Genomic DNA, 72,089 nt, shown 5'->3' on the forward strand with positions numbered 1-72,089 from the left:
ACGGGAGCACACCACAGAAATGCCCGCCATCTTAGCAGACGTGAACAGAGGCAGGCTGGCCCCCAGTGACCCACTGACAACGGTAGAGCTCAAGTCCCCAAACATCCCACGACCTCTCAACAGTGCCACCAGATGGAGTCTGAGTGTTCAGACACGGAAGCCTGTGGGGACAATACAAACCCATGGTAACAGGTAAGGGGGATTTAAGTATTATTTCATTATCTGTTAGGAGGATATAAGGATTATTATTCCATTATTGTGTGTAAGGAGGATGTATTATTCCATTATTTGTGTGTTAGGAGAACTGGGATAACATGACTTGGAAAGACATTAGCTGAACAACTGGGTTGAAGTGGGCTAGGACGACCCGCAACAGAAAAGCCCCCTCTGGAAACACACAGCAACTTACAGGAGAAAACTATTAACAGAAAACTTTGGATTTGCAGAAAAACTATTGGTAAGAAACCTACTTCCAGGAGGGACTCCTAGGCAGAAGCCTTTAATCGTATTACTTGAGACTGACAACTGGCTTTTCTAGGCCCTTCGAAGAGAAGCCTTCCCTAGAGGTGCAGGTCCAGTCAGTCTGCCACCTTTGTTTCCTGTGAGCCCTGAAGAGACTCACAATAGGGAATAGGGCTTGGGCCACCCTCCCGTTCAGACTGATCAGGGGGTGATCCTTCAAGGTTTTAGCAGGGCTGTATCTCCTGGGACTAACTAAGTAGAGAGCTATGGCTCAGGAGCTGGTAAGATGTCCATAAACAAGAACAACTGTAAAGCAGCTCACAAGAACTAAATTTTAAGGAATTAGCTCTTCATACCCCAAGAAGGCATGTGGGTAGCAGTTCTAGTCAGGACCGAGTTCTCTGAAATAAATGAACCAGGATATTTTTGTCTATGATTAACATTTAAAAAAATTATTTTTATGTGCATTGGTGTTTTGCCCATATGTCTGTGTGAGGGTGTCGTATTCCCTGGAACTGGAGTTACAGACAGTTGTGAGCTACCCTGTGAGTGTTGGGAATTGAACCTGAGTCCTTTGGAAGAGCAGCCACTGCTCTTAACTGCTGAGCCATTTTGCCAGCCCCTATGATTAGCACTTTTGATATGACAGCATATATTACATGAAAGTGATTGGTGATTCTCCAGTACAGAAGAGACCTGTTGGGTTAATTTGCTGTAAAGGAAGTCCCTACTCTATAGGGACCTTGGTAACTCAAAAGAATGATTCCTTTAAATGTCAGGTTGGGTGTCATCTTTTATAAAGCTGCTACCGTTAATAAACCATTCTTCCATGGGGTGGTGGTGATGGTGGTGCACGCCTTTAATCCCAGCACTCGGGAGTCAGAGGCAGGTGGAACTCCGTGAGTTTGAGGTCAGTCTAGTCTACAGAGCAAGTTCCAGGGCAGCTAGGGCTACACAGAGAAACCTGTATCAAAAAACCAAACCAAATCAACAAAACAAAAAACAAACCCCATTCTTCCTCTAATAGCTCATCTCTTAAGTAACGTCTTGTTTCTCCATGGGTGAGCTAATCTGTTGTTGTCCTGGGCAGGCATGAGGCTAGACAGAGTTAAGATCTGACAGATTGTAAGGATAACTTCTGGGAGTCAGGCCCCTAGAGCCTGCCATCTGGCTAGGCATTCTCCAGTTAGTCACTGCTGGTCTTCAACCTCCAAGATCCCTTACATTGGCTGAGGGGTCTGAACCTGCAGAGGCTGTCCCAAAGTCAGCTTAGAAGCCTTTCAACTAGAAGTGGAAGGCTGCTACAGAAACATGCCACAGCCCACTGTCTTCCAATTTGGGGGTTGGCATGATGAGGACAATCCCTTGCCTCTTAGCAACACAAGGTGAATGATGTTTAAAATTAGGGAGGTTCGTTCAGGAGATAGGTTTTAGTTAGGACCTGTTACTATTTTTTGCATTTCTATCCAATACCTATACTATCTTTGCATTTTGGAAATATAATTTTAGTTTTGCAGGCTCATACATGGATAGCCACTGGTCTCAGGATGAATTCTATCTTATCACCTGTATGACTTACACGAGCCTCTGAATTTAGACTTTTTTTTTTTTGGTTTTTTCGAGACAGGGTTTCTCAGTGTAGCTTTGCGCCTTTCCTGGATGAATTTAGACTTTTGAACTGGTGCTGGAGTAAGAATTTTAGAGCTATCAGATTATTTTCTGGGTAAGAAAAAAAAAAAGTTTTCCCCTGGAGGCTGGGGCAGAATTCTGTGGCCTGAATATATGCCCTCAAATTCATCAGTTGAAACGGATTCACCAATGTGAAATTATGGGTGGGGCTTTTACATAGTGATTACACTATTTGGGTCAGAGACCATCTGAGCAGACTGGAGGGAAACTGTTAGGTCCTGTTTGGATTTTTACTGTGAGGCTGCAAGAGGCGCCATCTTGGAAGCAGAGAACAGCCTGCTTCTGACGCCAGTCTGCCGCTTGCTTCATCCTGGACATCTGAGCCTCCAGAAATGCTGAGAGTAAATTTCTATCCTTTACAGAACACCAAGTTTCACAAACTGTTTTGTGTGTGTATATGTGAAGGTCTATATGCACATGTGTGCATTTGTTGGCCAGAAGCTCAACAACTGGGCTAGACTGCCTGGCTAGTGAGCCCCAGGAATTCTCCTCTGTCTCCTGTGCTGGGATTACAAGTATGTGCCAGCACACCCCACAGGCCCTCATACTTGTAAGGCAAGAACTTGACCAACTGAGTTATCACATGTTCTTTTACAGCAGCAAGAACTGAGGTAGACATCCATGTGCATTAGTTAGCTTTTTATCACTATTGTGAATACCTGAGATAACCAACTTATAAAAAGCTTTTTTTTGGAAGCTGGAGAGATGGCTCAACGTTTAAGAGCACCGACTGCTCTCCCAGAGGACCTGGGTTCAATTCTCAGCACCCATCTCTCCAGCTTCACAATTGTCTGGAAAGTCCAGTTCCAGGGAATCTGACACCCTCACATAGACATACATGCAGGCAAAACACCAATGCACATAAAATAAAAATAAATTATTAAAAACAAAACATTATTTTGGTTTACAAGTTCTGAAAGCAGGTTTGGGATCATGACTGACTGGCCACATTGCTTTGGGTCTAACAGTAAGATGAAATTTTTTTTTTTCCGAGACAGGGTTTCTCTGTGTAGCTTTGCGCCTTTCCTGGATCTCGCTCTGTAGACCAGGCTGGCCTCGAACTCACAGAGATCCGCCTGCCTCTGCCTCCCAAGTGCTGGGATGAAAGGCGTGCGCTACCACCGCCCGGCCAGATGAAAATTTTAAGGTGGAAATAAAACTGCTCATCTCACTAGCCAGGAAGCAAAAAGAATGGGTGATGTCACACTCATTCCTTCCAAGGGCACACCTGGATCCTTTCAATAACCCAAGCACCTTCCATTATGACCTACCTCCTAAAGGTTCCAATGCACCTCTCAATAGTGACGTCTGTCTTAATGCACAGACTTTTAGGAGGATATTCAACATCTAGGTCATAGCAACTTAAGATATTAATGACAGTAGGGTGTGGTGGTTTAAGCCTATAGTTCCAGCTACTGGGAAGACTGAGTCAGGATGACTTGAGCCAAGAAGTCTGAGACCAGCTTATGTAAGACAGACCTTGTCTTCAAACAACTTGTCTCATCTTAGGACACAGGGTCTAATGGGATTTTGCTATTTAACCAAAAAAGGCACAAGACTACCAGTAAATCTTGTATTTTTAATTGACTTTAATGATTATTGCTCATCTGCAAGGATTAATATTGCATTCATTAAAAATCATTCAATACAAAATGAATTATTTTCCTCCCAAGTTGGTCTCCACATGTTCCCTCTGATGCCAGACATTTTCCAGTGTCCTTGGTTACATGGCTTGACAGTGACGAGCCCTTACCTATTATTCCTATGGACACAGTAATAGACCCAGGACCAGAGGGCAGCAAGAACTGGGCCCCTTCCCTCCAGCAGAGCTGACCAGATGGATATATTGTTGTTGGCCAAGATAATCCCTACTGAATGTGGTGTTCTGACTGGCTGGTTAAGTGCCCTAGGAAAGGGTCTTTAAATGTTAGCATACATAGAGAAGAAAGCATGATCACATTGGCAAGGAGTGGGAAGGGACTGGGTAGGGAGGAACGGGAGAGGAAAGACAAAGAAGTTTTGGCAAGCTAATTGTTCCCTGATAGAAAGGTACAGGGTAAAAGCTTTCCTTTCTTGTATTTCTGTTTTTGATGCCTGTTTCTCTGATCAGTGAAGAGAGAGAAGTAAATATTTCTAGTACCTAGAATTGACAAATAACCCATCTTTAAAGGATCACAGGCTAGAACATGTTGAGGACTTAACATCCTGGGTAATTATATACTTAAAGCTCATTTGACCATGCAGAGATGCTGGCAAGCGGGGTGAGTGGCCTGGGAATCAATCTCCCTGATAGTTAGAGGGCCTCCTGGAATTATCTTGGAGCATGAATCAGGATTGTACTTCCTCTACCGACTCTTCCTTAAGATCTCAGCTTACAATTTTTATTTATTTTTTGTGGCAAGTGTCAATCAAAAGTGGCACCATGTCTATAAAACTAACACGAGACAAGGCCTACAGCTCTGGACAGATTATATAGTTGTATTTATTTCACCTTGGCCCAATATATCATTCTTTCTCCCCATCTGTACAGATTTCCCTTCAAATGTTCAGGTTGCAGAAGCACAGCTGCCCACAAGTTTGCTCTTAAAGGATAAACCCTAAAGACAGGGCTCAGTGTTTTATACTGAGTAATGGCTCAAGAAATTGGCCGTCAGCATAAGCTGCATGAGGCAGAGCTAAGAAATTCTGCTTATGGCTCCAGTTCACTGATGCTATAAACTATGGGCTGGAAACATGAGGGGCTCATCAGAGCCTGAGACTAGTATTTTTCTAGCCTCAACTCTTCACACTTTATTTCAAAGGTTCAAAGAGATATTGGTAACCACCTGAGCTGTTCCTCAGTGTTAACACTAAAATTTTTCCTTAATTAAAAGAAATACAACAGAAATAAATGCTAAGGGACAAAATTCAACTTGACAGAATGCAGTTTAGTTAAGAACTAGAACATAGAGAAGGAAGGTGGAAGGAAGGCAGGGCTGAACTACAAATCCAAGTGACCCTACTGAGTTCAACAGCACAGCTCTGCGCCAGACATGCCACCTCACACAGGAAACAGCCGAGAGTATCTGGGGAAGTCGACATGCACCACCTACATCTAACCTACCTGGCTGGGAAGTACCATCCTGGCTCTTCTGAAGGAGTGGAAGAGCACTAGTTCCAGCAGCTAGGAAACTGGCTCTTTGAAGGCAATTTAGACACTGCAGACTGTCCCACTCAGAAGATACCTTAGCATTTTTGTTAATATGGTAATTAAATATAACCAAAGTCCCCAGAAGTAGCTCAAGAATCAACTTTCTGGGCTGCAGAGTTACCCTTCTTTAGTGACTAGGGTGAGAAACCTTCAACCTCAGTTTCACCTACAGAGCCATGGGGCAAGTTCCTGTGTGGTCTGCAAAACTTGAATGACAGATGAGAAAACAAAAATGAAATTATAGAAAAAAAATCAAAAGGAAAGTAATAAGAAGAAAAGGAAAGTTATCTTAAAAAATATTCTATTTGAGTTGGGTGGTTTATGTGGACTGGTCACTGTAATACATCCATTAGTATCTGAAAAGAGAGAGAGAGACTAGTTAACATGCTTTCTATATGAGAACCAAGAGATTAGCTACAGCATCTTCTCCAAGCTTCCTCCCAGCCCAGTCTGGGGAAGATTCCTACATGGGTTCCTCCTGGGATGAGGCTCCCCTTCTAAAACTGTAGAATCCTCTTAGTTCTTTACACTTATTGGTAGACACATGACTTCTCTACCTTGTTAATTTGGTATTCTGCAGGGCTGGGGACGGAACCCAGGGAGCATCTCCCTGTGCTAGGCAAACATGCCAATACAGAACCACCTGGTCATTCATTCCCTGCTAATCTGCAGTGGTGGTCTTATTCTCTTCATTATCAGGCACAACACGTCTTTACTGAAGAAAGATGGCTATACTGGCTGATCTAACATTGGGGAAAAGGGCTTTTCATTGCTTTCTCCCAAGTTACCTGTAATAATTAGGTTTGAATGGCCCATTTTTGTTGAGTCCCAGATACTTGGCTTGGTCATCTGTCAGCTCTGTCAGGTGGGCATCGAATGATGGCAGGTGCAGGCTGGCAACATACTCATCTAGGAAAGGAAGTAGCAGGGAGCAGGAGACTTGTCAGATACGCCCCCTACGATACAGCCTCCCCTCTATTTTCAGTTCTTAAAGCTACTTAGGAAGAGGACAGGAATGGAATAACACTGAAAAAATTCACAACTTGAAATATTTGCTTAATTAAGAAAACTTTCAAAGCTGCATTTTTGGGAAATTACTTTTAGTGCCTACAAAGAGCAAGTAAAGCACCATCTACCAGGTCAGTAAATGGGGTGTCTTCTACTTCCCCATCCTTCTCTGTCAGATTTTGGTTTCACCTGAGTGGTTACCATGTCATACACTACACTCAGCTTCCTGTGGCAACTTCCTTAACTAGATTAAACTATCAAATCATGAGTCACAAAGATGATTCCAGCAGGCTCAAAAGAGCCTACTGTCACTGACATTTATTTAGAAGTCCTAAAGCCACAAATTTTAGGCTCATGGATTTCTAAGGCACATGTTTAGTACTGTTCCATAGATGAACTTTCCTAAGTTTTATGAATACAATTTCTTAAAAAAAAAAAAAATCTAGAGGCTAGAGATATGGCTCAGTAGTTAAGGCACTGGCTGTTCTTTCTAGACTCAGGTTTGATTCCCAGCATCCATGTGGCAGCTCAAACCATCTGTAACTCCAGTTCTAGGCAATCTGATACCCTTTTCTGGCTTTGACAAGCAACAGTCATGCCTGTGGTCAGATATACATATAGGCAAAATACCCATACACATAAAAAAATTAAATAACAACAAATTCACAAGCAATTTGAGGTAAGCCATTTGAAGAAAACAGAGTAAGAATTAAAAAAGTTTTTTTTTTATGTGTATCCATTTTTACCTGCATGTTTGGACCACATGTGTGCCTGGTGCTCATTGAGCCCAGAAGAGGGCACTGGGTCCGTTGGAACTGAAGTTACATATGGTTGAGAGCCATCATGTGGGTACTGGGACCTGAGCCTGGGTCCTCTGCAAAAGTAGCATCTCTCCAGCTAGCAAGTTGTTTTTTAGCTTAAAGCCAGGCATTTGGACTGGCTGTAAGTTATGGGTTGGGTACCACTATGCAAAAAGGCAAAGGACTATAGAGATGGTTCACGCCACATGAGCAAAGTGTAAGTGCTCTTATGGAGGTGCAGAAGGTTGAGAAAGAGGATGGGTAATACAACTTGTTTCTGTTTCTCTCACTTTGGTCTAGGCTGTACTTAGCTGCACTGGGAAATCTGCTGAGCTTTGGAAGGGTACCTGAGGATAAGAACATCTTCCTTATTTAGCTCAACTCAGACGCTTACTAAATTCTGTAAAATACACAATATTATTCTCATGTTATTACTCACGAAAACGGAGGCTCCTGGTGCTAACAGAACATCTCCCGAGGCCAAACATCTAGTAAGCACTAGAAGAGCAATCAGAACCCCAACTCTACGTCTTTTTAGGAAAGTCATTTTACAAAACCATGCAGCCAACCAGGATCAATGCAGGTGTCAGTTTTTCACTCACCCATTTTCTTAGGAAGTAAGTACACATCCTGTTTGTAGCGTCCCTCCGGTGCATTATAGAGTTCTATCAGTGCCAAAGCCTAAGGTGGGAAAGAGGGCCAGAGAACAAAGCACTTCTTAGACAGGGACATAATATAAAACTAGGGTTAACAGTGCTTTAGGATAAGCATGACAGTAATTGATCATCCTGAGAGCACCCATGACTCTGCCCTGAGATATAGGCTAGCTAATGTAAGAGGAAGTGATGTTTTTGTTTAGCTTCTAACAAAAGAGGAAACTAAACATAACTAAGCTGGAACACTAAAATTTCAGTTGAGCCGTCAATTCAGACACAATCACTAATGCTCTTCAGAGGAGAAAGTGTAAGCATCAACAACTTAGGATACAGAAAAAGGTTATAGGTCACTAAGAATGTACAGTACACGCATCAGAATCCTGATCTGTGCTGTGCCCAGCTCCACACATCTCAGTGTAGGAAAAGCAGGCATCTTGTCACATACCTGTGTTGTAGCTGTGATGGAGAGAACAAAGGTAGGAACTGTGGAGCAGCTCAAATTGAGTAAACGACCCTGGGAAGGGAAGAGAGGGATCGGATGAGCTGCTGCCTTTCTTTCAGGTTCTCATGGTACCCGAGTCAAGAAGACACAGGAAAGGCTTTACACCTCTATGCACTCCACTTGGAGAGGAAGAATTATAGTTTCAGATCAGGATTCCAGGCTTTACATGCTTTACAAATCTGTGTGAAGGCTGAATTCAGCCAAGGGCAGGAAACAGTGTGTGTATTTAGCAAAAAGGTTTTCCTGGAGTGCTTCTCTTTTAGGGGAAAGACAATTGGGGAAATGCACCTCTATCTGAAGACAGAATTCAGGGAAACACAGGCCCCAGTATTTCCCACTGCCTCCCCTTTCTCACTCTGTGGATCTAGTATCCTGCCATAGTCTTTGGTGTGTATTACCTCGGCAAGAAGGACGACCCGTTTGCCATCAGGCCAAATGACATGGTCCACCTGAGAACGTACTCGTTCCCATGTTAGCTCTGGAGTGCGGAGGCTAGTCTGGAAGGAAGAACAGACAGTTTGTTGTGACTCTAGTGAAATGCAGAGGAAAGCGTAACTCTAATGGAGAGAACCTCACCACATCGATTTCCGTGTTGGAGTGGCCCATATTGCATACAATGCAACTATTTTTCATTCGGTCCAAGTGCTCCCGTGTCACTACATTCTTATTTCCTAAAGTAAAGAAGAATGGCTAAAGAAAAAGATGCTGGCACAATAGTACCAGCTATTTCCAACTAAAACCTGGGACACATTTGCTACCATCAAAGAGCTTACACACACTGTGAGAAAAATGTACAACAAAAGCTTGAGTGCAATTAGTTGGATTTAAGACCAAGTAATATGAAAAACCACCAAGGGAAAAGCTCTTTCTTTTGGAAAACGTTAAAAGTTCTGAGAACTTACTCTGAGACTTCACACTGAGCACAGGTCTGACCTTCTGTGTCCCTTTTGAGATTTAGCTTGAGAGTTAACATTGCTCTCTCTACATGTACTAAAGCACTGCTACTCACCTGTGCAAGTTATTACAACATCCACCTGCCGGATGACCTCATTTAGCTTCACCACCCTGAAGCCATCCATGCTGGAAGGAAAGAAAGCAGCACTATAAGCAAAGAAAAGTGTGTGTGTGTGTGTGTGTGTGTGTGTGTGTGTGTGTGTGAGAGAGAGAGAGAGAGAGAGAGACACTGATAAAACTTCCTGAAACAGTCACAAAATTAGACAACAAAATCCCCTTCTGAAGTAAAAGCTAATGCTATCTCCCAGAAGTGGTAAGTGATAAGCTATACTAAACTACACACTGGCTTCTGCAGAGTCCCAAGCTTCTACATAAGAAGAAAAAAATGTCAAGAGGCCCTAGAAAAGCATGAAGGCCCTAGAATAAGTGTGAAGGGACCAAAGCCATATTACTCTTCTCTTCCTGGGAGACTTCTACAAAAACCAACTCTCAGAAATGTCAAGCACCTAAATCAAATCTAATAGACTGTCATTACTCTATCCTTACCAGGCCTGCAGAGCACAGATGGGGTCAATTTCTGTGATGTAGACAATTGCTCCAAGGGCCTTGAGAGCAGCACAGCAGCCCTTTCCTACCTGCAGAACACAGGAAAGGCAAAGTTGCCAGGTCTAATAAGACTTGGTCACTGGGGGCAGACAAACTCTTGAGGAGGTAGGAATTAGCCTCCTTTAAATTACTCATCATTTAGTGAACACTTCAACCCCAGCTGGAGCAGAGAGAAACCCAAACCAGGTTGTAAACTTCAATTAGTGATAATTTAAAAGACATGTTGTAACAAGAGTTGGGGAGAGGGAGGCTTTGGGTAACAGTTACTATTATGGAAACAAGATCAAACAAGAACAACTCTGAATTCTTGCTCCACAAAAACCTGGTAAACTTGCTTGCAATGTGTCCACTGACAGCCAGCAGCACAAGAACTTGAGTGGATCATTGCTGAAGACAATAAAACTTCCTAGAACCTATTCCAGTTTAGAGACATTCAACTACAAGGTCACGTCAATTTCTCCATTCTAATACAAGTCAGAAAATGGGGATAAAATAATGCTACTTATATTTTTGGTTGTGAGCCTAGCCTTTAACGGCTGAGCCATCTCTCCAGCCGGGCGGTGGTGGCGCACGCCTTTAATCCCAGCACTCGGGAGGCAGAGCCAGGCGGATCTCTGTGAGTTCGAGGCCAGTCTGGGCTACCAAGTGAGTTCCAGGAGAGGCGCAAAGCTACACAGAGAAACCCTGTCTCAAAAAACCAAAAAAAAAAAAAAAAAAAAAAAAAAAAAAAAAAAAAAAAAAAATAATGCTACTTATTCACTTGAATTGTATTTCAAAAAAAGTTATAAGTAGGGGGGCAATAATGCTGACATCAGTCAAGACAAACTGGCGAAATAAGAAAATACATGCTATACCTTTAACTCATGAACACAAAATTGACTTCTGACGCTATTTTCAAGCACAGTATCGAAAACATACTTTGACCAATTCATCAATGTTTCTAGACTATCTCCTTCATCCAACGTTTCTACTAAGCCCTTTTAATAAGAAAAAACAGAGACATGGGGGCCCAGCTATTTACCTCACCATAACCACACACCACCACTTGTTTCCCACCAAACATCACATCTGTGGTCCTCTTCAGGCTGTGGAAACAGACAATGGCTCAACTCAAATATTATTAGCAACTCAATCCCTTTGTACCAAATTAAAGTGTAGGGCAATGCCCAAGAGAAATTCATTTGGAAGATAGCTGAGGTCAGTCGGAAACGGGCCACTTTAAAAACATGTAAAGGAGGGAGACCACAGAGGCAAGCTGTAGGTATCAGACTATGTCAAACAAATCCCACTGGTCCCCTGTAAGTCTGTATATACACATTTCAACATACCCATCCAAAATGGATTCTCGGCAGCAGTACAAGTTATCAAACTTCTGTTTGGTAACAGAATCATTGACATTCATGGCTGGAACACAGAGCTTCCCAGCTTTGGAGAGCTGATACAGCCTAAAGGGAGAAGAAGCCACAAAAACAAACACACACCAAGTTAGGTGGTAAAACAGTACACAGCAAAATCTGCTTCAAGTGCTACGCTGCCCTCCCTCCTTAGTGTCATTTATCGCCCAAGTCTTATTTGGAAACATGATTTTTTTCTTGTCATCTCTCCTCAACTCATTTTCTTCTATCTTTATCCTTTAATTTTGGAAGGAAAGTAAACATTTTTCAGTTGAAGTAATTCACTGCACTTCCACAAAGAGAACATGGTATCCTTAGGCCAGCACTTTTCTAACTTTAAACACTCATGCCTACTTCTTGTAAACAAAGATTACGATGATTTTGATGTGGTTTACTGTGTCTGTGAGAGCCATCATGTGCAATGTGCCCCCAGCAGAGTAATACTCCTAGACATCATTTAGTTATTTCCACCAAGCCAAGAGTACGTCTCCAGTTTTACTTTTTGTTGCATCACATGTGGTTTTTTCAATAGGCTTTCCCTCCATATTTAAAATATAAGATTATAATACAACATTGAGTACAATCTTTCCAAGACACAATCCTCTCTACACCCCTTTCCCCAAGTAATTAATAATTAATTACTCAGTGGAGTAAATGGGAGATAAAAACATGTGAATTAGAATCTGGAAAAAATTCCTTCTAAGGTCACTTTGATTTTCAAAAGTGAAAACTCAGTTTCATCTAAGGAAGACACTCCCACTTAGTTCTTCTAAGTCTGAAACACAGCCCTGAAGCCTAGGAGAGACCAGAAGAATCTGGTGAGGCAAGGACACAAGGGGCAGCTACTCCAGAATCTGTTACCTGTGAACACCAGTCACGCTCTCTTCCACAATGCCTCGGATCTTCTTAAACACGTTTGGATACTTCTTATAAACCCAGTGGGTTAAGTCTCCCCCATCATCCAGGATCTACAGAACAGCCAGAAGACTTCTATGGGCATTCAGGCTGCTAGAGCTAGGGGGAACTTTGAGCCCACTTTCTACACTAGTGAGAGAGCCCTGTATGTTTTGGAAGAGCACTTCTTAGAGCTCCACAGAGTAGGCTTAGACAGTGGAAATATAGTTAAATCTGTTGGTGTAAAGTGGTTAAAAGAATTCCTAAATGTGTTCTAGGCTACAGTGGAAAGTTTTTTTGTTTTTTTTTTTAAAGATTGAATTTTGCGATGTTGCTCAGGCTGGTCTAAAACTCCTGAGCAATCAAGTACTCTCCTCCTGCTTCAGCCTCTCAAATGCTGGGATTACAGGCATGCACAACCACGCCCAGCGACAGTAAACAAATTTTACAAATCACGGACTCATTTTCAGTCTAGTTGAAATATAAAGCTCCTTTGAATGCAAAAGGAGAGCTGGAGCAGGAAGGTAAGAAATACAACTCCTACTCCAAAGAGGGACCACATCACTTCCTTCTGTTCATTTTGCTGTGTTTTGAGCCATGTGTCCACCTAAGCTTACCCTTCCCCCACCTTTCCATTCAGTACTCAGAGCCTTTTTTTCCTTTCTTTTCTTTTTTTTTTTTTTTTTTTCTCTTGATGCTGGAGATTGAATCCAGGGCCTTGTGCGTCTCAGACCCATACTGAGTAGGTATTGTGTTATAAACACTTTAGCAACAGAATCAGTAAATAAGACCAAATATACAAAAATATATGTAGGGAACCATGCTTTAAGGGAGAAAAGGAAATAAATCCATAGTCAAAAGTATAGAATGGACATGAATCATTACCATGTTGGCTTGCCACCCATCCATGTTGACACAGCGGTCAATGCACCACCAGAAATCATCTTCGGACTCGCCCTTCCAAGCGAACACTGCAACTCCTATGGAGACAGAAATCAATCAGCTCCTTTTCCTTTGAGGGGTATCCTACATCCATCCGTACCACTTTCTAAGATCCACATGAGAACAGAAGGCAAAAGGAACAATTCTGAAGAGGGAAAACTTAAAAGTAAAAGTCAAATAAGACTTTCAGTTCAGAAATTACTTTAGCTGAGAAATTAAGAGATTTTTGTTTTAAAACTATCTTGAAGCCATAAAGACCAAATTTGCACTTTATATTGCATCTTAAGGAGGTAAAATGAAATACGAAAAAGCTCCTTCTAGAGCATTATACATCAGCAGACATCTCAAAATAATTTAAATGTTCAATTCTAGGGAAATGAGGGAGTAAAATCATGAGGCCATATAAATGAATGATGTGGTCAGTTTTTAGTAGTATGAAAAAAAATCACTTCTGAAAATGCAATGTTTAGGTTATAAAAATGTAAACATACTAAGATTTGGTTCATCAATATAATGCATAGGGAGCAGCTTGTCAAATCTTGTTATTTTGAATTTCCTAAATCTTCTACAATAAACACTTATCACAGAAAAAAATTAGACAAAGTCCTATAATGTGAGTTTCTAAAGATCCTAGGAAGGTGGAAGTTCCTCAGACAAACTTCATGGTGATGTTCTTCTGAATATTTTAAGAATAAAAATTTTTATTTTTAATTAATTAAACTCACCAGCACATACATTTTAGTGTACTACTGAATACCAAATAAATAATTAACTATTAATATAAAAGACATTGTTCACAGTGTTCTCTCAAAATTGATAAAACTTTTGGGGAGAAGAGACCAGCTAAACTCACAAGTTTAATATTTTTTTCCCTCATTCATTTCACATTAGAATTAAGCATTTCTTTGTTTTGTTTTGTTTTTTAAAGTATACCTTGATTTTAGCATAAATTTCTTCCTGTTCTTTCCACCCCGCTGGTGGTGTTGGGGATATAATTCACTGTTGTACAGCATGCCAGGGAAATAGTCCATCACTGAGCTTCATCTCCAGCTCTATTATTTTAAGACTGCCCAAATATAGCTGGGCGGCGGTGGCACACACCTTTAATCCCAGCACTCTGGGAGGCAGAGGCAGGTGGATCTCTGTGAGTTCGAGGCCAGCCTGGTCTACAGAGTGAGATCCAGGACAGGCTCCACAGCTACAGAGAAACCCTGTCTTGAAGAAAAAAAAAAAAAACCAAAAGGGGAAAAAAAAAAAAAAAAAGAGAGAGAGAGAGAGAGAGAGAGAGAGAGAGAGAGAGAGAGAGAGAGAGAGAGAGAAAGAGAGAGAGAGAGAAAGAGAGAGTGCCCAAATGTATAGTTCTCAGGCACACATGGTAATGGCAATTTTGGCATATATTAATTACTTGAGGCAAAGCTGGTTTGAAAAAACAAAAGTGGAACTTACCAGCTTCAGCCAGTGCTGCAGCTACTTCATTCTGAGTTGAATAGATGTTGCAAGCAGACCAGCGGCACTGGGCCCCCAGGGCACAAAGTGTCTCAATCAAGACCTATATGGATGTACAGAAAGACTGGGTGAGGAAGAGCAGGACCCAAACCTCAGCAAGAACACACTATCTGTAACTCACAGCAGTTGGCGCTACACTGCAGAGTTACACAAAGGTACAATTCAGCTGTGTGGCACAAAATTACTTAACTATATCCAAAAGGTTATGTTCCTAAAAGTCTTAAACATTTTTATAACAATCATTTTACATCCTCCTAAGTTGGGTATGCTAAAAATGGGTTTAGTATATGAACAAAAGTAAAATATGCTACATCACTGGACAGGGAGGTCCCCTTCTATGTAACAGCATTTGGATTGGCTAGGTAGGAAGAAAAGGTGTATTTATTTTTAATAAAAAAAAAAAAAGTTTTCTTCCCTTGTATATCAGAAGTCCCTCTGTTTTTTCTTCCAACAAACTCACCGCTGTCTGGGCCGTGATGTGTGTACAGCCCACTATTTTAGCACCAGCCAAAGGCTTCTCTCCCTGAGCACGTTTCCTGAGTGAAATCAGAGCAGACATGTCTGTGGAAGAACAAAGGATCTGAGCCAGGTCCACACTACCAACACCATTCGATCCTGCCCAGCCACAGTCAGGGTCGGGTCTGCTGAGACATGGTGAGATGGGGTAGAACACGCCAAGTGCATTTCCCTGATGACTAGAGGCTTCACCAATGGAGTAACGGGAGAGTTATAATGTAAGCAATTGGCAGGTCTTGTTTCTGCTTCATATATACAAAGGACTGAGCAGAGAATGGACTAAACTTTCAAAACTGGCCAAAGCATACACAGTGAGTCTCCCCAGTCATTAAGAGGAGAGGGAAGCAGTTATGGACAGACTTCCGATGTCCTCATAAAACCACGAGGATGACTGTGACTTCAGTGGAAGACACTTGCAGCTTTTTTTCTCTGCTGTCTTACCCTAGCCTGTCAAGCTCGCAGTACGGAACACACCTTCAACATTAAAAAAAAGAGCAGAGACCCTGGGGAGTAGTGTAGTGGAATAGAGAAACCAAGATTCAGCTGACTGCCAGTCCCCTACTTTGTTCTAGTAAAGGGTGCCTAAGACTTAAGGAGACCCCAGGCTACCACAACCTTAACTTAGAACCCTGCCACATCAGCAACTTCTGGGAAAGCTGGCTCTCTGGTATTGGCAGCTACAAGAATATCCCACATAACTAACCACTATGTTGTGATCCAACATTTGCTGACTACGCACTGTAGATCTGTGAATATGGTGTCATGATGAGGAAAACAGAAACCACTCTGTAATTACCATACACTGGGAAAAGGGAAAAAGGAAAAACAAACATAAGAATCCTAAGGCTCGGTTTCCATATAGGGAGAAGTGTTTATCCAAAGGCTGAGAAACCATCTTTTCTAGGACACTTATTGTCCAGGTCCTGAGAAGAGGTACGAAGGGTGCTTCTGGTCCTCCACTCACTCCCTTCTTTACCTTGCTCTGCAATCTCAATCTCCCGGCGACCGAACTCTGCCTGCTTGATGTTCTTCACACAGAAATTGCTGCTGCCCTTCGAGTTGGTTTGCTGCTTCTCTCGGGGGGAAACCTCATCATCAGAGCTGTCTGTGTAGGATGCAGCTAGAGCCAGCAAAGACATAGGGAGAGAAAAACCTATTGGTCCAAATTCCACTGAGTGCAGCCCCCCAGGGACTCTCATTAAATGAAGAGAACACTTTTAACTGCAAGTCCTCTTACGCCATCAGTTCTGCTCCTCCAGGCTCTAATAGCTGGTGTGAATGAAACTGCATCTCTTAGCACTGCAGCTCTCCCGCCCATCCCAATGACTGTGTGCCACCGTGTCTGTGATAAAGAACTACAGAGCCTAAGCCTATACCACCTGTGGTGACCCCACATAACAGTGACTGTAACCAGATCCCACAAAAATGGGGTAACAGGGATAAAGCATGCTATTTCTCTAGGTCACTGGTTCTCACACATCTATCAGAATGACCTGCTTCTTAAAAGTCCAGATTGCCAGTTTCCTGGCGAATGTTTCCATTGGTAGGTTTCGGGAGGTACTCAGGAGACGGCATTCCCAACAAGTTCCTAAGTGCTGCTTCTGAGAACTACTGATGTAGATGAACGTAATTCTTAAGGGATTTTATACCAGGTTGTGCTCACGGAATACAGACAATGATGGAAAACAAGCAGATCTTTCTGACAGCTTTGAGAAAGTCTGTCAAGAAGATAAATCTGAGATAAAAGCTTCACATACAATTGAAACCTGTCCTTTAGACAGATATGCAACAGGATCTACAACCACTCATTACTTCTCCAGTCACGTCTTTCCTCTCTGAACTCAATGTTTTCCTGGTCAACATTCTGGCCACTGGACTAATAATGCTCTCTTACTGACAGAAGTCCAGGCAACACAAACACTACTAAAGGCCATTTTCTCCACCCTATAAATTCAGCTCTGTTCCAATGGGTTTCTATAAGATGACCATCAAGACCTCTGAAAACATCACTCATTCCATCTCTATTCCTTCCAGAACTCAATTTTTCCACCTAAGATTTCCTTGTCTGTTTAGCTGCAACTGCTCTGCTTACCACACTAATTTTGTCTGACACTTCAAGAAACCTTTTCATTTATGACAGCCATTATATTTGGGATTGTTTCTTGTGTGTTTTAGCCCCTATGGGATCCACACAACCATTATTACAACAGTATAACCTGTACATCTACATTTATTTGTTCTTCTTTGCCTGTCCTGACTATACTGGTTGGGTTGTCAGTGGCACAGTGAAGAGATACATTTTCTTTGATAATTGCTTTTTTACATTTCTTAAACCTCACATCCAGCCCTTAAAGTTAATAATACAATGCAAGCAATACTGGTAAGAGACAATGAAGGGTTTTTCATACAAATCCTTCATTAACTCTAATAGCAACCTGGACCTTGGGCAAGTCTCCTAATCTTTTAACTATTTCTCTTGTTGAATGATGAAGAAGTAGTATTAGATGCCTTTAATGTCTCCTCCAGACTCATTTTCTACAATTCAAAAGCTTTTGGGAATGCATGTGTGTGCAGAGACGTCAACTTCAGTTATTTCATCGTGGTGCCACTCACCTTTTTTTGTTTTTAAAGGGTCCCTCACTGGGAACTGGAGCTCACTGACTAGGTGAGGACAGGCAGCTGGCCAGCCCGTGGTTACAAGAGTGCATCACCACACCTGGCTTTTTAGGTGGGCGCTGAGGGTGAACTCAGGTCCTCACACCTGCACAGTCAGTCTCTCACTGAGCCGTCTCCCCAGCCTCCCCTCAGCAGCCTTTCCAGTTACTTTCTAATACTTTCTCTGCAGCTGAGACAGGCACAGTTAGACCAGAACGAAGACTTTCTCCAGATGGCTAAGACAGGAGGGGAGGGAAACAGCTGGAACCACATCACAGTACTTTATTTATATCTCCACTCCAGGAGTTAACAGGGGAAGACATGTCAACATAAAGGGCAATCTTGTTAATAAAAGGAGACAAAAATACTAGTTTTATTGTCATAATTCAAGCAGTCTTAGTGACAAGAAGAAAAACCCAAGAGGAAGAATATATTTTATACAATTACGTTTAAAAGTGTATTTCTTTTTAAATGCTGGTTTTGAAAGTCAAAATTCCACTGATTCTCCCCCTTGCTAATGTGGACACAGGAACTTCCCAATACCACCAACTGGATAATGGTCACAGACCACACAGAAACTGCCTGGGAAAGAAAGTCTCAACAAAAGCATCCTTAGCTACAAGTCTTACTGTGATGGATTTTCACATTCTAGATAAGTGACGAGCACTAGGTAGTGAACAGGAAGAGACAGAGAAGACATGAAGTTCATACCTACCCGAACTGTAGCTGTCTGTGGAGGACTGTGAGATGGAGCGAGACAAAGATCTCCGGCCAGTCTTAGTAGGGAATTTGGTGAACTCCTGCATGTCATCAGCAAACTGGATTTGCTAGAAGAGAAAGGTAAACAGCCGAAAACTTAGTACAAGGGAATTCTATGGATTTTATTTATCATGTGCACACACATGGAATCAGAAGACAAACTGTGGGAGTCAGTTCTCACCTTCTATCATGTGGGTCCTGGGGATAGAACTTAAGTTGTCAGATTTGATGGCAGGCATCTTTACCTTCTGAGCCATCTTGTTAGTCTAATGTATTTCATTTTCCAAGGCCATACACTAATTTCCCAGAAGTCAATATTACCATGTAGTTCCTACTACAGCAGTAATCCTCATTAGAAAGGAGGTGGGCAACAGGCTGCTTTCTGACCCCTTTTAAAAGACCAGCTACTGTCGCTTCCCAATCATTTCAGTAAGACTTGGGTTGGAAGGGGAGGAGAGTAATTCTGAAAAGTCAATTTATTTTAGTAACTATACAATTTTACCAAATTTTCTTCATTTCATCAAGTTGCTCCCTTCCCTTTTATATAACCTGTCTAACACACTAAACTCTACCCTTCCGCCCAATCCTATCAGAAAACAGATACAATCCTGCACCTGTTTTTTGCTCCAAAACTTGTAGCATACTCTCTTGTAGCATATTCTTCTTCTGATTTTGGGCAGTGGCCTTGCTTTTGGCTATAAAGCCTAGCAATGGCAAAACACATTACAGTGTTAGCATCTCAGCCCAGCTATGTATCTGTATTCCACAAAACCAATGTAGTATGCCAGAGTTTTCTACACCCAGTAAAAATTTAAAATATCAGAGTGTACTGATGAAAGAGAAGTTTAAGCTGGGCAGTGGTGGCTCACGCCTTTAATCCCAGCACTCGGGAGGCAGAGCCAGGCGGATCTTTGTGAGTTCGAGGCCAGCCTGGTCTACAGAGTGAGTTTCAGGACAGCCAGGACTGTTTCACAGAGAGACCCTGTCTCAGAGAGAGAGAGAGAGAGAGAGAGAGAGAGAGAGAGAGAGAGAGAGAGAGAGAGAGAGAGAGAGAGAGAGAGAAGTTTAAAAACAAATACTAAATCCTCTATTAATTAAATTCTAACTAATCAGGATCAATTTAAAGGAAGAAGAAAAGAATGGCAAGTTTTAAAGGTCTCTGTAAGTAGAATAAATCAGAACTAGAAGATTTCAGGGTACTTTTTTTTTTTTTTTTTTAATTTAAGACAGAGTCTTTTAAAAGACCTAGGCTACCTCAGAACTCACAATTCTGCACCAGCCATTAGCCTGGTTAGGGTTATATGTATGTGTCAGCATATCAACACTGTAGAACACATGGACCACTGGCTTTAATAAACTGAAAATAGTTTGCAATCAGTATTATTTATAAACAAAACAATGTGTGAAAATATGGAATTATATGGCTTAAACCAGTGGTTCTCAACCTTCCTAATGCTACAACCTGCTTCTGCCTCCAGAATGCTGGGATTAAAGGCATGTGCCACCACTGCCTGGCAGGAAATGTATATACTTTTATAGGTGAAAATCTTTCCTATACAATATAAACAGTCTGATCATCACATCACCACTTTTAAGCTAGAAAGACTAAACCAAGAACTAGAGCAATGACTCGGTAGTTCAAAGCACTGGCTGTTCTTCCAGAGGACCTGGTTTGATCCCCAGCATCCACATGGCAGCTCACAACTCTACCTAAGGTGATCTGACTCCCCTTTCTGGCCTCTGAGGGCATTGAATTCACCTCATGTTCATACATGCAGACAGGCAAAACACTCATATACACAAAATAATAAATTTAAAAGAGTAACATCTACATTAGTTAAAGCTACACAATCTTCCTCTCCTGACACATCCATTCTCTGCTGGGGTAGCAGCAGGCTGCAGTGTAAGAACCAAGCTTTGGGGCTGGAGAGATGGCTCAGAGGTTAAGAACACTGACTGCTCTTCCAGAGGTCCTGAGTTTAATTCCCAGCAACCACATGGTGGCTCACAACCATTCATAATGAGACCTGGTGCCCTCTTCTGGCCTGCAGGCATACATGCAGGAGAACACTGTATACAAAATAAATAAATAAATCTTAAAAAGAAAAAGAAAAAGAAAAAAGAACCAAACTTTGGTCTGTGGCCTTGGCACAGGCAGTTAGTATGAACAAATGGAAAACAGAACTGGTAGGATTCTACAGTCACAAAGTAGCAAACAAAGGGACACTAGTTTGTGTTTTCAACTTTCTTTCTTTCTGTGTGTGTGTGTGTGTGTGTGTGTGTGTGTGTGTGTGTGTGTGTTTTCAACTTTCTAACTAGCATGATTCCCACCCAGAATGAATGCAAAGGACAGAATCAAACAGCAGGGCAGAGACAGAAACCTGGTGTATTTGTTTCGAACTCATCTTGGTTCAACATCTAACGGGGAAGTGTTTTCTTTAGGCAACTCTGACACAAGAAAAGGAGAGTACAGTCTGCTTTCTAAGCCTAAAAAGACACTGAAGGTGTAAGAGCTACACATCCAGAACAAGTCAGGGCCCCACACACGTAGAAGGCATTTAATGAACATCTGCAGAGTGAGTGAATCTTTAAAACTCCTTTCTCATGTAATATCAATCAAGCTTCAAGGATAAATGACAATCACAATCAAGCCGAGTCACATATACTATGCCAGAATATGATTGACAAGTATCTGCAGCCCAAGACATTTTTTACTTTTGTATTAAAACCTTAATTTTAAGTACTTTAAATATCAAATGCACAACTGCTTTTCAAAAGGAAAAACAAACAAAAAACTAAACCCTCAACTTGCTGAGATGGCCACAGTCAGCATTTGCCTTCCAAATAGGATTTCTAATTACATGTTCACATGACTTCTCCAGTCAGTAGGACGCAAGGCAAAGAGAGTGGACCACAGCAGTGAATTTCAACCTCATTGCAGTTCCTTTGGCAGGAGTAAGATACAGTCAAGAGCCCATCAGTGGCTCGCTCGTAACAGCTTCCAGCGGCAGCACTGCCTTCACCAGCCTCCCTGTGGCTGGCAGGGGCAGCCTGTTCGGAAGTGCTCCTCCCTTCTCCAGGCTGGTAGAGTCCCTCTCCTGTTCATCTTTTTTCAAAGGGTTCTGGGCATGTTTCCAGATACCACCTACATGGTGGTGAGATGGAGGAGGGAACTTTGGTAACATTTGCAGATTTTTAGATAAAGAATATAGAGAAGCAGTGTAGCAAGTTAGAAATATTTCTTCAGCAACCTAAGAACTGAATTAATAGGCATAATCTCGCCTTGTATTAATAAAGCTTATCAGCAGCCTAAAGCTTAGCAAGATCTTTCCCATCTAAAAATATTAGACTGTGGCAAGCAGCTTACTACTCTGTGCAGTGCTCCTAACACCCACCTCTCCAATACTAGATAGGATCCACATCCAAAGTAGGCAGTGTTAGCTTAAGCCACGGCACAGTGGACAGCTCTCTATACGGGGCCCAGCAGCATGCAGATTCACATTAACCCTGTCCTCTCTGCTACCCTGAACTACAAGCTGCAGAGACTTGCTTCCGAGCAGCTGCTACAGAGTGCTGTGGCTCTGCCAGCTTCATCCAGGAGTCTAACTCTACAGATTCTTTCCAGCTAGCAGCTCTTTCCCCCTTGGTGGAAAGAATTCTTGCATGCTGCTCACCTTTATACTGTAAATAAGGATACTACTGCCAAAAGCAATTTCTGGATGTTATAATTTCTAGCGAAACCAGATCTAATAGCAGCTTTCTGTTTGGGCTAGACTCAAGGTATTTAAGTGGAAAAAAAATGGTAATTTGGATAAAAGAAAATCCAAAGACAACTGCAAAAGTGTGGTTTGTATTACTTCTTATCAACATGACTTCACTGTTGTTTCTCCAAATCTAAAACTTTAAGAACTACTAATTCAAACATAAGGTAGTAAGTATAGGGAGGGGTAGAAGGAAAAATAGACAAAGTGCCCAAAGTACTATACAGTTCCACTCTTATACTAACAGCACATCTGAGAAAGGCTAGGTTAGATCGATCCAGTCTCCAAATATCACACCCAAATACAGATGTCTACTTGCTGTGTCTTAAAAACCTTATTCAATATCAGGCCAGTATAGCTATTTTAAAGCCCTACTAATGATGGTTGACTGACTTCTGTCTAATACTGAGGCTCGTTTAGGAAAAGCTCGACCTAATAATTTGGGTACTTTATGTATTCCACTTAGAGGGGGGTGTGGTGACAAAGTAAGCTACAAGAATGGTACAGAACTTACCAAGACAAAGGGAACACAGGCAACCCCCAAAGTTATAAACCTCAAGAGAAAAATAATTGTAATTGTTTGTTTAATTGATCTTAATATTTTTTACCATCAGAAGTTGAGTTTACTTCTGAAAATGTATGGCCTACACACTCAAGCAAATAGCTCAGCTACCCTCCCTCCTTCCCATACCTTACTCAAATTTTCCTTCTCTCTGCTGAATTAAAAGAAATTAAGCTACCAGAACCCTACTATGACCCTATGGTTAAGTGACAATGATCAGGACAATATACATGTGCATTATATTCTTTTAGTCAACATATTCACTTGCCACGAAGTACCCGCGTCACCCTAGGAGAGAGCTACCTATGTAAGAAATAAGGCCCTCTAAAATCTGTAGATGGCTCTGACTCACCATGCAATGCTAACAGATGGCTGTGTCATGAACTTTTGCTACTCCTCTAGGAACATGCTGGCTACTGTAATACACACAGACTTTAGTCTATTTGCTGTATCTTTAAAATCCAATTCAAGGGGTTGGGGATTTAGCTCAGTGGTAGAGCGCTTGCCTAGTAAGCGCGAGGCCCTTGGTTCGGTCGTCAGCTCTGAAAAAAAAAAATCCAATTCAACTTCAGGCTAGTTTGAGGTGCTACTTTAAAGCAGCTTTTCAAATAGCTTAGTAAGAATGATGATTCTCTTCTATGTCATATTGTTTAATGTGGGTCCTCCAAAAATTAGAGGTCAGGCCAGATTCCTTATTAACCTTGTTATTTCACATGCCTATCTAACAGCTTTTAATTTCTTCAGAAAGGTTCCCTCCTAAGGGCAAAAAACTAGACTCAAAGGTAAACAGCAAATACTAGGAAAACAAATCATTAAGAAAGCATACCTGAGCCGGGCGGTGGTGGCGCACGCCTTTAATCCCAGCACTCGGGAGGCAGAGGCAGGCGGATCTCTGTGAGTTCGAGGCCAGCCTGGGTTACCAAGTGAGTTCCAGGAAAGGCGCAAAGCTACACAGAGAAACCCTGTCTCGAAAAACAAAACAAAAAGAAACAAAAAAGAAAAAAGAAAGAAAGAAAAAAAGAAGCATGCCTGAGATGTGCATGGAAGGACTAGTCTTTCTTACTACTGAGATTATTTGAGAGGGCAGTATTCTCTTCCGGTTTTCTGAGACATTTAAAAACATATATTCTATCCCACTGTCTTCTCTGGCATATTGTGCACAGAATTTTGCTGTTTAGAAATTATGGGTAACATATTTCTTAGGTTAACAGCACTGAGCCAAAAAGGCTAATCAGAAACTAGAAAATTTAACAAGGTAATTACTAAGATGTGCATTAAAACACCTTCTAAGTCTCCTACATCTTTTCTAAGCCCCTTTCCACATCCTCTCACTAATTCTTTAAGATTCTACTCCCAGCCTCTGCCTTCTCAGAGGAAAGATGAGAGATCATGACAGTCAGCCCAGACAGATGCAGCACGTTTTCTTAGCAGAGATCAGTCTGATCTCCATTGTAGATGCATTCAAAGAAACAACAATAAACATCAATATTGTGAAACAAGAAGTACCCAAATCTACTTCAATTAGATGAGAGTCGTCTCCTAAAGAAGGGTCTTTCTTTCCAACCCTGCCCTCAAACACACCTGATAGAGAATAAGGATCTAAAAAAGATTATCTTGGGCCACAGAGCCAAACTAGATACCTCCAGCCTCCTCTTTGATTTCCTGCTGCAGAAACCAGTTTTCTGAGACTCAGCAGGTTTTTTGCTGTTCCCTGTCTTCCTTCTTCTCAAGTTTCTTAAGTTCTCAGTCTCCCCAGATGGGGTCTGAGTTTCTAGGAGGGAGTGGGTGGGCAGGCTGACTAATCACAATACACATCTCCTTCCTCCACTTACCCGTCTGTGTCTCAACAGTCGCCAACAACACACACTACTAGAATCTAATTGCACAGTCAGACAAAATATCCCATTCCAAACGGGCCTCAGTGTGATGCTGTCAAGGCTGGTTGGTGTAAGGAAGGAGGAGGTACTAGCAGGCCCATACAGCTAAGTCGCTGAAACCATAAAGACAACTGGAAAAAGTCCCAGAGCACAAGTGGTTTCACCACTGGCCACTACCTCTTTTCTCCACTGGCCTCTACTACCTCCCTAAGAGCTGCAGTCAACCAATGAATTGCCAACCGAAGGTCAAAGAAGCAAGTCAATGGCTTTTTATTTTGTGTTTTTGAAGGAGAGAATAAGTAGCACAGGGCAGGACTTCCTAATCTTCTAAAAACACAATTTACAACATACTGTAAAACACATCCAAACTAAGTTTCTATGTATACTTAGCCTGTTACTGCCTAACTGCCTTACCCTCATATCATGCTACCCTACCCTCTCCTCACCCTAAACTACTGGCACTTCTATATTTTAAGGGGAAATTAGCACAGGTGACTAAGAATCCTGGTTCCTTAGAACATACCCATTACTTAAGTAACATGTTAAAAAGCTCTGTTTACCCACCTCTCCCAGCACCACTGCTGTATCTTTTATTTCTCCAAATTTGTTACCATTTTTAACATAGAAAAAAAGTCAAAAGAACAGTATAATAAATATTTAAATACTCTTGACCTAGAATGAATCTTTAAATTTTTCATGTGGTGTACACACACACACACACACACACACACACTCACATGCATACTTTCACATACTAAAGTAAAAACAAAAAAAGGTTACAAACATGAAAATTTCAATACATTCTTTGGAATTCATTCAAGAATAAAGAATAAAGACACTCTCCTACCAAATCTCAATGTCATTATAAAACTTAAGAATAATAAACCAGATGTAGTGGCGCCCACCCTTAATTCCGGCACTTGAGAGGCTGAGGCAGATGGATCTCTATGGGTTTCAGCCTGGTCTACATAGTGAGTTTCAGACCAGCCAGAGCTATATAGTGAGACCTTATCTCAACAAAACAAAACAAAAACCCAAAAGAATATTAATAGCAATTCTACAAATTGAGAAACATTTTATTTATTACTATTGTGTATGATGTGCATGGAGAGCGGGCATTCCTATGCCATAGAGCACAGTGGATACTTATGGAGCTCATTTTTTCTCCTTTCACCTCTGTGAGAGTTAGGGGTAGGTAAAGCTAGCAGGCTAAGTGGCTTGGCACATGCAGCAGTGAACAAATACTATTGTCTCAAACAAGGTGCAAAGTGAGGACTGACACCCGTGGCTGTCCAGTGACTTCCACACCTGTGCCACAGTGCACACAAACACACACAAAGGTAAAGAGATCTCCCTGCAATTCTTTTTGTCCTTACAGTACATTTCATGAAGGATGTACAGTCCAAGTACTGTTTACTGGGAGCCTGCACAACCAATTGGATCCATGAGCTTAGATGTGCTGTTTTAGTTGGGCTCATTTGTGTTTCTAAAGATTTGTTATGTTTCATTTCTTTCCTCTTCTATTTAATCTTACTGGTGTATAAAACAGACATAACTCAAGCTTTACATGTGTATTCAGAGTCTCGCTTCCGTCCACACTATTTTCAGTGGCTTCTGTATGTTTTCATGTTGGCTTTCTTCCAGCAAATACATATTTACATTCTTATTTTCCTTCCCTTACTTTTTCAAAAGTTAAACTGCACGGTATGTGGAGATGCTTTTTTGTTTTAAGAGGAGGAAAACTTGTCAACTTGCTTACAAACAGGCCTATCTGTACACTTCAGACAAATGTCTATGGAAGACAACTGAACACAAAACAACTAGTGGGTAGACTGAAAGGAATGCCCACGTAGTTCTCTGGCACCATCGGGTGACGTGGCAACTTAACAAGAAGATAAGTAATACCTAAAAACAAATTTTCCTTCCTTGGTCTGGAACTACAGCTTATGTGAGGTTTAAAAACCAATTACATTTTAAATTTATGCATTTGTTCAGTGAATAAATGAATCACGCTGTGAGTAAGGTCAGCATTCAGGAAGGCTAGACTATGTCTAACTGGAGAAGAAAGAAATGCAAAGTCTTTGCCAAGTACAGAACTATAAGCAGCTACCAACATGTGGCAGGCAAGTCGAGGAGAACTGGTGTTTTAAATCCTGGGCTAACAGACAGGACCTACATCACTTTTCTTTTTTTTTTAAAGTTGCTTCCCATAAGCTCATAGGCTCAAGAGAGGAAAAAGCTATCAAAACAACAAGATAAATCTGACTTCCAGGATCCCATGTTAAATATTAACTATGTAGCAACAGCAATTATTTCTAAAGGAGTCAATGGGACCTTTCACAATCTATCCTGTAGTTGGGTTACATGTTTTCAAGTTGAAAGGATAAAGTGAAACTCTGTCTACAAAATCAGCTTCATCCGATTTTAGTTTCCATTCTTCAAGTTTACATAAAAATCTTAGCATGAAACTACTACCTATGTGGCTCCCAAAAAGCAGAGCGAGCTGAAAAGGGTTGTCAGTTGTGGCTTCTCTGGAGGTGTTTAAACAAGGGTTGCCTATCACTCCAGGATGAACAATGTGCATTTTCCACCCAGTCTACCTTCAAAATCAGCATATGCAAGTTTCGGTTTTCCTGAGCCCTGGCTTTCTGCAGTCATTTCAAACCAGTGAAGGGCACAGGAACACAAAGATCAAGTTTTCTTGCTAACACCACACAGCAAAACAAAATCAAAATTAGATTTTGCTTAAGAAGAGTTATTTTTTCAATAAGCAACACTGCCAGGGTATCAATAATCTGAATAATTTTCATTAAAAAATAAAACTCTTGATACACAAAGAACACTAGCTAGAACATTAGATTAGAATTTTTACTTAAAAGTTAATGAGAAAGGAAGTTTAAAATCCTCATGCACTAGTATGTTAAACAATAAAATCCTGAATATTGGGCTGGTGAGATGGTTCAGTGGGTAATGGTGATTGCCACCACGACTGACAGCTGAGTTCAATCCTGGGACAAACATGGAGGTTGGAACCAATTCCTCCAAGTTGTCCTTTAACCTCTACATGCACATTCACTCACATACATACAAACAAAAACAAAAAAAACCCAACCAAGCTACAAGCTCAGTAGCATTTCCCTGCCTTTGGAACTGAGTGGGGAAAGCAGCCTCCTGCTGTCTCAGGGGCTAGTCTACTCAAGACTGTGGTTTCAGGAAGGCTTGTGGAGAATAATAAAGAACAATTGTGACCTCTGCAGAAGGTAAACAGTTCTTTCAGGACCCACATTTTGAAATAAATGAAAGGATAGGGACAAAATATATATGATGTTCTAAGTTGTTAATGCCCTGCTGTTGAGACGCTACTGTGCAGACCAGCAGGGTTTAAACTCTATAGAGGCAAAAAGCTCTGCTCTGATTCCCACTTCCTTTGATTTATTGTTACAGAGTGAAGGACAATGGATGGGCAATCCAATACTGATTACTTACTAAATAATTTCATATTTATATCACAACCACCTGTCTTTGTACAGGGAGAATTCCAATTTGGTATGGTTAAAACTGACTACTGATTTGTGTGTGTATGGGGAGAGGGTTTACCTGAGAAACTCACCGAGTATTTTCCAGGAGGAGGTACCATACTTTAAAATATGCATCAGATGTATATTTCAAATGTAGTTTTTAAACAAAGAACTATCCAGCAGGCAGTGGTGGTGCATGCTTTTAATCCCAGCACTCGGGAGGCAGAGGCAGAGGCAGGCAGATCTCTGTGAGTTTGAGGCCAGCCTGGTCTACAGAGAGTTCCAGGACAGTCAGGACTATTATATAGAGAAAACTTGTCTTGGAAAACGAATAAAATAAAATAAAATAAAAAAACACTGTAGTTCCTCATGTTGTGGTGACCCCCCCCATCATAAAATTATTTTTGTTGCTACTTCAAAACTGTAATTTTGCTACTGTTATGATCATAATGTAAATATCTGTGTTTTCCGATGGTCACAGGCGACCTCTGTAAAAGGGTCGTTTGACCCCCAAAGGGGTTTCGACCCAGTTCTAGGAGCACTTCCTGGAGAGTGCTCAGCTGTACTGTCTCAACAAAACAGCTAAGCAGTGTGCTGAAAATTTTCACAAAAGGTAACTGAGGAAATGGTTATGTAAACTGGCTTGATCATAGTAATCTCTTGACAATGTGTACAAATATCAAAGTATCACATTATAGCCCTTGGGTACATATAATTTTGTCAATTATATCTTTAAAAAGCTGAAAAAATTTGATGAAGAAAAATAAAACTGAATGTAAGGTTTAACTATATACCTTTACAGGGTGAATAGAAGTGTAAAATAGATTTTTAAAGCCCTAGGAAGTGAGGCTTAAAAATCCTTTGGTCATGAAAAAAGATGATTTATTTTTATGTGTATGAATAGATGTGGGCCTTGGATCCCCTGGAGCTGGAGTCACTGGGAGTTGTGAGCTGCCTGACTTAGGCACTGGGAATGGAACTCCTGTCCTCTGGAAGAACAGGAAATGATTGCTCATGACTGCTGAGCCACCACTCCAGCTGGTAAGGAAAGACAACTGGTATTTGATTATACCCCCTCAGCTTTAATGCATCACTAAGCAAACCATGAAATAGCCTTGTGTTAACAGCAGGCTTCCTGTTTTCCCACAGAAAAGCGTTTAGAACTGGTACCAGGTAGAGCCGCCTGACTTCTCTGGGGAGAAATGGGACTCTGTTAATGGGACCTGAGTTATACAACGTTAGCTTCGAATACCCTAATAATACCCCCTTATTCAGTAGTCTTTCAGTCTGGGCGTAGAAAGTTCTCAAGATCATAAAGAAAAAAAATAATCCTGTAAGGATCCCTCAAGTAAAGGACATCATGGGCTGTGGTGACCCTAAGGGCAGCTTTCAGAGAACAGGAGGCAGGAAAAGCTCCAGCCTCAAATGGACATGTCTCCCTACTGTGTTCTGTCTCAGTGCCCCAAAGGAGTTCCACCCTTGCTCCTGCAGCACTTATCCTGAGGCAGGCCTGGCCATTCGCTCAGGTCAAACACCAGGGCATATTAACGATGGCTTAGCTGGTACCATGGCTCATGGCTTACTCAACCATCTTCCTAAAGTCTGCCTTTTCTCCCTAGCACATGCTTCTTATCTTTCTTATTTCTGCAACTCCTCAATAATCAATTACATCTTTCTGTGCTTTTCTTCTTAAGTCAGAATTTCACCAAAATGATTCTCAAAATCTTTAAAATACTATTGTTTTCAGTCTAGGAATTCATAATATAAACTAACAAGTTTAAATTCTCATTCTGACTTGACCATGCAGAAACTAGAGGTAAAGGTATGTACAAAGTGTTAGAATTATCTTAGCATTTCAAAAAAGAATTTAGACTGAAGAAATGGTATTGGCTTAGAGAAGACTGGTGTTCCCTGTTTTTCCATAGCTACCTCCTAGCACTCTTTCGTAAATGGTCTTCCTGTTTTGATGAAGACTGTTTAGGAGATAAAGTCCAAAGAGCACAGCTCAGGGCTTCCTTTGACCTAACACATCCTTAATTCTAGATAAGCAATCATTCCAGGTGCTTAGCCTGGGTCCACAGACAGGCTTCAGGTTGACACATATCCTATCTTCAAATTGTTCTGTTTACTGTATTTGTTTTTCTGCCTGGAGTATGTACACAGCTCTAAGAGTGCTCTAAACTCCAATGGTAAAGGGAGCCTAGAGTAGCTTCCAATGACCTAAATAGTCTCATGGGAATCTAAACTCTATAGGACAGGTGACAGGGGTTACTCAAAGTTGACTCCACAGGCTCCTTGAGTTCTGCTCCAGACCTACTCCAAATATGTGAGAAAAGCAGCAGTAGGTTATTTTTTTTTTCTGTTTATTTATTTGTTTTTGAGGTTTTTTTTTTTTTTTTTTTTTTTTTTGGTGTGTGTGTGTGTGTGTATGTGTAGTCCTGGCTGTCCTGGATCTCGCTCTGTAGCCCAGGCTGGCCTCGAACTCACAGAGATCCACCTGCCTCTGCCTCCTGAGTGCTGGAATCAAAGGTGTGCACCACCACTGCCAGGCTGGAGAAGCTACTTTAATACCAACTATACTTGTCAGTACAAACAATGCATCTGATGGATCCATAAGAGGTTAGGAGAACATGACAGTCTATCTAAACAAGACAGAGACTGTTTTTGTTTTCTTTTTATTTATTTTTAAATATGGTTTAATTCAAATTTAGTAAAAACTGGCAATATGCTCTCATTCCAATCATGCCCAGCACTCAGCTAATGCCCTCTCTATGCAATCAGAAAGGAATGTGCATAATTATGAGTTCCATATTCTCCAAATAGGAAAAAATCAAGGGCTGAGATTAATTTCAACAGTCATCCATTCCCTATTACAAACCGGCAGACTGAGAGGCCTTCTCATCACAGATGCTTTCCACCTATCCTTTATAACCTGGAAGCATCCTTTACCCACAACATTAAAAACCAAGTCTTTGTCAACCTCAATTTACTCCCAACTGGCAAGCAAATAAGAAGAGAAACCACCTCCAGAGTAACGTTTCCTCCTGGGAAATACTTGAGAAGGGGTGTAGTGAGGTCAGCCCCTCCAGGATTTGCTTTCCCTTGGACTTAGCCTACAGCTTATTACAGTGGGAACATAATGTCCTCGACCAACTTGGTCTCTTTCTGTTACAACCCTGAAGCAAACAGATTCTACAGCAGCTACAAGGCTGTTACCAAGGCCACTGTATTGATCAGTGTAATTAAGATTCACAATTCATCAAGACCAGCACAAGAAGCCAGCTGGGTCACTCTCTTCATAACAAGCCAACACCGGGAATCTTCCTGGCTTGCTTGCTAAGAAGTCCGGTACTGATGCTGGCACTGAAAACTCAAGTACTGAATTAGAAGCTGGAACCACCTGGACACCAACAGGAAACTGAATCTGTTACCAGAGCAACCGCACATATCTGCCATCTCTACAAAGCACTTATTTCATCTTCCAAAACAAGGAATTTTGAAAGTCTCCCTCTCCCCCAAATCTTGCCAAAGTCACACACTTTATAGAAACATCACAAAATTTAATGCCAACCAGAACCAGAGCTCATGATTAAGACAGCACTGGCTCCATTCCCAGAAGACAGTAATTCTAAAGGTGTGTTTCAAAGACAAGTGCACATCAGGCCTTAAGTATCAAGTTCACCTTGGATTCAGCATAATGGACAGCCAGCACTGTAGAGGAAGAAAGCTGGGAAATTTGCTCAGCACTGCCAGCAAGGCTGCTAATACTTTCAGAACCTAACATACATTCCAAATCCAACTGTTCAACTCTTCATTATTCTTCAAACTTGCAACTTCCTAGGCCTCCCAAAGTCCCTGTCCCTTAAATCCAGGACACCAGTTTGAACTTTGAGCAGAAGGTCCTCCAGTGCTCAAGACTTAAAGCTGTGAGAATTTCAAATTGCACCCCTCATTACATCTAAGGATATGTTTCCACGCTATTAAGCCAGTAAGTGAGGAGGCCATGTACTGTGTATTCTCTTTTTCCTCTCTTACCTTCCATTTCTGGCATTAGAAAGAGCTCTACTAAATGAGTGGAAATTCTCATTAAGTTCTCCCCTGCTGTCCCTAGTTACTGCCTTATCCATTCATAAGGGAGGTGTAAGTTAGTGAAGAAAAAAAAAAAAAAAAAAAGGTCAGGCCAGAAGAAAGGGAAAGCAAGTCAGTCACCACAGGAGTCCAACTTACTTTCTCCTGGGGACAATCATTTCACAGTATTTGATTCAATAAACATTCAAACACTACACATAAGACATTATGTGTAAAACATGGTCCTTGATCTCAATAAGCTCTATCTAAAGAAATCAAATGGTAAAATTCAGATTTCATCAGCTCAGTCTTAAAAATAGTTTGAAAAGTAGAGTTTCATATGAAGAGTAGTAGGGTTGAGATGGTACTCACCCAAAGTTGCTGAAATGTTGGTTTCTGTGTGAAAAGTCTCTGAGTTATACTCTGAGTCCCTTGGAAAGGCAAGGAGCCTCCCAAAGAGGAGGGTGACAATACTACCAGACTCAGCTTTATTCCAAACCACAAGGACAAAGCACAAGTTAGATACCTTTTTAAAAAAGCAGATTCTAGATCTGTAAAGAAAGGAGATAACGAAGCGGAGAAGCCTGCCTAGTTAAAGCAGGGTTTTTTAAAGTCAGGGTCTAGGAAGGAGTTGAATGAGTTCCAGGCAGTCCTATTAAAACCTCTAGAAGCAAACATGTGTTTCTGTGTTCCTCTGAACTTTCCTAAGGTCAGAAATTACGATTTCATGAAATTCTTCAAAGATTAAAACTCACAAGATTAACAACAATTATGCACAACTGCTAATGCCCCAACTACTAAAGGCAATTCCTCAGACAGGCCAAAGGGAGACGGGTTTCAATTCTCTGCCGTCTACACTCTGAATGTAGTTACCTCTTCGAGACTTAGAAACAGAGGTGAGGGGTTCCATTCTGAAAATACAAAATAAACTTCTCGTCTACATCTTCAAGATAACATTAACAAGTGAGTCTAAATGAGTTTGCCCTATGGTCTGCTAAGGAAGGAGATGAGGTATGGCTGGTGGGGGGCGGGGTGGGGGAGGATATATATATTAAATTTGGGCTCCTAGGGTTATAAGAAAAACAGGTCACAGCCCAAAAGCTTGGACTTAAGGTCAAGCCAGTTGTGGGAGTAAGGATAAAGTAATTCCCATAATACCTATGGAAACCTGTGCCTTGAAGGTACACTGTAATGCAATTAGTAAGTACTAGAAGAGTTAGAGCCAATTATTAAAAACAGAACTTTATAAATCTTGTCATTGCTCCAAATCTAGTATGAACAGCTTCATTCAGGTCAAAGTCAATGGAAGTTACTGTAATCTCCTCCAGGCCTTCAATTCCTTTACTCTGCCATTTCACATTTAGGTCACAAACAACAGTGCACCACTGTGGGTTAGCACAAGAGCATTCTCCTTGGCACTTTGAGAACCACAGGCTTGTTGGGATGTCAATGCCTACACCACTGTAGCCTTGCAGGTACAGGGCAAGAGAAAAAAGCAGGTAACAGAGCATGCTTTACTAACTACACCATCATCCCTCAGATCGTAAAGAATTAAGCCTGAGGCAGGTCCAAGACAACAGTATAAACAGGAAGCCATTCAACCCCTCCGACATATGAAGCTACCTTATGATAACAAAAGTGAGTACTAGTTGTCCATTTTAAAAGAGGAAAACTGGCTTGTGCAGAAGGGAGCACATTCAACCCAGAAAGTCCCACAAATTACATACATAGGCACATTAACAGGTGTGACTTTTAACATTAACAGAGACTTTTCATGGCAAGAAGGCAGAAGTGTACCTGGAGAGTTTCACAAACATGGTTTTGTGAAAGTTCTTTCCCAATCTCTACTCTAAAATCCCAAATACTACCTATTACTAGTAGTCTATTATACTTTTTAACTTTGTGTCTGCTTTGGGTAGTAAATGATTAAGTCCCACTATATACCACTAGACAGTAACAATAACTTGCATGCATCCTGAGATTAAAGTATTGAGCTTCTATCTTTAGAAAAACTGATCAGAGATAGAAACAAACAAATCAGTCTGAGTCTCAACAAAAGTGTGGGTGTTCCACCTAGTTCTGTAGGTGCTGTGGAGTGAGGGTACACATTTCTGTGGAAAAACTCAAAATTACAGTTCAAAAGTCTTTCTATTTCATGTGATTCAAGGATTCTACTTTGGAAAGACCCCCAAATCATTACAATTAAAAAAAGAAGATAAAAGAAAAAGATCCCCTCCCAGACCCTTGCTAGCCAGTGCTTGCACACATTGTATACTTGAGAATCACAAGTTGTACCACATCCATAGCTACCACAGATGGGTTTAACATGCCTGCTGTGATTATAGTTCAAACATGTTTTTTTAGGTAACTGGACAAGAATATATAATGGGTAACATATTGGATCCAGGTGACACCCTTCTGGTGGATCCAAAGCACATTTACTTTCTATTTGCTTTTGTTTTTAGAGACAGGACCTCTCTGCAGTTCATGCAGGCTGGCCCTGAATTTATGATCCTCTCTTAGCCTTTTGAGTGCTAGGATTATAAGTGTACACTCAACCATATTTATAATTTTGCCAGCCAAAGATGTAAACAATGAACCTATTAGAAGTTAAATGTCTAAAGGTCAGAACAAATTCATTTAGAAATTAGAGTGTATCTAAGGAAATCAAACCAAGTAAGAGGAGGAACCATTGCCTGTGGAGAAACTGGGGGGAGGGGAAAGTCTTTTGGGCTACAGTTCTGTGGCAACTTGCCTAGCATATCTAAGGTCCTGGGTTCGAGCCCTTGGACTTCAAAAATAAAAATAAAAAATCTTATTCTCCTAACTCCTATTCAAAGACTGCTACTAACAAAGCAGCTGCTTTAAAGAGAATAGAGACACTTAACAACATAAAGATGAGACTTAATCGCAGCACTCTGGCGGCAGAGGTAGGCAGAGCTCTGAGTTCCAGGCCAGCCTGGTCTAGAGATAATGGCCAGGACTACAAAGGGAAACTCTATCTCAAAAAACAAAACAAAAACAAAACAAACCAACAAACCATAAAGCTGAGAAATGGCGACTTTGAGGCACTGGTATAAAAATCTACAGAACAGCATGAAGACTGTACCACGAGATAATTAAAGAGAAAAGGAGCACCTGGATTTTCCCTCTTACATTTACTCCTAAGCAGTACTCACTGGGCTCTGCCTGGTGTGCTTCTTTCTCATGGCTCCCGATGAACTAGCACTACATACAACTATATACACTTTACTCAGATCAACAACTCTGCACAAAAGTCGTTTAATACGCCACTCAGCAGAAACCTGTGTCCTTCTTCCTCAGATTTCAGAAATGCAGAGAATGATTAATATTCTGAGAAGTATTTAGAGAAACATATCCATCAAAGGAGAATTCATCAATAAATTGGAGATTTGGGTTTATTCTATGGAAAAACAATAACCTGGCATAAAGTCAATTTCTGAAGGTTGGAAAACAGTTACTGTCTCTGCAACAATGTAGCAGATTTATTAAATTTGAATAACTGCTAACACTTCTTACAACTCAAGGACTCCTTTCTCACTTCAAGTTTTCCTGACCATACTAACTGAAAACACTGTAAGTTGTGAGTAAGTTTTACCATGTGAGTTATACCATAGCAATCAATGTGGTCCCATGAAAACTGCCTTTGTAATTCTGGGTCGGGGGAAAAAAATGTCTTCCATTATTGCTCATGTCTACTGAAGGACATGTTCTTAGGGATGTTAGGATGTTTATATGGAGTTGCTTGTGATAGTCAATCACATTAATTATCTTAGCCTTCAAGGTTAACAATTTTTCCCATCATTTCTGAAGTTTTGTCTTCCCTACTGTATAATATTTATGACTCCCTACAAGCTACCTCAAATGCTCACTGAAAAGAGGGAAAAGGCCCAAGAAGATGCTCAGCAGGTAAAGACATATGCTGCTAAGCTGGACAACTTGAGTTTGATCCCCGGCACCCACAAGGTAGAAGGAGAAGAGAACAGACTCCTGTAAATTATCCTCTGACTCCCTACATGCTGTGGCACATGTGTCCTCTTCTCCATAAATTAATGTAGTAAAAAATTTTTAAAGAGGGAATAAAATATACTTTAAAAAATTACTGTTGCTATCTTAACTTCCAAATGTCTCTAGCTTCACCTATTCCAAACAGGCACTTTTTAGGCAAATGAGGAAACTGAGGCACACAAGTTATTCACTTAAGGGAATACAATTAACAGTACTTGGCTTCTTGACCGCCAACTATTTCAAGTCTTAAACCAACAAGCCCCGTAATATCCATAGCGCTGGGGTAGACACTCAAGGATACACACTGGGTATCATTATAGTTGAAGAATAAGATACATACGCTTTTACTTGATGGGCATAAACTGTATCTCAAACAAAGCAAACAATAAATAAAAGCTGGCAAGGAAAGTCCACTAGGGTCTGATCTTATTGAGAAGCACTGAAGTCCCCTATCTTCTGTGGCCCCAGGAATGTCCTCAATTCCAGAGGGGCCTCAGGAATGGGAGTGATCCAAGGGTTACTTGGTTTAGAGTCAAGCTGGAATCCTCATGGGTGAAGGATTACACCATTTGAAAGAGGCCTTTTTCTCACAAATTCAGTACCATGCCAAGCTCTCTTCCACCCTAACCTTTCCCATACTTTGTCACATTATCACACGGCAGAGGTACAAAAGTGACCTAAGTTGTTAAGTCCGGCTGAAATCCTCAGGGGGAATAAAAAATCCAAACCCAGATTACCTAGAATTTACTACATGACCTTGACTAGTCCTTAACTGGTCCATTAACTAAATAAATGCCTTTTATCATCATTAAGGGAAGGGTAATTAGTCATCGTAATGCATTTTAATACAAGTACAATGTAAATGCCACACAATAAAGTTCAAAGAACAAGATTAATAACCTGGAGACACATATCCTAGCAAATGGAAACTTACAACAGGGTCTTCCCACACTCCTGGCAGACTTGCTTATTTTAGCTAATGAGAGTCTCTAAAGTCATTAGCACTTGGCTTCACAATAATACTCATTTGAGATATTCCTTACAGGAAGAAGAAAGGAAAAGGGATCTTTACTGTTGCTGGCATTCAGCATTTCAGTTACTGGCTAGCTAGACTGGCAATTAACAATTGAGTACTAATGCAAGGTATAGAGCTAGGTTCCATAGATATAATGGTAAATACGAGTCCTTTCCTCGAGGAGTTTACAATGTATAATACAGATTTTGGCTTATCAGTATTGGCTTGCAAAAATATAGTTACACTGAAATAAAGGAAAGGAACAATAAAAATACTCTCAAGTACCTAGACAAAAGAAGGTGGGCTTATGGTTAGAGATAAGAGTCAGAGAGACTGGGCTGTCAGGGTTTACCTACTCTTTCCCTGAACTCATCTGAGGTACTATGCTTAAGCATTTTGCTTGTAAGAACTCTAACTGCATATCCAAACAGTGCAGATTGTAAAAGGTCACTTCTCCAACCAAGCAGTCAGAGGAACGAGAGCACTGAAAATGAGGTCAACTGTATCCCTTAGGATCGAGGGATCTTCCACAGCCTTTGAAAGGCACTATTGGTAACGATCCCAATGTTGTGAGAACACAGAGCTGAAGCTGAAAAGTGGTGACTTCTCTTTTCTAAACCTGTCTGTCAATCAGTTTCCTGGAGGAGGGGGAAAAGCCCTCTCAGGCACTTAGAACAACAGCTGAACTAGTTCAGGTGCAGGCACCTCGGGGATTACCCCTGCAAACCTTGCTCGACTGAATCCATACCAGCCCTGAATCCCAACAAATGCTGTAGGCAGGGCTAGCTCTGAAGTGACTTCATACAAGAGGGCAATATTTGTCCCGGTTTTCACTGGCTTCGGAAAGGTCACCTCTTTGCAAAGGTTCTTTGGTCTGTTAATTGAGTGCCAGATATGTGGAAGGTCAAGGAGTGTTTGACAGAAAGCACTGGGGATCTCAATCCCACCACTGACAGAGCTAGACTCAGCCCTCCATAGATCACCTTTTCCAAGAGCAATAGAAGGATGTCTTTTGAGCTCAACCCACAGCACAATAGGCCGACCTTGTTCTGCTTCAGTAAGTGCAGTAAAGAATGAGCAATCATTTCTTACCACCCACCTCTCCAACCCACCCAAGCTTCTTTCTGGAAGGATGTCTAAATGATCTATTCGCATGACTGGGATCAACCTGCATCTCTGACAGTGTCTACTGTCACCAACCCCTAAATTTCCCTTTCTCGCATACTTCCAAGCAACTGGAAGCCTGGAAGGCGAAAATCATTTTGACTCTCAATCTCTTGTTGCCTTCAGCTGCATGAAAAAAAAAAAAAAAAAAACCAGTTCATACAGTCTTTCCTCTTGCCTCTAAGCTATCACGCAGTTGTTGGTTAAACGGCCAACGCTCCCCAAGAGATGCCTTGAAAGGGCGCTGATTTCCCCACTCACTTAAGGGGAGATTTCCTGCACACCCTCATCCCCTGGAGAGGTCACAGGGGTCAGATGAGCCGTTCACCCCCTCCCAATCTCTTCCTCAAGGCCTTCCATCCAGAAAAAGTCAGCCGCAAACGTAAGGCCTGGCCCTGTCGGGCTTCAGAAAGATCCAGGAGGACTCCGGCCGAGGGACAAAGAAAAGCGAGGTCAGAGCGGCCTCTTCGGCCCGAGACAGGCCCATGGCCGCTCACCGGCCACCCCTTACATCGTGTCAGTGGTCCCTGAGCACCCCAAACCTTAGCCCGAAGTCCCGAACTACCCGAGCCCGGGCCCGGGGCTTGCTCGCGCCCCTTCCGCGAGGGCCCCCGCCGCCACCCAGAGCCCCGCACCTTCTTGGGAGCCTTGGTGACTGTGGCCATGAAGGAGTACTTCTCAGCGTCCTCGATCTCCTTGGCCTGTTTCAGCTCCTCCCCGACACCGGGCAGCGGCATCGCGTCAGGCATCGACATCCCCCGGCCGGCCCGGCCCGCGGCTAACCCGCCGCCCCCGCCTCTTTCCCTCACGGGCGCCCGCCCGTCCGCGCGGCACCCTCGGCCACGCGCTCGCCCGCCTTCCCGCCAGGCCCCGCGCCGAGCTGCTCGGGCTTCCGAAGGGCTGTGACCCGCGCGCCTCGCCGGCTCCGCAGTCCCAGACTGCCGGACAGGGACCGCGACCACAGAAGAACCAGAAGCAGCAGCAGCGCGCAGCTCCGACCTGCCCGCGCAGCAACCTCCGCCGCACGCAAGCACGCACGCAAAGTAAGGGTAGAGGGCGGAGACGCCACGTCAAGTACTGGCAGGCCCAAGGTGGGTGGGGAAAGAGGCGGAGAGAAATGGCGCGCTCTGGTGACGTCACCACGCTGGGCCGGGCCGCAAGGACGGTCCTTCCTTCTTTCCTGCTCCTGGGCGATGAGCTTCCCAGGGTGAGTTGTACCATATACACCGCCAGGTGGTGCCGTCAGCCCTATTGAGCCGTGTGTGGTTCCTTTAAAGAAACCACAGGACTGAGGGGCCTTGGACTACTGAATTCCCCAGGGGACCTGGGGTAGGGAGGGGGACGGGGAATGGGGGACGTATAAAGAGCTATGCTTGGGAGCATAGGCCAGAGCCCCACAGGACATATCTTATGGCGCTTCCTGGGACAGCCTGCTCACTCACAGCCCACACCCTGGCTGGACCCTTTGGACCAGAAGCCCATTTCCAAGGGACAGTGTTTGCTTTTGACTTCATAGGGGGCAGAACAAGCTGAGAGCAGTCTGGTTTCTACACAGCCCTTTATGACCTCCGCCACTATCTCCTCCTGGGCCTTGTCTGTTTACGAGACCTTCAGGCCGCAGTGCTGATGTGAAGAGGTCATTAAGATAGGGTTGATGGGTCAGAGGGTAGAGAACTAGAGGCAGATTGAGAAAAAGCTCCTGCCAAGTGATCCTACTGCTGCGTGCTGTCTCTAGGCATTAGTCCCCCGCTAATACTCACAGTGAGCATGCAGGGTGTTCATGTAGCATAGCACTCTCACAGTTTCTGGATTCTACTGTGTACAATCCCCATGTAAGGCCCTGGATGGCAGAGGTGCATGTGGCACATTTATGTTTTCCAAGAATTTGTTCATTTGGAGAGGGAAAGCCTGTTTGTAAGCTGGTGTCAGCTGGGGTAGTTTGTCCTTTGAAAGTCATTCAAATGACATTGGCTCCAATTCCTATGTCCTGTGGAAAGTACAATGTTATCCCCAGGATTTCTGTGAATTACTGTGGGGACTTAGGTTTTCATGGTCACCTCTGGCTCTAGTTGGTTGCCTAATCTGAAATGTTATTCACTATTCCAGCCTTATGACTGTTTCTTTAGCTCTTGCTGTCACATCAGCCCATTCTCTTTCCAAATCCCACCCCTAAACCACAAAAATGAGGCTATAACATGTAGCAGAACTTTTAGTGAAGGTTTGTGGATCCCAGGGGAGAGGTTACATCACATAGCAAACAGTCTTCAATCACATTTCTGAAATGTTCCGAAAAGTTATTTCAGCCATCTCACCAACTTGGGATTTCTCAATGGCCACAATATCCCACAAAACTCACTAGTAAACTACATATTTAGCTGCCTCCTGCGACTCCCTTTTCATCCCTTTCCTTCACCCTTCTCTCTTCGGTGGACTCTGAGAAGCCAGACTCTTCTCTACTGTGCTGAGAGTAAGTCTTCCCAGTGACTTTCCCCCTAAATTCCTGTCCATGTCTACTCTTTTATATCCCGCATCTCACTGGGTTGTGGTTTATTTGTTTGTGATAGAGGTTCACTATGTAGCCCAGGCTGACCTCGAACTCTTACCCTGTGCCATTATGCGTGGTCTTACCAGGTTTATAAGAATCAACTCTATTAAGAAAAAAATTGTGACTCGGGAGGCAGAGGCAGGCGGATCTCTGTGAGTTCGAGGCCAGCCTGGGCTACCAAGTGAGTTCCAGGAAAAGGCTCAAAGCTACACAGAGAAACCCTGTCTTGAAAAACCAAAAAAAAAAAAAAAAGAAAAAAGAAAAAAGAAAAAAATTGTGATCTTAAAAGATACGCTCCTTCCTGCCCCTCATATTGGTTTATGTTCAGGGTTGGGGAAGGTGTGAAATAGTTACTTCTGGAACGACTGAATTCTTGCTATGAGAAGCCTGTGTCCTAACTACTCAGACTCATAGCCATGTGGATGTTTGAAGAAGGCCACTGAAGTGCCGGGAAGTACCCCTATGTCTTAGAACATGAGGATTCTCTCATCTCTTCTGAGTGCTCAGACTTCTCTATTGGGGAATCCTATGGCCATTGGTCAGAGAGATGAAATCAGAACACTAGGCACATCCACACAGGGCCAGGCAGGCCCCTTTCTCCTTAGAGTTGGGGCCTGGAAACCACACCTGTCCCACTCAGGAGCTTTCATCTTTTGGGGTTTGTCCAAACTGTTATCAGAGCCCTTGGGTTCAGCAGAGTCATTAGAAATCAGCTATGAAACTCTAAGTCCCTTGAATAGAAAAATATGTGTCTTGAGACAAATTATTTTTAACAAGCACTTGTGTATCTGTATTTTGGATTTGATTTTTTTTTTAACTTTTATTGTCCAAGTGCTTTGCACTTTCTCTGTGTATTTTAGCCTCCAGGCCGTGAGCTTCCTAGAGATTGACGAGTACCTCTCTTACTCTCCTCCAGGAGACAGAGGATTGTTCTCGTTCCAAGGTCACAGAGCCAGTGCTGGTGCTGCAAGGCAGGACCAGACCTACAGGGGGTAGAACTTTGTTGAGTGGGCCAAGATGGAGGCCAGCACATGATGCCACCTACCTGATTGGAAGGGAGGTTGATGATTTGGCCTTAGGGGGCGTGAGCAAGGATGCTTAGTCGAAAGGTGAGAAGGGAGCCCTGTGATGCTGGAGAGGCAGTAGGCCTCTGTGGTTCATTCCAGCCCAAGGCCTGGGCATTCCTGAAAACCAGCCACTGTAGAAGGCAGCGGTGGCTGCCATACAAGGTGTAGGCTGGAGATCAAAGTGCTTGCCCAGCCAGGGAGCGTGACAACATAACATCCGTGAGAACCATTGCATGTTGCCTACCTCATGCCCAACCCCAAGACAGCCTCACACGGTTCAGCTGAAGAGACTGCCACTTCTGGATGCCAAGAAATGGCTTGTCTTTGCTCCCTCACCTGGCACTACGTTCATCAGCAAGCAAGTTAGCTCCTCAGAACTTCACAAGGCATATAGACTAGACATATCCCTATGCCAGTGTTTGAGAAGAGGAGGGACCTAAGGATAATGCTGCTTGTTATGTGGTGGTAGAAAGTTTTCAAAAGGTCTGGGGATCAGAGGGGATCCTGCTCTCTAAAGGGGTGGCTGGAGGACAAAAGTGAATCAGAAGCTCATCTTATTAAAAGTGTAATAGCATTGCAGCTTTTCACATGGGCTTGTTATGACTAGTCTAATATACTTAGTCTGCCCCAAAATCCATGTTATTTTTTTATTCATAAAGCATAGTCATACACTGCATGATGATTCAGTCAATGCAGACACTATGCAACAGTGGTTCCATAGGATTATTATGGAGCCACATGTAGCACATACCTGTAGTCCAAGTAGTCAAGAGGCTGAGGCAGGAGGATCACCAAGAGTTCAAGGCTACAGTGTGAGTTTGCAGTTAGCCTGGGATATGTAGTGAGACCCCATCTCAACAAACACAACAATGAAACTCTCCTGGTTAGATTTTTATCAACTTGAAACCAACTGAAGTTATCTGGGAGAGGAACTTCATTTGAGCAAATGCCTGCATCAGATGGCCTGTAGGCATGTCCATGGGGCATTTTCTTGATTAATGGTTGATATGGGAGGGCCTAGCCCAATGGAGGCAGTCACACAACTGAGCAGGAAGTCCTGGGTGGTATAAGAATGCTAGCTGAGCAAGTAGCAAGCCAGGAAGCAACATTATTCTATAGCCTCCGCTTCTGTTCCTGCCTCTAGGTTCCTGTCTTGGTTGTTTTATAATAAGCTGTGATCACAATATGTAAGATGAAATCCTTCCCTCCCCAACTTTCTTTTTGGTCATATTCTTTATTACAGCAATAGAAAGCAAACCAAGACAAAAACCAGAAACAAATGAAGATCACAATGGTATTGAAACATTCCTATAATTTTATGACAAAGCAGCCATTGTAGTGTTTTTAGCACCACATATTTTTTCAAATGTTCATGGTGCTACAGATATAAACATACCTTTGTGATATGTTTAAGGTTTTAAGTACTTAGCATTGTACTACAACTACCTGATATATTCAGCACAGTAACATGCTGTATAGCTAGATGCAATGGGTGTACTATATAACTTATATATTGGGCTATATGACCTACAATCCACAAACATATACTGTATGGTGTTAAACAGTGTTGAAACTGCCCAATGATGCAGTTCTCAGAATGTAACACTAGGGATAAGTTCCATGACTATAATGAATGCTGAAGACGTACGAGGAACAGTGCTAGATGTGTCTTGAAAGACTAATAAGATGAGGCACTGGCCTCTAGCTGGGTACAGGTGCTGTGGGGCTCCGGGGATGAACAAAAGGGGCTTCACTGATGGAGATGCTACATGTGCTGCCTTGACAGTAAACAGTTGGATAATGTTGAGAAAATCCAGCCTTAAGCCACAGCCTGAGGAAAGGCATGACAATTGAGACAGCTTGGCATGCCATGGTGTGTCACTATTTTGGTGTGTTTAGGACATAAGGTATAGTAGCACAGAGCTAAGGCTGAAGTTGGAGACATAGCCAATAGGACCTTGTGCACCATGGGTGAGTAGTAGTGGTAATCACCAATTTGGAGAAGGGAAGAAAAACACTCCTTCATGGAGAGGCTGGTGAGATATGGGATCATCTTGAAACACATTGAATTTAATGTGTTTGTGGAGAGCACTGTCCCGGAGTCTTAGGGAAGCCTTGTTTTTCCTCTGTACTCCCAGATGGCCTCAAGGTCTAGATTTGTTCTACAGGCCTTTTGTCTCTTGTCAGCCAGACCTCCGTTTAAGTGCCCCATGATTGTAGTGACATGGGTAGTACTAGAAACCCTTCCTGCCCCCATCCTTTTTCTGACCTGAAAGAAAGCTGTGCTGCTGCACAGCTCTTAGAGGCACCATTGACATAGTTATCGATGGGAAGGGTCCCCTTGGAGCAGAACTCCAGGTCACCTCGGCCAGGCCTGTGTAAGAACCCTGCTTCCTGCTCCTCATGGTGCTCTCTGAGCCTCCTGCCCTTCCCAAACTGCTTCTTCCATTTCAGCAGCTCTAGCAGGAATTCTTCCTCCTTCACAGTTCCCTCTGCTTATTATGATAATCACATTGGCCATATGCATTAGAAAATTGTTATTACGAGTTATTATTTGAATATTATACGGAAAACCTACAGAGAAAAAAATCTTTCATTCATCTTTCTCAGTTGCTTCTTATTAATTTGCAGATGCTCATTTGTACACACCTGTGATTGGTAGGTGCCTGCCATTGTGGGCTCTGCTCTGTTCAAATCACAGTATTCTAAAAATCTTGCCATGCACAAAGATGGCTTACATACTGGCCATGGCTTATGTTACCCAAGCATTCATCATTTACCTTCTGAGGGTAACTGGTTTCCCCCGTTATTGGGCATTTTGAGTCATTTCCAACTCACTGCAATTGAATTTCATGTTTGGGAGTGAGGAGTAGGAATGGGTGTGATTGGCTTTCAAGCAAAACAGGCAAAGTTGGGTCACAGCACAGAGGAAGGGAACAAAATGTAAGTGGCAGGGGCAGTTGTTCTTGTCAACAATTAGAGTTGATCCAAAGGTGCCGGATCAAGTACCTTTTTCCTTCGGGCTCCTGAGATTCTGTGCTGGGGACTTGAGAACTTCTGATGTCTGTGTGTGTGTGTGTGTGTGTGTGTGTGCGCGCGCACACGCACGCTCATGCACACTCGCGCACATGTGCCAGGTTTCTAGGTGGATGGAGATGAGGACTCAGATTTTGACTGTGCTCCCAACTTGGCCACAGTGATCTTAGATCTTTCTGGATCTGTTTCCCATGCAAAACAAGAAATAGCTCTCCATCTAGGGCTTGTGATGACTTAATCCAATCAGATAACAAATACAAGGGAACTTGGAGCAAGTTGCAAAAAGTAATTCACACAAACATAAGTTACTAAGATGTAAGTTCCAGCACAAAAAGCTGGAGGTTTTAAAGGAGCTGCTGACAGAATTCTAAATTCTCAATCTCTCTCTCTCTCTCTCTCTCTCTCTCCCCCCCCCCCCTGTGTGTGTGTGTGTGTTGAGCAGTTTACCATAATAGCAGAAATTGTGAAATTGGCCTTGGACTTCAGCCTCTGCCTGGTAAGTCACTTTAATAACCCATGACTTGTGATAGGAGATGTGCTAGGGATCCCATAGAAAACAGACCAGTCACAGCCCTGTCTTCATGGGGCTTAGAGTTAAGATCAGAACTTTGTCAGAAAATCTGGGTCCCCTAATATATTTTCAGAGAGCTCAGATTCTCCTGTCTTTCTGTGTGCCCCATGCTGAGAAATAGTTCACAGGAGACTGTGTCAATTTCAAAGGTGGGAAGGGGACAGCAGTCTAACTCAAGAGTTCAAAGATGCTTGCCCGTCCTTGAAGCTGGTATTTTTTTTTTTAAAGAAGCTTCTGGGGGTTTCTATTCCAGGATATACCCTCTAAGTGGGCTAACAGGGTGGAAGGATTAGAGATTGTCTGTGCCTCCCACAGTCCTGACTCCTCCACCCTCTGCCTGCCACCTGTCCCTAAGACGGAAATTAGTCGTGGAGTCAAAATAGAGAATGGCTGGCTAGACCATTTAGGTACCCTGATGGATATACTCCAGAACATGTGAAGGAGGGCTAATGGAAAGGTTTGCTTGACTGGAAAGGCTCGGAGGCTGGATGGAATAGGGTAGCCAGAAGCCACAGCTCAAGCCGACAGGCTCTTTTTTACCTGCAAGGTCCCACCCACCCTGTGGCTGGTTTGTTGGGACCAGAGGGGAGAGTGGTCGTCAGCTGGTGGTGCGGAGGCTGCTGCTAGGTGGGAGTCAGCCTTCCTTAGGCTCTCTGGTGTGCAGGGCGGGCCCCATTGCATCACCCTTGGAGCCTCTGCTCCTGGCTTTGCAGCCAGCTGGGCCCCTAGAGGAGGGACTCTCCCTGTTTTTCAACAAGCCATTAACTATTTCACCGTCCTAACTGTCATTATGCCAGTCTGGATTTCCAAGATTAGCCTTCATACCTCTCAGCCCTGAGGGTGATAATCCTCTTCATGCCCCATAATGACCAGAAGCTCTGCCTGTGCAGCTTTTGAACAATTGCAGGCTCCATCATACCAATGCAACCCTGGTCTCTTCTCTGGGAGAAGAGTTAACCTCCCTCATCCCCACCCTCATAATGTGTCCCATTCTGTAGTGGTGAGAACAGAGCTCCCGGACCTCCAGCATGAGCTCATGCCACTTCCACACTCCAGAGTCCCGACAAAGGGTCAACAACGTTTTGGGCTAAGAGCAAGTATGTAACTCAAGCCAGTGACCAAAATCCCTCCAACCATTTTCAACAGATGTACTCAGGCCTTTGACTTGGTAGGTCATAGGGAAGGGATGGGCGAACTAAGGTCCCTAAAAGGCCCAAGGGTCATCTTGAAGAGAGTCCTGAGGACACAGTGTTTCCTTGTTCCTGTAGGGGCTAGACAAGGAGGGATTAAGCTGCTGGGGCTGTTCCAAGCACTGAAGCCCAGGTCACATTCATGTTCAGAACTCTTATCTCCCAGCCCCAGAATTCCCTTTGTTACTCCACCCATTCCAGGGCCTGAAATAGCTTGGAACTGCATCCAAACCTAAACCTAGGTCCCAATTTTAGTTCCACAAACATTTGGCTGATAATAACTCCCAGAATCTTGAGCTAAGTCCTGTGGGGGAATGTACAGATAAACAAAGCACAGCCCCTGCCTTCAGGGAGCTTGCAAAATGTACCTAGATGACTGCTCACCGGTCTTAGATGCCTGTTGAAGAGGACAGAAAGATGGCTTCCCATGGGAGAAATAGAGGCAGCCTTGCGAAAGGGAGTCATTTTGTTGAATCTTAAAGGATGAATAGGACTTGAAAAGGCAGTGAGGCATACCCATGCTGGATGGAGGGAATAGCAAGGGTAGTACCAAATTGATGATTTGTCTAGGAACAGGTCAGTAATACCTGGTTTGACTGAAACACATGGGAGACTACAAGCTGCGTATACCATCTGTGGATGTGTGTGTCTGTCTAGATTTTATGTAGATTGAGTACTGCAAAGTTCACAGAGCTTTGCAGATCAGAAGATGGAGGATGGGGGCGAGGGGGGGGGCGGTGCGGCTTGTTTAGAAATTTTCTCTGAACTATAAAGCATGTTTGAGAGGGAGTGAGGCCAGACTCAGATTATCTTGTCATTTCTGCCTTGGCCCAATTCAAGTTCCTTAGTCCAGGGGCTTAGGCCACAGGGTTGGCTGACCCAACAGACCTTACCACTCCTCAGGGACCGAGAAGACATCAGAGGTGAACAATCAGTGGTCATAGATGAACCCTGAATCAGAGTGGCATGGAGTGGCATGTAGCAAGGAATGAATAGCTTCATGACACTTGGCAGGAAAGAAATGATCATATTCTTTATTTTCTTGAAATTTATTTCAATCTGGTTCCAAACCAGATTCACTGTTAGTTAGAGGTCTAATAGAATTATTAAGTGATCTTCCCCATGACTCATTTGATTTTTCTAAAAGTAAACTAAAGCAAAATCCCTAAGCAGGCAAATTAAAGTATAACTGGACAGCTGATCCTGACTTGAAGGAGCTTGGACAGTTAATGGCTGCTCCATGGCTACCTGTGGGATGCTGGCCTTTCCTTTTTGTGGGCACTGCTTCACCGGGTAGGCTGCTGAGCTGCCCACTCACCATACTGCATGCCCTTTCCCAGTGGCCAGCCACGGAAAAGTCTGTCTTCCAGTTTCTCATAGCCATCTGCATACCAGGTTTGCCAGCTTCAGGGAGGGGAAGGGGACCTATCTGGGTCTCAGTGTCTGCTGCTGTCCTTGGTTACTCATGATCTCTGACCCTCTCCTCGGGTGCTAGAAGCCACTGCCCTAGGTAAGCCAGCTTCCCAACTAACAAGCCACCGCTCAACCTCTTTTACCTACAAGACTTGAAGTCCTGGCCTCTCTTGGGAGGATGTGGGGGAAATACTTCACATTCCTTTCTGAAGAGTCCACAGCCAAGAAAACTAGATATGGTTGATTTCTCAATCAGGTTTTTCTACCGCATTAAGTGTGTAATTAACCACTCTGTTACACTTCCAAAAGGAAAAGAAAAATTCAAGTGAATAAAAATCTGTGACGGGTGACACTGTGCAGCCAGATAGAAGGGTAATTAATGACATGTGTGATAATTTTACTACCTGAAAATTTTTAACTTTTAAAACAGCATCACAGTATAGCCTACTTTTTGAGTAAACATAAAATTACATGTTTATATAAAGGAGAAGCAAGAGCCAAAAGGTAAAAATAAAAATACCTGTCTCCTCTGGTGAGGTTACAGGTCACACATTTTTCTCATTTTTACTTTTTTCCATATTCTAGAAATTTCTGCAATGATTCTGCATGACCTCTTTTTGGTAAGTAAAAAGCTCTACATGAATTTTAACTTATTTATTTCTCTCTCACTCTATTGAGTAGACAGTAGTACTCTACAATGGGATAAGTGAACAACTAACTTTCTGTCCAGGACTTCCTTGTGGAGAGTTCTCCTTTTTCTGCTTTCCTCTGTCTCAGCTGATGACTGGGGCCAGCCTTACCCTCAAGGGACCAGCCACAGGCCATGCTGTTTCTTGTTATTCAGTTTATTTGTTTGTTTTGTGGTGATGGTGGTGGTAGTGATTTTTCAATTTTTGTTTTGTTTTGTGAGATAGGTTTTGAGATGTGGCCTCTTTATATAGTGTAGGCTTGCCTTAAATTCCTGGCAATCCTGCCTCAGCCTTTCAAGTACTGGGATTACTAGTCAGTATGCCACATGCCAGGCTGCATTTTGTATTTTTCTGGAGACAAAGCAAACAGGTATGCATGGAGCTCTCTGGAACTCTTCACAGTTGTGAACTGCTTGAGAGTCTTGGCTGTCTTGGTTTGTAGATTTTGGCATAGGTGTGGCAGCAAAGCAGAAGACAAACAGATTGATAATGAAGCTGTAGGAAAATGTAAACATCTGCTGCATCAATCATTGAAATGTGTCATCTGGGAAGACTAGTTTTTACTGTCAGCAAAAAGACAGAGGACAAAAGTCTGTTTCCATTGAGAATATATGACTCCATCTTGAGTTTTAGATTCAGAAGCAAACTATAAAGCCATATCTAATTTACAGACCAGCAAATGTGACCAACCCAGAATCCAGGAAACATATTATCTGAAATATTTGCAGAATCCTTGTCATCAATCATATTTTTTATGTATTGGCAATAAAAGTCAAAAAAGTAGTGCCATTTAAAATAGCAGATAATGCAATATTTCCATAGAGAGCTCAAACAAGTCCAGGAACTACATGCTGAAAACTATAAAGCACTGATAGAAAAAAATCATGTAAGATCCAAATAACATGCTGAAGATTTGAAGACTCAATAGATTGTTTTCCAAATTGCTAACTAAATTTAACTTTGTTGTATTAGTCACTGTTCTATTATTGTGAAGATAAACCACGAGGAAGGCAATTCTTATAAAAGAAAACATTTAATTGGAGACTGGCTTGCAGTTTCAGAGGTTTAGTCCATTATCATCATGGCAGGGAGCATGGCTACACACATGGTACTGGAGAGCTACATCCTGATCTGCAAGCTTCACTAGGAGAGAGAACTGGGCCTGGCATGGGCTGTAGAAACCTAAAAGCCCATCCCCAGTGACACATTTCCTCTAATAAATCCACACTTACTCCAACAAGGCATAATACACCCTAATCCTTCTCAAATAGTGCCACTCTCTGATGAGTAAACATTTAACTATATGAGCCTATGGGGGCCATTCTTATTCACTACAGTGGTTTCAATCAAAACCCTTTAAAAGACCCACTCAACCTAAAAAATATGCGGATGCACAGAAGATTGAGAATAGCTGTTTTCTGTCTGTTGTAATGCCACCCCCACACCCAAATCTACCAACCAGACCAAAGATAAGAGCACTGGTTTTGCAGAGGCTCTGAGTTTGGCTCTTAGCACCCAAATGGCAGCTTACAATAGTCTGTAACTCTAATTCCAGAGATTTGAAACCCTTGTCTGGCCCCCACAGGCTCCTGCTGACATGTGATGCACATAAATGCACATAAATGCACACAGGCACACACACACACACACACAAACAAATACATCTTTTTTTAAATGAATGTGGAAAGATTCTCAAAATTAGACAGTAGGAAAGCAAACAATCCCATAAAACCTGACTCAGAAATAAGCAGACACTTGACTAAAGAGGATATGAAAAACAAAAATGTTCAGCATCATTAGTCATTAGGAAAATACAAAATAAAACCTCGAGATAATGACACAAATATTAGAATGACTAAAATAAAATGCCAAATGATGACAAACATGCACTCATATACTAAAACCCTTACACACTGCTGGTGGGAACACAAACATGGCTCAGCTACTGGAAACGTTGGATCACTTTTTAATTAAATAAAACATACAATATAACCCAGCAATTGCATTGGCAGGTAACTATCCCAGATAAATGAAAATTTATATTCACACAAAAACCTGTACAAGAACATAACAGCTATTCATAATTGTCCAAATTAATACAATCCCAATGTTCTTCAGAAAGCAAGTAGACAAACAGATTGGCTCATCCATGAATTAAAGACGAATAAACGATTGACACATGAAATAAATTTGATGTATCCCAAAGGCATTAAGCTGAGCACAAGAAGCCAGTCCTAAAAGTTGCATAATATCTGATTCCAGTGATAATGACATTCTCCAGTGATAGAGAGCATAGCAGTTTCTGTCAAGTGTTAGAGATAGGGAGAAATGTAATTCCAAAGGGAAGGCACCAAGAAATCCCAGGAGTGATGGCAATGTTCTATAGAGTGATTATGATGATGCTTACACAGATCTCATAATTATTTACGTGCACATCAATTTAACTTAATGCTAAATTCAAAAACAGATTCATTCCCAGAGCAGCTTTTGGGCCACAGAAGGACAGAACAGGAGCAGACAAGATGGCTCAGTAAAAGAGCACTTGTCGCCAAGCCTGACAACCTGAGTTTAATCCTCCAAACCCACATGGTGGAAGGAGAGAACCACCTCCCACACTGGTGGGGCATGGGCTGGGGGCGGGGACAACTGGAGAAGACAGGAGATTTCTTGTAAAGCCGCTGCCCTCCTGTATGCAGCCTCTTCAACGATGACCCACCAGAGTGGTACATTTGTTCCAGTTGATGAGGTTTTGTTTTGAATATAAGATGTCCCCCACAAGTTCATGTGTCAACCCATTTTGGAAGGTTCTGGAAATGTTAGGAAGTAAGTCCTAACTAGAAGAAATGTGTCACTGAGGGTGGGGGTCCTTAGGTGCACTCTTGCCCCCTTTCTATCTCTCTGCTTCCTCCATAAGGTAAGGTGGTACTGTCACGTGCTCCTCCAGCCCTCTGAAACCATATGTTCGAATAAGTCTGTCTTCTTGTAAGGTATTTCTGTCACAGGAGTGAGAAGAGTAACTCGTACAGTGAACCCACATTAACATACCACTATCATTTTAAGTCTACAGCTTAAATTAGGACTCACTTTTGTTGTTGTAGATGGGTTCTCAAAAATGCATGGTGACATGTATATGCCATTGTCATACAGAATACACTTCTTGCCCTGAAAAATTTTTGTATTTTGCCCAAACGTCACTTCTATTGAGCCCTTTATTCATGTGGGCTTTGTAGTTTTCCCCATTTAGATCTTACACATATTTTATTAGATTTGTACCAAAGTATTTCGTTCTGACAGAAGCAAAAGAAAGTGGAATTGTTCTGCATTTCATATTCACTTTTAATTGCTTGTGTGTAGGAGAGCTGCTGACTTTTACATAACCTTGTATTCTGCAGCTTTACTACAACCGTTCCCCACTTCAAGGTTTTGTCTCTGTTTTTGATCCTTTCCTAATTTTATATACAATTATGCCATCTATGAACAAAGACAGTTTCACTTTCTCCTTTCTAATATAAATACCTTTTGTGTTTTTCTTGTCTTTTTTCTCTAGCTAGCACTTGCAGTATAATGTTGAAAAAGGATGAGAGAGGGCATCCTCGCTTGTTTCTCATTTTAGTGGGAGCTTCTAGTTCCTCACTTTAATTATTATAACTCTAGGGTTTTTGTAATTGTTCAATCTCTATCAAGCGGAGAAAGTTCTCCTTTATTGCTAGTTTATGATCATATCTTACCAAGAATAAGTGTTGACTTTTGTCTGCAAATATTGATATGATTTTATTATTTAGCCTATGTATGTAATGGGTCACATCAACTGGTTTTTTGAATCAGTATGTTGACTTGGTATGCTGAACCAGTCTTGTGATTCTTTTAATGCACTGTCGGATTCTGCTTATCTATATTTTGTTGAGGACTTTTATATCTGTGTTCAGGAGATGTATTGGTTTGTAACTTTGTTTTCTTGTAATGTTTGTCTGGTTTGGGCGTTAGAGTATGCTGATCTCATGAGATGAGTAAGAACGTTCTCTTCACTTTTGTCTTCTAAAAGGGATTGTAGAGATCTGATGAATTTTATCCCTTCAATGTTTGTAGTATTCACTTCTGGGCTTGAGGTTTTCTGTTTTGCAATGTTATTAATTATTGATTTAATTTCTTTTGTAGATAGGCTTATTCAATTTTTCTTTTTTTTTCCTGTATGAGTTATGGAAGACTGTGTTTTTCGAGTAACTGGTCCATTACATCTAGATTATCAAATCCGTGGGCTTAGCCAGGCATGGTGCACACACACCTTTGATTCGAGCACTCAAACCAAAAATCAAAACAAAAAAAATATGGGCATAGAGTTGTTCATACATTCTTTGATAATAATTTTACTATCCTATCAAACTAATAGTCATGTAACCTCTTTCATTTCTTCGATTAATAGTTTCTACCTTCTCGTTTTCCCTCCCTTTCCATTTCCTCCACCTTTCTCCTTTTCCCTCTTCCTATCTTTCTTTTCTTTCCCCCGTTACCCAGATGATGAGTGTGTGAGTTTTATGGTCTTTTTAAATAACCAGCTCTAAATTTCATTGATTTCTCCAAGTTTATTTTATGTTTTCAATTTCATTGACTTACCCTCTCATTTTTACTATGTCTTTTTATCTGCTTACTCTATATTTAATTTGATATTTTCTAGTTTCCCAGGGTGAAAACTTATTGTCTCGGCCAATTTAGGCTAAAAAACCATCAATGGTGTGACTTAAACAATGTACATTGATTTTTCACAGTTTTGGAGACTGGGAAGTTCAAGGTCAGGATGCTCTCATTGGTGGACTCTCCTGAGGGTCCTCTTCCTGGCTTTCACTTGCTTTCTTTCCTTCTTGCAATAGCCTCACGTGGTGGAAAAAGTGTGGGTGCCTCTTCTTATAAGGATACTGATCATTGTGGATGCTTTACCCTCATGACCTCATTTGAACTCTATGTAGCCTCGGATAACTTTGATCCTCCTGCCTCTACCTCCGAAATGATGGGATTACAGGTATGTGCTATTATTATACCTGGTTGATATGGTGCCAATAATTGAACCCAGGGCATGCTAGGTAGGCACACTATCAACTGAACTATATCCCTAGACCATGTTCCCCCAAATTTCCTTCCTTTTTCTTGTATCAATTACATTTTAAAGAATATTTTTTTACCTTTCCCTTAAAAAATGTATGCTGTGGGATGTTCTGTATGGCAAATGTTTTGCTCTGATTGGTTAGTAAATAAAACACTGATTGACCAGTAGTCAGGCAGGAGGAAGTATAGGCGGGACAAGGAGGAGAAGAATTCTGGGAAGTGGAAGGCTGAGTCAGAGAGACACTGCCAGCCGCTGCCATGACAAACAGCATGTGAAGATGCTGGTAAGCCACGAGCCACATGGCAAGGTATAGATTTATAGAAATGGATTAATTTAAGCTGTAAGAACAGTTAGCAAGAAGCCTGCCACGGCCATACAGTTTGTAAGCAATATAAGTCTCTGTGTTTACTTGGTTGGGTCTGAGTGGCTGTGGGACTGGTGGGTGACAGAGATTTGTCCTGACTGTGGGCCAGGCAGGAAAACTCTAGCTACAAATGTACTTTTAGCCAGGCAGAGATGGTGCACACATTTAATCCCAACACTCGGGAGGCAGAGGCAGGTGGATCTCTGTGAGTTCGAGGCCAGCCTGGTCTACAGAGTGAGTTCCAGGACAGCCAAGAATGTTTCACAGAGAAACCCTATTTCAGAAAACAAAACAAAAACAAAAAAAAATGTATTTTTAGTAGTTGCTCTAGAGTTTGCAATATACATTTACAACTAATCCAAATCCGTATTTATATATCTCTTTTATTTTTTATTTTTCTTCATTTTAAACATTTTTGTTTTATTACTTTTTCCGCTTTAAAATTTTTTCATATTGTAAATATCTCATAATAACAAAATATCCCTAATTTCTCCCTCCTATCCTTTGATTCCTAAGTTTATACTTGGAAACATACATAATATATTATTGCTGTTATTTTGAACAAACTGTAAATTAACTAAGGTTTTTGGAATTGAAGTTTTAATTACCTTCACTTTAATTACTCTAATGACACACTTTAGTCGTACACACACGACAGAGGAGTGCCATCTTCTCTGACACTCTTCCTTCTTCAGGTCGGTCTCTCTGTGCTCTCTGCTGCTTTTCTTCTCTCTGAAGGCAGTCAACAGATTTCCTCAGTTGTCGTTCATCTGAGAAACCTTTACTTCTTCTTCACCCCTCTTTAAAAAATGGAATCTTGAATGTTGCCCAGGCTGGTCTTGTACTCCTGGGCTCAAGTTATCCTTCACCGAGCTTTCTGTAGCCAGGTCTCCAGGAATATGCCTCAGTGCCCACTTGCTTCACTTTTAAAGGCTCCTTTCTCAGAATCTAGACTGGTTTTTCCTCTCCCTTTCAACATAGTAAGCATTTCATTCCACTCTCTTCTCATTTGCATGGTTTCAGAGAAATTCAATGTAATAATTCCTGTCTTTGCTCCTGAATAGATAAGGCTCTTTATCCTCTGGCTTTCAAGGTTTTTTTTCTTTTTCTTTTTTTTTTTAATTTTCTGAAGTTTAAATATACTAGGTGTAGTTTTTGCTACTGTTGATGTTTGTTTATTCATTACCGTTCATTCCCCTTTCTATCTCAGATGGGATGTTCTGGTGAAAGGAACTCTGGGAAAGGCCATTCATGTGTGCAGATGTGTACATATTGGGAGCAAATATTCAGAAGCAGTCTGGTCAATGAGCTATGGTCATACAGTGCTTCCTAGTCTCTGCTCACATACTCCTCACTGCTTGTAGCTGAGTATTTCCCTTCTCTATGTTATTAGATACTGGTAAAACTTTATTAGGTGAGACTCTGGAGGGCAGTCCTTAAACACAGTGTTCTGGCTTTGGTATTTCAAGGCTGCTCGTCACCAGAAGTGTCAGATTTTTTTTTTCCTCTATAGCAGTGGTTCTCAACCTTCCCAATGCTGTGACCCTTTAATATAGTTCCTCATGTTGTGGTGACCCCCAACCCTAAAATTATTTTTATTAGTACTTCTTAACTATAATTTTGCTACTATTATGATCATAATGTAAATATCTGTGTTTTCCAACGGTCTTAGGTGACCCTGTGAAAGGGTCGTTTGAGCCCCAAAGGGGTACTGGGAGAAAGTAGACGTGCTCCTGGACTAGGGCTAGTGACGATCCCCGCCCCCACCCCTGACCGGGACCTGCTGCAGCCTTTGGTGCTCCAGCTGGTTCTACACTGAGTGCTAGCGAGTCCTCATGACAGTCTAGGTTTCTTCTCTGCTTCCCAGGGAGCTTTCGACTCCAGTTCTGCACTACGTTGTAATTCTCTGTTTCTACGTTTCTGATGGGGCAGGGGAGAGTTTCCCCTGGGACCCCATAGCTTTGAGAGATCCAAAGCAAGTTTTCAGGTTGCTGATTTTTCAGGTTGTTCAGATTTTTACTTGCTGAGATGACCTTCCAGCTCCTCATACACTGGATAAGAAACTGCTAATCAAAATAATTTAAGTGGTTAAAATGTTAAATTTTATCATGTTTTTAAAATTTTTAAATAGGTAAATAAGGAGTTGATAAATGAGGAACAGATATAAGGAGGAAGATGATTTTTCCAAATGTTTGCAGAATACCTCTTCTTGTTTATGCCACCATTATGTCAAATTCAACATATTTGGAATCCTTTAACCTACTGTATTAGTTGTGTCTGCATTATTGTGACCATAGCATCTGCCAGAAACATTTTAGGTTAGGATTTGTTTTATTTGTTATGGTTTTAGGTTTCAGACTGGGGTAAGGAAGGTGTGGTAACAAGAACATGGGGCAGAGACTTTCATATCATTGTTAGCCTATTGGTTGAAATATTAAGGCAACTCCCCGTAGTTAAAAGGGAGGTTTATTTGTGGGGTAACTTACAAGTGAAGGGATAGGTTACAGGATCAGGGAGAGGTGACGCGCAGTCCAGCAGTGTTCTCTGGAGAACTCTGCTCAGTCTACCTCCAGTGTCCAGGATCCAGGAACCAAGAGAGCCGGCACTTCCGGATCTCAGGTCTTAGGCGCTCCTGTCTCGGCCCTGCCTCGTAGGCATGACAGTTACCGGAAGCGCCAATGGGGGTAGTACTTCCAGGTCAAAGCTGAAACAGCACTACACTAGCCAGAGAGCATAGAGAGAGAGAGAGTTAGTCAGGTATAACCTTCAAAGGCCCATTCCTATTGACCTAGTTCAGCTAGCCATGCCCTCCCTGTTAAGGTTCCACAGCATCCCAAAACAGTGCACTTGGGGAGTGAACACCCAGTTATGAGCCTGTGGAGGACATCTCATTTCAACCACAGCACTTAGCTGGCTCCTGTGTTCTTTGTTGTTGTTGTTGTTTTGTTTTCAAGACAGGGCTTCATGTGTAAACCTGGCTGTTCTGGAACTCACAGAGATCTGCCTGCCTCAGCCTCCCTAGTGCTGGGATTAAAGGCATGTACCACCACTGCTCGGCGCTTCCTGTGTTCTTGAGTTTTAGTGTACATCTATCTTTCTGTTAGCTACCTATGTTCAAAACCTTGGCTCATCTTTCACCACTATTTGACGTTTTATCAGTTGCCATGACATGCCTATTATGCATCCATAACTTAGTTGCATATCTATTTTTCCCGTCTGTGTCTCTCTTGCCCCTTTTATAGTTCTTCACCACTTGCCAGAATCTTGCAATTGCTTTTTAACATCTTTTAGTCAGCTTTGGAGTCAGAATAACACGAAATTAAATCTTGGCTCTGCCACTGTAGCCGTCTGACCTTGAGTATAATACATTTATCTTTCAACTGCAGGCATCATGTGCCAAATTGAGACAATAACACTCAACTCAGCTCAGGAGATGACTGTGAGGACTGAAGACACCTGAGTCGGCAGTGTGTCCTAAGCAAGACAATCTGTGTCAAGACCTTGATAGTCTGTGGTGCGAAGTAAGAACTTAGCTTTTGATGGCTGCTTTGTACGATTATTCTTTACCTTGGTCCCATTTAATTCTACTGATCATTTTGAGCATGGCTCTCGCTTGTTCTGAATCTTTCTTGAGTCGCTCTTACCTGTTGAAGTAAGCTCAGAGTCCTTCCCCAGGCATCCAAAACTGGACCTGTTTGTTCCCTTTCCTCTTGACTGTCACTGCTCACTGTACCCTTTACATAGCCTAGTTGTTGTTTTATCCCTCTTTAGTTTATTCTGTCTTTTCCCTTTCACTGGCCTCTCCCTGGAATGCTCTTCCTCCTTCCATGGTGCTCAGTAAATATTTGCTGAGTAACTAGATTGTGTTCTTTGGAAAGGCTTTCAGAGAAGCCAATTGCATCCAACCATATGCTCCTCCTGAGATGGAGACACACAGGGAAAGTTATGTTTATTTCTGGCCAGACTCTCTGTAGGGGACACATGTATACAAAAGAAGGACTTTTAGAGAAGTCTTTCCTGTTCTGCCACCTCCTCCTGAATACCAAGGCCATATCATGTCGATGCCAAGAAGTGATGCTGCTAGATTCTGCTGTGTCAAGTGACCGCTCAGTCCAGGGTACGCTGGTGATCAGAGCATATTTCAGATCCTCTGACTGGAGTAGAGGACAGCTGCAGCATCAGCAAACATTGCTCAGGAATTCAGAGTCAGCTTCTAAATTTTGCTATAATAGAAAAAAAGTATGACTAAGATGAGTCTGTACACCAGGAGAAAGGATGAAAGGGGCTGCCTGCCGCAGGACGAAGCTCTGGCCAATGGTGCCTGGGGCGGGGGGATCTCCATTTCTCATGTGTTTTGAGAATGTATGGTATGAGAAAGTAAATACCTGACAGGGGCTAGGAAAAGGCAAACCAGTGGAATTCTCTGTTTACATGAAACCCGGGCCTAACAAGGTCCTCTAAAAGGCAGCTCCCCAAAGACACGGAGGGCTTTCTACTGGTGAGCCTTTTCTTGGGAGAATATGAATGGGTGTCTACTCCCTCTAGATGGAGCACCAATGACAGAGCAGAGGAACAGTTCCACCCTAGTCTAGCTTGGTGAACCAAGAACTTACTGAACTACTTAAAGAAGGGTAGGTGATGGGTGATTTACAGGAGTGTGAGTAACCACAGAACAGCCATATCACCAAAGCTTCTCACCCCAGGATGGATGATGGTTTCCCCATGAATAGTTAGATGGGGTTCTCTCCTTCTGTGAACCTTTCATCCTCTGTGTACTCGAAGAACCTTCTGAAAGTTTGTAAAGATGGGCAGAAGAACATACCGCAAGGAAAGATGGGCAGAAGGACATACAGCAAGGAAAGATGGGCAGAAGAACATACAGCAAGGAAAGATGGGCAGAAGAACATACAGCAAGGAAAGATGGGCAGAAGGACATACGGCAAGGAAAGATGGGCAGAAATACATACAGCAAGGAAAGATGGGCAGAAGAACATACAGCAAGGAAAGATGGGCAGAAGAACATACAGCAAGGAAAGATGGGCAGAAGGACATACGGCAAGGAAAGATGGGCAGAAATACATACGGCAAGGAAAGATGGGCAGAAATACATACAGCAAGGCAAGATGGGCAGAAATACATACAGCAAGGAAAGATGAGCAGAAATACATAACAGCAAGGAAAGATGGGCAGGAATACATACAGCAAGGAAAGATGGGCAGGAATACATACAGCAAGGAAAGATGGGCAGAAGGACATATAGCAGGGAAAGATGGGCAGAAGGACATACATCAGGGAGGGACAGAACAGGAGGGAGTGGCTGGGGTCTCAGGTGAGGGGCTTAGGACCCTCAGACCCTTCTTCTAGGAGGGAATGTCAACAGGCCTCATCTTGAGGATCTCTTGCAAGTGGTCGGGGCTATTTTGATTAAGATTGTTCCAGGAGAGGCGCAAAGCTACACAGAGAAACCCTGTCTCGAAAAAAAAAAAAAAAAAAAGATTGTAGTTGTATTATGTTTAGAGGGTAGGGTTCTACCCCTACTACTGACTCGGTGGTTAGGGAAAGACTTCTCTGAGCACTGGGTTCTCATCCAGTGAAGTACACCTGGTTCAGAACAGGTCTTGTTGAAAATGCTAAGACATGTTTACAACAGTAGGAGGGGTAAGCGTAGGAGATGACAAACAGGCTTCCACAGCCTTGGACGTTATCAGCATTTTAGCCTATCTTAATTTACCATCTAAGTTGTTAAAAAGGCTTTAATCTGGTTTAATTCCCACAGTATGCTCAACTTCTCATTTGTTCAGAGAAAGCAATGTGTTAAGCATTGGGTGCACTCTGAAATCAGATTGGATTGTGCTTTGAAATTGTCTCAACTGCTTGCTAGCTCTGTGACCTTGGAACCCGGAGACACTCTGTAGTTCAGTTTCCTGGTTTTGTTAAGTGGGGGGACAGTATGATGGTAAGGTTAGTTGTAAATATCTAATGTAAAATGTGTGTGGCACACCTGGCAGAGTTGGCAGTCAGTGTGAATGACTATTGCCACCATGATTTCTGAAGGTCACCATGCCACTCCATTCTCTGTCCAAATTATCTTCTTCAAGGCCATTCAACTCTAAATGTAACAGTGCTTCAACCTCTACTCACTGCCTCATACTAACTATGTTATTATGAATAATAACAGTAACTATGAAGAATCATAGTGTGGAACTCAGCCGTAGCCTCATCCCATGTCCTGTGCTGGGACCTTCCAATTGCTATCACCCTCGTGTGTATTTCTGACTTGCAATGTAAGAAACCGATGCTCAAAAAAGAGAAGGGACTTGCACAGAGCAAGGGCAGAGTTGGGATCACAACTTAGGTCATTGATCTCCAAAGCACACGCTCTATTTACCTACTTCCCCCTCCACTCCCTCCCCCGCCCCGAGACAGGACTTCTCTGTGTAACTGCCCTGGCTGTCCTGGAACTCAGTTTGTAGACCAGGCTGGCCTTGAACTCACAGAGATCCACCCGACTCTGCCTCCAGAGTGCTGGGATTAAAGGCATGCACCACCACCCAGCCTCTGTTTGCCTACGTTTTTTTGTTTGTTGTTTGTTAGTTTTTTTAACCTCAGAGAAGAGAGCTCTCTCTTTTCTGAACACAATGACCAGACACACAAGTTGCTTCCTAAGATGTTTAGACCTTTTCCCTTCGTCTGCCACTGTAAATGCACTTCATTCATTCATTTGTTCACTTGCTCAGCAAATGTTTACTGGGTGTGTATTAGGTGCTGGGATCTTAAAATGGTTAAGACAGCCTGTGTCTTCAAATAACTCATTCTCTTGTGGAAAATATAGCCACAAATATAAGGAAGTGGGGGAATCAGGAACTAGGGAAGCCAGAGTTCTGAATGGTGGGGTTGAAGGGAGGTGTGAAGGTAAGGCTTTCAAAGGAGGTAGCTGAGTTGATTCATCGTGTTGCTCTTTATATCAATCATCTAGAAATGTGCTTTAAGTTTAAGCAGCTTTTCTGTTTTAGGTTCTAGTCAAAGCCCTAGGCCTAAACTGAGACATAGTCTCTTCCACTCTATGCCCTCAGGATTTACAGTCCAGCCAAGAAAGAAGGACCGTAATTAGTCAAATGCCATTAAAATTGTATGGGGATTATGCCGGAAGAATGTAGAAGTTACTTTGGTGGTGAGGGTGGTTGGGTGGATGGATAGCCATTGAGGAAGTGGTTAATTCTATAGGGCAAAGGTTGTTTTGGAAGTCCAGTTTACTTTTAATATACTGTTGTCTATTCATTCCTGTCTTGCTGGACTTTTTTTCTTCTTTAAATACCCCTGAGGATGTCCCACAGACTATGCCAAGTAAAAATAGCACATCTAAAGCTACATTGTATTTTACAACATTTTCCTGGGAAAGAAGCTATAATTTAAACCATAATACATCAAGATAGGATGATGTCTCCATCATTAACAACATCTTGGTAAACGAAGGAGATGAGTATATTTCTAATCACATTCTAACTGTATATTACTTGACCACCATCACCCTCTATGAAGTGGACAATAGCTCAGCACCAAGTCTAGCTTTCCAATTGCATGACTCTCTCTAGAAAACACTTTTCAGGCTTTGCAAACCTCAGACTAAGTAGGTAACAGTAGGTTTAGTAAGGGGTCAGAAACTTAGAATACAGCAAATGAGTATTATACATACTAACTATACATTGCTGCATCTGTATTTTTATCATCATTTTGCACTGCACTAAGGGTGAGGACCACAGCTGTACTGATGATTGTCACTGAACATGAGATCTGGCTTCCTCACCAGCTGAGCAGGGCAATGCGGCTCACAAGGGTAACAAAGCTATTGTCCTATGGGACACATGTTGACAAGAGACTGCAATGAAATCCTCTCCTCCCCACTCCTGTGGCAGTAAGGACTGATCATTGCCTCTACTCATCTCAGATCTTAGGTAGACTCTTCATTAGGGTCTAACAATCAAATGAACACAAGACAGATTGTCTGGCGGAATGCACAAGTGTTTTCTCATAAAGAAGTAAAAATCCAAAGAGATGGACAAAACAGAAAGCTCTAAGGCTTTATTTGTTTGTTTGTTTGTTTGTTTATTTAGTTATTTATAAAGAAATTACAGGACTGAATGACCTGGGCTAAAGGCAGTGACTTCTAGGGTGGTTGCTAAGAGAACTGTGCTAGGGAGGTATGAAGCTAATGAAAGTAAAAGTTACATGACTGAGTTTGTTTATTAGTTTATTGCTGCATCGTTCCCAGTCTGATAGTAAACTATGCTTATTTGTTTGGTCTGGGAACAGAGATGACACCTCTTCCAAAGGAATCTTTATAGCCTGCTACAAGTATGAAAAGGAGGGTTGCTTAGTACTTTCCACAATGACACTTTGTTCACTGGCATCAGCCTGAAGTAAGCAGTGTACCAGTCCAGCATATTTTGGGGTATATTGTTCTTAACTCCATCACCACATTTGCTCCCCTTTGATATTCACTTCACTGAGCAACTTCTGGCTCATGACACTTGTCCACTTGATGAGGTGACAACTGTGATTTTCCTCCTTTCTTGGCTTTACTTTTATTTCACTCTTGTTATCTTGGGATTGCACTCATTCAATAAACCATTAGCATCTATGCTTTGTTTCCTAGAGAGTCTGACCAAGACCATAAATAAAGAGCTATCATAAAACCAGATAGAAAGACCAGCAACTCTATAAAAAAAAAAAAAAAACTGGAAGAGATGAGCAGTTCATGAAAAAAAAACCTAACCATGAATGTAAATGACTCTTAAAACTGGGAAAAGAGCCGGGCGGTGGTGGCGCACGCCTTTAATCCCAGCACTCGGGAGGCAGAGCCAGGCGGATCTCTGTGAGTTCGAGGCCAGCCTGGGCTACCAAGTGAGTTCCAGGACAGGCGCAAAGCTACACAGAGAAACCCTGTCTCGAAAAACCAAAAAAAAAAAAAGGAAAAAAAAAACAACTGGGAAAAGATGTCCAATGACACCATAGTAAGAACTGTAGAGTAAAATTAGAGTGGTGTGTACTTTTGGAGCACTTTTAGAACATGCTATATCAATAGACACTCTCGTTGCTGGTGGAGATATACACTGACGTAGCTTCAGTGGACCATGATTCAACAGTATCTTCAGAACATGCGTTGTCTTGAGCCCAGCAATTCTATGTTCATTGTTTATAAAAATAATGAAATAGTCTAGCACACATCAATTAGAGACTGGGGCTCAGTAAATTATGGCACATTAATAAATGGACCATTATGTAGTCTTTTAAAAAAGTGATTTGAAAGTACTGATATATAAAAATCTAAAATTTATATTAAGTAAAAATGTCTCTAGAAATATATGCAGGGAACTAGCAATACTAGCTGCCTCTGAGCAGATGTATTCTGCATTGACTGTACCTTTCAGTTGTGTACTTGAAGCTGAATTACCTGTTTTCAGCTTCACTGAGGAATCATTTACATACAATTAAATCACAGCCATTGAAAGTGAACAATGCAATGACTTTTAAAAATTGTGTGCTCCTGCAAAACCACCACCACCCTCAAAACGTAATGTGTATGTGATCTTTAGAAGAATCCTTGTGCCTTCATCCCAATGGGTTTTGGTCCCCAGAAACCACTGTTCTGCTTTATGTCATGAAAGGCTCATTTTCATCTTATATAAATGGAATCACACAATGAGTACTCTCTTATATCTTGCATCTGTATTTAGTGTGTAATTTTAAGATTTATTTATGTTTTTATATGTATTAAGCTCTGTTCTATTCTTTGAATGTACCACATTTTATTTACCTAGCCAACTGTTGAGGAATATTTGAGTTGTTTACAGATGCGGACTATGTAAATAAAGCTCTTAGGAACATTTGTGTACAAGTCTGAATGGAAATACATTCTAAAAATTTTTTTGAGGGGGCATAAATATTTAGGAGTACAATTGCTAGATTCTATGGTAGGTGTATGCTAATTTTGAGAGAAATGTCAGTTTTCCAGAATGATCATGCCATTTTCCACCCCTAATATGAGAATTCCAACTGTTACACATCCTTATCAATTTTTGGCTCTGTTGGTTTTTAAAATGTTATAATGAGTATGTGGTGATGTATTAATGACTTTGAAAGATACATTTAAAAGTAAAAACAGATAAATAAGTTATTACTATAATTTCTCCCCTCAAGTTTGGAAATAATACTGTGAAAAGGTTGAGTATTGGAATTTGAGTAGGGAGGTGTGTTACTTTAGATTACTGTAACAAAATGCCTGAGGTAATTAAATCAAAAAGAAAAAGTTCACTTTGGTTGTCAATTTTAGGAGTTTCAATTCATGGCTGGTTGTTTTGGGGCCTGTGGCAAAGCAGAACTTTATGGTAGGAGGGTATGGTACAAGCTGCTCACCTCAGAGTGTTAAGAAGACTAAGAAAGAGAGGAAGGAATCAGTATCCTGTAATCTTCTTCAAGGGCATTCCCCCCATAACCTTAAAACTCCCACTAGGCTCTATGTCTTAAAATTTTTCACTACTTTCTAGTAGCACCATTAAGAGTCCCAAGCTACATGGGTCTTTGCGGGAGAAGTCTAGATCCAAAGTGTAGCAGAAAGTATTTTAAATTTCTGTTGCTATGTATCAAATTACAACAATTTAGCAGCTTGAAATACCACACATTTATCATCTGACCTTATCTGTTGATCAGAAGTCTAGGTCCCGCTTTTTGCTGGGCACTCTATTCTGTTTAGGGTTCTGCAAGGTGACAAGGTCTTGTTGAGTTCTTCATTTTTTAATCCTTTTAAGTCAGGATCTCATGTATCCAAGATTGACCTTGAACTTTCAATATAGCTTATTTGAACTAAAGAAATATTTTATTGTATTTTAAAGTGTGTGTGTGTGTGTGTGTGTGTGTGTGTGTGTGTGTGTGTGTGTGTGTGTATCTTTGTGTGGGTATGTTCATGTGAATGCAGGTGCCTTGCGGAGGCCAGAAGAGGGCATCAGATCCCCTAGAGCTTGAGTTATGGGTGGCTGTGAACCACCTAACATGGGTGTTGGAAACCAGATGTGGGTCCTGTGGAAGAGCAGGAAGTGCTCTTAGCTGTTGAGCCATCTCTCCAGCCCTATGACTGGAGCTTTTGATCCTCCTGCTTCTACCTCCTGAGTGCTGGGATTGTAGACTGTGTCACATGTCCAGTTTGATGTGTTGCTGAGGATTGAACCCGTGGCTCATGGAATAGGCAAGCACTTTACCAACTGAGTTACCTCCTCAGCCCTACAGCTACGTTCTTCATGAAGCTCAGCATCCACTTCTAGTTCACACGGCTCCTAACAGAATTTGATTCTTGTGGTTGGGAGACTGTGGCCTTTTTTTTCTTATGGCTGCCATCTAGGGCCCATTAACCTCTAAAGGTCACCTGCTTTTCCTGGATTGTGTCCCTTTCACAACTTACTTTCTCAAGGCCACCTAGAAAAGCTCCTTCTCTAGTTCCTCCAGATAAAGTCTTACATCAGGTGACATAATATCTCACGACATAACATGGACTATTAATCCCATGCCCATCATTACTATTTTCTATTGTTAGACAAAAATCACTGATTCTGCCTGTACTCAAGGGAACAAAGGGTCATCCTTGGGTGTATCTGACAGAGGAAGACAACTCTGTCAAACTTGCACAGTAGTGTTTAAGTTTTCATCAGGGTTGCCTGTGAGCCCACTAATTGTTAAAGTTCCTGGGACTTGTCCCCATACCTTATTTTTTCTTTTCTTTTCTTGGCAGGGTCTTACTATGTTTCCCTGTCTTATTTAGGGTTACTGTTACTGTGATGAAACACCATGACCAAAAGCAACTTGGGAGAAAGGGTTTATTTTGCTTATACTTCCAGGTCACAGTCCATCACTGAGGGCAGTCAGGGCAGGAATTCAAGCAGGGTAGAAAACTGGAGATAGGAGCTGATATAGAGGCCATGGAGCAGTGATACTTACTGGTTTGTTTCTCATGGTTTGCTCAACCTTCTTTCTTATAGAACCCAGAACCACCAGCCCAGGAATAGCACCACCCACAATGGGCTGGGCCCTCCCTCATCAATCACTAGTTAAGAAAATGTGCTATAGGCTAGTCTACAGCCAAATCTCATGGAGGCATTTTCTCATTTGGGGTTCCCTTCTCTCAGATGACTCTACCCTATGTCAAGTTGATATAAAATTAGCCAGCACAGTCCCTGACTGGCCTTGAACTTGTGACACTTCTTGCCTTCTGGATGTAAGGCTGAAAGGTATGCATCACTATGTTGGGTCAGAATGTCTGAGGTGAAGCTCAGGAATCTCTTCATCAGCAAATAGTTACTATTTCAGATGCATTTGAGGGGAAAGTCATCCTATAAAGTTGTTGAAAGGCAAGGTTAGCAAGTCAAAGTAAAGCCATTGGTAATATAAAAATAAAGTTTTAACGACAGTTCTAACATTTACAAGATGCAAAACACTGATAAGACACTTAACCTCCCTGCTCCCCAGAGTTTACAAATGAATATGGCGTCCACTGCCGGATTCATTACTCCATATAAATGACATCTTGGGCAAGAACTAGGACTGCAATTCAAATATCTGTCAAATCCCATCTAACAATCTACTCTAGAATTCAAAAAGAGTTCTGTAACATCAAAATATAAACACAAAGGCGAAACACAAGTGTTTCTCCTCCTGACAGGGACAGGAAGAGAAAATAAAGGGTCAAGAATGACACAGAGGAGGTGCCTATAAGGGGCAGTGAAAGACTGGACTTATACTACATGTCAAGAAGATAAACTTCCCTTAGAAAACACAATAAACTTAAAGACTGAGTTAGAAAAGATGTATAATTACCCATTACCTGCAAGAAAAATAATTAAAACACGACTTTTCTAAAAATAGAGACTAGTTTGGTAAGAGTATCCTGAGTTCTCTAATGAAAATATCAAAACATGATATCAAATACAAGAGATTTTACAGTCATGAGCATGTATAATGGAAACATACATTGGATGCAAAGAATGATGATCAATTCTCAAATTTTAGGCACCAACTGATATTAAAGACATGCAAAAATCTAAGAAAAAGAAAGCTACATTTGAATTCCTTGGTATTTCATTAACTAGCAAATGTTCATTTTCAAAAGGGGAAAATGGATGAAATAATCACAAATGAAAAAGATAAGCAAATTTTTAACAAACAGCCATTTTAGTCATTTTTATAGTCAGTGAAGTGCCATTGTCTCCCTCACTGAGCTTCACAGGTAGCTGCAAGAAGAACTGCAGACTCCATCTGTGGCACCACGTCACACACACTAAGAGATGCAGAAGTTCTCTCCTCGAAAGCCCAGCAGAAGATCCCTCAGGGTTGTTCTTGGCATGGTATTAGAAATGCTGGTAATAATTATTTGGGAAAGACATAAAATATATAAGGGTAAAAAGTAATAATCCACTGGACATGATGATAGGCCTAAATGTTCCAAGAAAAGCATCCTCTAAACTGCTATAAATAATGAATGAGTTCAGCAAGACTCAAGCCAAAGGAAACCCACACAGAACCATTGTGTTTCTGTCAGTGAAAAATAGCTGCTTATTAATAAGAGCATAAAAGAGATTCCATTCATAACCATGAACCAAAAATAAGTTACTTGAGGATTTTCCTTGAGACACAAGATTTACTCAAGAAAATCATTAAACCATAACAGGAAAAGTAAAGGAGGATGTGAACAGATGGAGAGATAATACCAGATCATTATTGGAAAAACAGTGAATGTGAATGTGACGGTGTTTCAGTTACTAGATTGAATGGAAAACAGTTTAAGGCTTTACGCAATGATTATAGAAGCTGAATAATGGATACCAATCTTAGAGAACAGGAAAAATATAACTCTAACATAGGATTTAAAATATATTAAGACTGATAAATGAACCCACACTTGTCAAAATAATCAGTTTCTAAACAGGAGGAGGGGTCAGCTTAACCTGTCTACTTAGGATAGCCCTTTAAAACATCGCTTCTGAGATTATAATGTAAGTATAACATTTCTCCCGTCTCCTCCTTCCAAACCTTCCCATATACTCCTCCCTGTTCTCCTTTAAATTCATGGCCTCTTTTTCACCAATTGCATGCATATGTTTATATGTATATAGACATATATTCCTAAGTACAACCTGCTTAGTCTGTATAATGCTAATTGTATGCATGTTTGGTATTGGATAACAAATTGCTGTGCTCTCCCTGGGGAAGACCATCTTTCCTGCTCCCAGCTTTCCTCAGTTACCTATAGTTCTTTGAGTAGGACTCAGGTGTCATGGACTTTTCCCCATCCACTTAGGCATGTCCATTGGTGTCATTGTTGTCCAGTTCATGTTTGGCCGTCATGTTGGTGAGACCTTATGGGTGCAGCTTCCAGTATTACTAGGAGATACAACCTCACAGAAAACTCCTGAATCCTCTGGCTCTGACAATCTTTTTGCCCCCTCTTCTGCAGTGTTCCATAAGCCTTAGATGTGGGATTATTTGATAGATGTATTTGGGATAGCATTTTAAGCTTAATAGAATCAACACCAAATTCTGTTCTTCCTACAAACAGGTCCATTCCAGTAAAACCACTTCTATGGCAAACTACTATGGTATGCTCCCCCCTAATAAGGTCCATTGTGTTGGTGACTTTGCATGCCTGTAGTACAGTGGTGTTGAGTTGATAGATCTTGAAGTGGTGGAACCTACGTCATTGTATCTGCTAACCTTGGGAAGGGGTAAAGGTCATTCCTCTGTGATTACTTGCTAATTTGCAAAGAAGGCACTCATGTGAAAGTCCATGCTTGAAGTAGCTCTCTGGTTTCTTGTTTACCAGTGTGATCATTTGGACACACATGTTTCTGATCTTGCCATCCTCATGTTTGACACAACTAAAAGGGCCCTCGCTGGAACTGGGCTGATGCAGGTGACTATGTCCTTGAACCTCCAAAACTGTGAGTTAAATAAACTTCTTTATAAAGTTAAGCTGAGGTATTTCATTATACTGACAAAAAGCTGGCTTATACAACCATCTTTCAGATAAATGCTCTGGCCACGACTCACGGAGCCGCCCTTGCTCTTCTCCCTTGACTTTCTGCTATAAGAGCTAGAGATGGAGAATCCACCACGTCGCACCAGCCTGGCCTAAGCTATCACAGGCTCTTGCCCACGCCAGTCAGGCCCTCTAACAGATCGTCCTGCCCCTATCATTGGTCTCCTATGGCTTTTTGCTTCACTATAGCCAGAGTGACCTTGGCAAGCTCTTAAGTCAGATACTACCTTTCTTTTGTGCAAAACCATCTAGAGGCTTCCACTCTCTCTGGTAAACACTTCCCTTTCCTGTTGGATAGCCTCTTCTCATTCACCCCTTACTCATTCTGTGGGTTAGACCTCTTCTGGGCTTTGGAACTTCACACTCAATCCTGGGCACTTGTTTTCTCTGTTGGAGTCTTCTTTCTCCCAGATGTTTGCATGCTTGCTGTCTCCCCTTCTTCAGGTTTTATGCAGATGTCATCTCAGCAAAATCCTCCTGAGCTTCCACAGGAGAGTTCTACTTCTCACTTCTTTGCTAGCTCTGATGACTCTTTCCTGTTTTACTTGTTGTTTACTTACCTATCTTTAAACTTCTTTCTCTCCTGCTAGCATGCTATTATTTCTATGAGGCTATGTGTTTTGTTTACAGCTTATCTTTAATGCCTAGAATAGTGCCTGGCACCTTAAGGGGTTTGATACATATTTGTTGACTAGCCATCAAATGAAATAGACTGAAACCTCTTCTAGCACAGTTGCCCTGTTTTCTAAAGTGACTTTACAACTAGGTGGAAACAACAGATATTGTGGAAAGATTTCACAGCTTGCTGATTGTTTTGTGAACATTATAGCAGAAAGGTAGTTCATACCTTTGAGCAGTGCTTCTCAACCTTCCTAATGCTGTGACTCTTTAATACAGTTCCTCATGCTGTGGTGACCCCCAACCATAAGATTATTACAGTGCTCCTTTATAACTATAATTTTGCTACTGTTATAAATCATAATGTAGATATCTGACATGTGACCCTCAAAGGGGTTGAGAGCCGCTGCCTTAGAGCAAGCAATGCATCATATCATGTTTAATAATACAGGTCAAAAGGTGGGTCAGAGTAAAACATTTGCAAGTATAGTTTTTAATATGCCTGAATTTTTAAAAATGAAAAAATATAACATTAACATTTCATGTTTGAAGGATTCACAATATTTTTAAATGAACAATTTAAAGATGAATATGGTGTGTATGTATGAAATTTTCAAAGAATTGTATAAAATATATTAAAAACAAATACAATATATGTAGATTATTATGGAATTTACAGATGATATAGTCAACAAAAACTATAAAAATATGAAGTATGTGAAATATATAATTGCTAGAAAGTTATTCTAAAAAAGAATATAGATATTGATATATATAAGCAACCTGTGTCTATATTCCACTCCATAAATTGCCAAAAGAGGCAAATAATTTATTCTCTAATAAAGGGAAAGACTGATGATTACATGAAAGCATATAGCTTGAAAATAATTCATATTAAAACACTGTTGAGCCGGGCGGTGGTGGCGCACGCCTTTAATCCCAGCACTCGGGAGGCAGAGCCAGGCGGATCTCTGTGAGTTCGAGGCCAGCCTGGGCTACAGCGTGAGTTCCAGGAAAGGCGCAAAGCTACACAGAGAAACCCTGTCTCGAAAAACCAAAAAAAAAAAAAAAAAAAAAAAAAAAAAAACCACTGTTGAGAAGCCAGCAACATGGCTTAGCAGATGAAGACTCCTGCTGCCAAGCCTGACAACCTGCACTTCTTCTCTGGGACCCACATGGTGGAAGGAAAGAACAGACTCCTGAGAGTTATCCTCTGATACCCACACATGCACCCCTCTGCACATGCAAGTAATAAATAAATGTAAAAAAAAGGCAAAAAACAAAAAACAAACCACCATTCGGGTGTGATTTTAGAACTATCAAGCCAGTAGAAAGCAAAATAAAAATGATAAACCTCACATTGACAGATGTTGTGGAACCTTCTAAACAAACAAAAAGCCATAAAAATGCCCTATCTTTTGGACTTATCTAACTTTAAGAAACTTATCTACAAGGAAGTAAATAAACCAAAAATTAAACCAATAAAACGTCAATCTATCTAACTTTAAGAAACTTATCTAAAAGGAAGTAAATAAACCAAAAATTAAGCCAATAAAGCGTCAATCTATTTTATGCCATGCAGAAAGGTGAAGAATTAGAAACAGCAAAAGCTCCAAGTAATAGAGGAATTTTTAAGTAAAATTTATTTTCAAAACATGTTGGACCATTCAAAATGACAGTGTGGGGACTTTTTAACCCGAGGGAATGTGAATGTCAACATAGTAAAGCTTCTATAGGAGATGTTGAGCTGAAATGTCATCTTCCTGTAACAAAGCCAAAAGAGGTCACCCTTGGGATATATCAATATTTGGGAGAATACACTATCCATAACTTATTTTGCAGATAAAAAAATTGTTACATTGGCTCATAACCATTTTCTAGACTGAAAGTTC

General features: G+C 41.8%; 1 protein-coding gene across 3 annotated transcripts; it reads right to left on the bottom strand.

Moving 5' to 3' along the window:
- Nucleotides 1-3,720: 3,720 nt before the first annotated feature.
- On the bottom strand, nucleotides 3,721-39,497 carry Ahcyl1 (adenosylhomocysteinase like 1). Of its 3 annotated transcripts, XM_052729870.1 has the most exons (17): nucleotides 39,163-39,406; nucleotides 18,490-18,601; nucleotides 16,096-16,239; nucleotides 15,064-15,164; nucleotides 14,544-14,646; nucleotides 13,041-13,135; nucleotides 12,123-12,229; nucleotides 11,196-11,312; nucleotides 10,889-10,952; nucleotides 9,808-9,896; nucleotides 9,317-9,387; nucleotides 8,884-8,978; nucleotides 8,706-8,804; nucleotides 8,251-8,319; nucleotides 7,752-7,830; nucleotides 6,130-6,250; nucleotides 3,721-5,697 (listed from the first exon to the last, which is right to left on the bottom strand). In XM_052729870.1, the coding sequence occupies exons 1-17, from the start codon at nucleotides 39,280-39,282 to the stop codon at nucleotides 5,691-5,693; spliced, it is 1,593 nt and encodes a 530-aa protein (XP_052585830.1). In that variant the 5' UTR covers nucleotides 39,283-39,406; the 3' UTR covers nucleotides 3,721-5,690. The 3 variants fall into 3 exon arrangements, with proteins under 3 accessions (XP_052585830.1, XP_052585831.1, XP_052585832.1); XM_052729871.1 differs by lacking the exon at nucleotides 3,721-5,697 and having other exon boundaries at nucleotides 6,126-6,250; nucleotides 39,163-39,497; XM_052729872.1 differs by lacking the exons at nucleotides 3,721-5,697; nucleotides 12,123-12,229; nucleotides 15,064-15,164; ... (1 more) ...; nucleotides 18,490-18,601; nucleotides 39,163-39,406 and having other exon boundaries at nucleotides 6,126-6,250.
- Between the last annotated feature and the right edge of the window lie 32,592 nt (nucleotides 39,498-72,089).

Source organism: Peromyscus californicus, unplaced genomic scaffold (assembly GCF_007827085.1).
Source record: "Peromyscus californicus insignis strain IS unplaced genomic scaffold, ASM782708v3 Scaffold_9__1_contigs__length_137607984, whole genome shotgun sequence".
NCBI classification, from domain to species: Eukaryota; Metazoa; Chordata; class Mammalia; order Rodentia; family Cricetidae; genus Peromyscus; species Peromyscus californicus.

What these genes read in the sequence shown, in the direction of transcription:
- Ahcyl1 (XM_052729870.1), bottom strand. Translation starts at nt 39,282, where the DNA reads ATGTCGATGCCTGACGCGATGCCGCTGCCCGGTGTCGGGGAGGAGCTG. An exon ending in CACAGACAGCTACAGTTCGG is followed by an intron (nt 16,240 to 18,489) that starts GTAGGTATGAAC and finishes TGCTGGCTCTAG; the next exon opens with CTGCATCCTACACAGACAGC. An exon ending in CTTACTTCCTAAGAAAATGG is followed by an intron (nt 6,251 to 7,751) that starts GTGAGTGAAAAA and finishes TTCCTTTCCTAG; the next exon opens with ATGAGTATGTTGCCAGCCTG.